This window comes from Cyprinodon tularosa, unplaced genomic scaffold (assembly GCF_016077235.1).
Source record: "Cyprinodon tularosa strain WSP-4 unplaced genomic scaffold, ASM1607723v1 ctg66, whole genome shotgun sequence".
Taxonomy (NCBI): Eukaryota; Metazoa; Chordata; class Actinopteri; order Cyprinodontiformes; family Cyprinodontidae; genus Cyprinodon; species Cyprinodon tularosa.
The window spans coordinates 4174799-4235746 of record NW_024039407.1 but is presented as its reverse complement, the minus strand read 5'-3'; the positions used below and the strand labels follow the sequence as shown (position 1 = coordinate 4235746).

The 60948-nt window shown below is 38.9% G+C and overlaps 1 protein-coding gene across 1 annotated transcript; it reads right to left on the bottom strand.

The window, feature by feature from the left end:
- Window positions 1-2944: 2944 nt before the first annotated feature.
- Window positions 2945-37785, bottom strand: nol4la (nucleolar protein 4-like a). The gene is made up of 11 exons (XM_038309388.1): window positions 37403-37785; window positions 20839-20994; window positions 17924-18035; window positions 15173-15282; window positions 11492-11633; window positions 9085-9377; window positions 8815-9000; window positions 7594-7782; window positions 7366-7485; window positions 6139-6328; window positions 2945-3254 (listed from the first exon to the last, which is right to left on the bottom strand). Exons 1-11 carry the CDS (start codon window positions 37742-37744, stop codon window positions 3037-3039), a joined length of 2058 nt encoding a protein of 685 aa, XP_038165316.1. The 5' UTR covers window positions 37745-37785; the 3' UTR covers window positions 2945-3036.
- Window positions 37786-60948: the final 23163 nt, after the last annotated feature.

Genomic DNA, 60948 nt, shown 5'->3' with positions numbered 1-60948 from the left:
CCTCTGAGAGGGACTGTTGCAGCAGCAGCAATTGCTAAATCATGTGCTAAATAGTGACATTCTTCAGTAACTGCCTATGCTGAGGATGGCAAATGTAAACCTGCAGGTCTTAAACGTGTAAGAAAAGCTCTAAAACTTCGGGAAGAAGATGACATGGGCTCCAGCAGTGTTGATCATAAATTATATTTATATCCTCATATTTAGTTAACGCATTGGTTTAACTAAACATTGAATGCATTTTTAAATCAGCTGCCTGGTGTTCCAGACATTTTGCATGTAGTTTAATTTTGAGCCTCCGTTTTGAAACACCCCTCAGACAGGACGCACACAAAGAAGGACTTGTTTGCTATATTTTTCAGACGTGCATGTGAACTGAAGCTGTGATCTTAAAGGAGGTATAGACACTGAAATCACCACCTTATATTTCCCTAATCCTGAGCTATAAAGTGCTTCCAAACTTGCAATAGATGATAGAAAGTAAATGGAAATGTTAATTGGCCCGGGCATGAGAAGGAAAACAAATGAACCAGTAAGTCATGCATGCTCAACTTGGGACAGTAGACAAATGAAAAAAAAAAGGTGTGTGAAAAGTTTGAAAGATGCAGAAATATATCTCTTTTAACTTCGGACAAAGCGATAAGGTGCAAGCCGCTTTCTGGCCGCTCGAAGAGTCATTGTCTTTAGGAATGTTTCAGCCCACTGTATTAAATCTTCACAGATTGATGTCGTACAAACTGGGTCACTCCACTTCCACTCCACAAACACGGCAAACATTAAGACAGCTGAAAAAAACACACGCACACCCACATACACACACAAACAAACTGTTTTTGTGCCAAGTGACTCACCAGTAGGAGATGTTTAACTGTGCTCCAGACCTGCTCTGACACATAAACGTGCACACCGTACAAACACACACCGTAGCAGAAAGCCGGGGGAGTAAACTGTTGCCATCACATCTTTTTTTTTTTTTTTTAAGAGATTGTCTCTTGCTTCTTCTCAAATAGCATGTGTCAGGACACGTCGAAGAACACAGGGACGTAATTCAGAGTCTGACACAGCTAATGGTTGTCAGGACAGATGGACAGGCGGGGAGGAGAGGGGCGTGTGTGCTGACTGTGTGCTCTGCATTCGCTCATCTGTCAGTTACGGATGTGTCTGAGCTTCTCTCTGTGTGCCGTTTTTTTTTTTTTTTTTTAAACAGAAACAAAATCTGAAGCAATCGCTTCTTTTATAAAACAAAACACGCTAAATTAAAACAAGACGTGCAACATCAAGTCTTGTCTGCCAGGTCCTTTCTGTCACAGCAATAATGACTGATAGTGGCTCAGTCATGAGGTTAGCATTGACAACGAATGACAACATTGAAATTGGCTACAATGCTGCTTTAGATATTTCTTCTTTTTACAAACTTGACTGTTAGAGCGGGAGGGGGCTGAGGTGAAGTACAATCCTCCTAAAACTCCTTCGTTTTAATAACATCAACTGATTAATTCAATATTGCACCTTTTGCACTGGTACTTAACCAAGAGTCTAATTATATAAGAGTTATATTATATATATTTTTTCTCCCTGACAAGTGCAGGTGCGTCTCAGTGAAAAATAGAATCAATGCAAAGATTATTTATTCTGATAGCTGAATGTTAAAAAGTGAAACTCAGATAATTTATTTCACAAAGAAATATATTTCAAGCATTTACCTCTTTGGAGGCGGAGGATTGTGGTTTACAGCTATCCAATATTCTAGTCTTAATATTGCTCTCATACTTTTTCCTTCCGCCAAACTTTCCATTGAGATACATTGATACATGCCTCTGATCAGCCAGCTTCTGTAGCAGTATATTTTTTGGCTGGCCCTCCTTGTGGAGATTGTGGATAATATTATGCTGAGAAACTAAAAGCAGCAATATTGATAGTGATGTTTTTGCCTTTAAAATAACTTGTTCTATTAAACCCTGTTTCCTCTGGTCTGTTGTATTGTTACAGCTAAAGAAACCCAGAGTTGTGTTTCTATGAAAATGGATTGTTACATCTTATGCAGTACTGCATCCAAGCATATTAAAAGGAAAGTTGAGTGGAGGGAAAACGTGTGACAGGCGAAGGTGCATGAGAAATAGACAAGATCACAGCTTTAAGAGGTGTTTGTGGGTAACAGAAATAAACACTTGAAATATAGCACCCTATTTGTGAGTTTCACTTTGAATTCAGTTACGGCAATAAATTATCATTTCAATTCTATTCTACACCATTAACATTTATATCTGACTTCAATTTGCATACCTGCATTTACTAAACCCTCTCCTCCTTTGAATTAATTCAATTAAACAGCCTGCCAAAGACCTTTACGCAAAAATGAACTAAAAAATAAAGTCCACCTAGCTAAAGACATTCTTACAAATCTCTTTTTTGTCGCTGTGTTTGTTTTTTTTTCTTCTTTCGTTCTTATATTTTTTGGCATACATATAAATCAGCAGCTGTTGAGGTTAACAGGGTGACACTTCTTTTAGCAGCAATTCCTTCTTACACTTAGAAAAGACTCAATGCAGACAACCCAATTAAACCACGTCACCGCACACATACTTTACAGCGGTTTGAAACCAGGAAAGAGGAAAGGGTGCTGATTCACTAATTTCTTGTTGTTGGGATTAAACTAATCCAACACCGTACTCTGTGTTTCAATCCACATCATTTGTTTGTGGGGGTTTTTGTGACCGATCATCGCTTCCTGAGACAAAGGAGGTTCCACTGGTGTGATGACGTTGATGAGATGAATGGCTACACAAAGCAGGGCACTAAGGTCAACCAAATGCATAAATCATGTTTCAGCCCGTGATATGTTTTGGCCTGTCCGACATAACATAACCTCGTGGGAACAAGTGAAGTTACTATACCTATATGACCCACTATGCACAGCAGTATCACTCGTGTGGGTTTGTCTCTTTGTGTGTGAAAGTCTGACAGAATGTGTGAAACACGGAGCGACAGAGAAGGACAGGCTGAGGGGAGGAGAGGGCGTTGGCACGGTTTGGCTTGGACTCAGTTCTGCTGCAGAATCAGGTTTTCCAGCTCATCTGCAGAGCGGAGCAGGAAGGCCGCAGACTCCCGGTACCCGGCAATGAGCTGCCTCACCGCCGTCACCTCCGGAGGGCTGAGCTGGGCGGAGGTCCCGCCGCCACCTCCTCCCTGACCGTGACTGTTGGATGTGGAGGAGGAGGAGTTTGGGCCGACGGACTTCATGCTCAGGTCTGTGGGACCTGTGGAAATAACAAAAAAGGTTATCGAACATTAAATTCAGCAATACCTACGTAAGCAAGAGTTCTGGTTAAAAGAAAATGTTTCAAAAAGTTTAAAATTATCTCTTTCATAAAGGAAAATTTTCAGCCCAATTTCTAAGGTATAAAAACAGAGGAATAAAATAAAAAAAAATGGACGAATAATGGTTAAAGAATAAAATGAAATAAATTTTTCTGGAAACATTTCTTTTCACTATTACTAAAACTTGGAATAATTACAAAACAGGTCAATAAAGCAGGAAGATCTAAGGTAATCATGATAGGAGATGAAATGTAAGCAAGACAGCAGCTATTCAGCCAAAATAGCTCATATCTAAAGTCAGAACAACAATTAAAAACTTTAGTAAACTTTAACAAACAAGGCTGAACGAACATAAAGTTCATTTAAATAAAATATCTACAAAGCTGACCCTTACAGAGCTGAGGTAATTTATTCAGTGGGAGATTATCCTGTTTTTATGTATCGTTAAAAATAGGCTTCTTGGTGCCTATACATGTCTAAACTGCTGTATAATGATTTATTCTCCATACATCTTATCATTGGCAAATTAAATTAAAAACTTTGTCACAATGGAGCGTTCTTCTGGGGAATATTAGGTTCTGACATTTATGTGCATGCTTCTTGACCCGTTCCATGTTTTTTTTAATAGCTTTATGTAAAATTCTTATGTTGAATCATTTAAAACCGATTAAACATTGAGACTGGAGATATGTTTGATGTGTGAGTAGCAGCAGAAAATAAATTCTGTTATTTGAATATTATCCATGTTGTAATTTATCTTAAAATTTAAAAGAAGCTAACTGATAGAAATCTAGATTAATATAAAGACATGATTAAGTTGAGGATCTAAAGATTTCTTTACCCTCATGATTACAATTGTATGTTAGCATGTAGGGTATTGATTGTTGAAAATAAAAGTAAACATTGAAAAATAAATTTTCTAATTTAGTTTTTTTGTTAGATGGAAATGTTGAGACAGTGACAATAAAGTCTGACCCAATAAATAAAGAAAATTGTTCATGTGCCATCAAATTCTTAAGGAGATATTGTTTTATGTAATTAAAGATTTGCTTTAAAAGTTTGTAAAAAAAAAAAATGTTTTTTAGACTGCTCCTTTTATAATGTTGTGACTTCAGTTCTTGTATGTGGGTCCCAGTACAGGTCTGATTTTAAGGACTTGTACCATCGCTCCCCTAACTGCATTTTCTCCTCTCACTTTACATTAAATTATTCAGGTTGATGCAGCTTCTTCTTTTTGTCCTTCATATTGTAGTGGCGATTTCTCATGGAATACTAGGGAGGCTAAACCTCCCCAGTAAATTTCAATTCAATTCAGTTTATTTATATAGCGCCAAATCACAACACATGTCATCTCAAGGCACTTTACAGTTCAACCAGATCATCTAGTCAAATTGATTCAAAGTTTTCTATCTAAGGAAAACCAGTTGATTGCATTGACTCATTGACTCAAATGCAATCCCTCTCACTAAGCATGCTTGTAGCGACAGTGGAGAGGAAAAACTCCCTTTTAACAGGAAGAAACCTCCAGCAGAACCAGGCTCAGTGTGAGCGACCATCTGCCGAGGCCGACTGGGGTTTCGTAAAATTATTGGTAAAATATCCATTGCCGAACTTTATAAATGTCATTAAACTGCATTAAATATGCGCTAAAATGTGCCTGATTTCATTAGTATGTTCATTAGCTGTTTATTCAGCACTCAGACACCATCTCCCCTTTAGAGCAGCAGGAAGCTGCCTGTCAGCCTCCATGAGAAATCCCTGTTGATGTTTGAGCCTCGGTCTATTGAAGTAAGCAGCCAGAAAGTAGAGCCTTGATAGGATAACATGCAAAATACATCACTTCCAGTGAGGCTAAACCTCTTAGCAACACAATCCCAAACCAGCCCCTAAACACTAACACTAAGCATTGACCCTCTGTTTGCACGTTCCCGCGGAGGGTCCGACATATTAAGGGCCATCCTAAAGCCCGTAGTGGGTAGTGGGCAAGTGGATCGTTCAGCCTTAAATAACAAATCTGCATCAGTGCAGGTCTGCTGGAATTTTGCAGTGAGTGAAAAGGTGACCTAATGGCAGAGGAAACACCTGCGCATATCTAAGTTCGGCTGGTTTTGTGCGTCTTTGTCACACTGACTGAAAATCACAAGGTAGGAAAAAGATAAAACATTCAGAAATATATATATAAACATAGAAACATTCCAAAAGGGAAGTTTAAATATTTAAATTAACTTAAGACAGGGGCGAATGTTTGATTCCATATCAACCTGCGCCACAGAGCTACAGCCATGGACATGTGGCGTCACTGTGTTGCCATAGCAACGACTGCTTTCCCTTCACCTTCAATATAGGTGCCCTCCAAAGCTGTAAGTGTGACTTCTTGGGAGGTAACACTTGATAGTTAATGGTTGATGCTAGGGGACAGTTTGGGATTAGGGCAGCGGGTTTCTGGAGCAGGACCTCTGGATGCTATATGCTGATTGGCAAACATACTTAAGGATTTTAGACTGACAGTGGCTCGAAAGCGAGGAAGTTTTCTTTAGGAGTCGAGAGGTCTGATCATTCAGTCAGAACAGTCACCACTGAGCCTCCCTGGTTTCAGAGAGCAGCAGCCGTCACTTTCATATTGTTCCTTCATCAGGAAAAGTTTAAAATTCTTAAGAGGAGAGGCAGAGGGAAGCTGATAAAAATGACTTTAAGGTAGTAAAAAGTTCTAATATATCATTACAATTTAGGAGAACAAGCCTGTCAATTCATTAATTTAACAACTTACTCCACCTGCTGCCCCACTTCTTGGGCCATTTTTTGTTTTCACTGACCCAAACTCACCATTGGTTTGTGCAGCATTAGAGCTCTGCTGGGTGCTGCCAACTGTCCCATATCCCCGCAGGTTGTAGTTGAGGCCTCCGTTGGTGTAAAGTTGGTCTTGGGCAAAAGCCGCACTGGCTATGGCGAACCCTGATGGCGCAACAGGGGCAGGATCCCTCGGGATGGGTTTGTCAACGGAGGCGGGCTCATCCTAGGAAGAGTATGAGCATTTTTATTAGGAGTAGAACAATACACACCGCTTATGCATATCACTATGTTGACCTACTAAATATATTTGCTGCCCTGCGGTGTGAGCAGGATGGTAGTGGAAGTAAAATCAAAAATCCAAAAGCTAAGGTGAGGCTTTTTGCACATGAGGGGTGTCTTTAAATGTGTAGAACTTGTTCACATTGCAACCACAGTTTAGAGAACGTCTGCCAACATTTGGAATCAGGGTTGGTAAAGAGCACACTTTACATTTAGTCACATTTAAAAGAACACCAAGGTGTGGACTCCACTATAGACCTATAGGTAATAATAACAATAATAATACATTTCATTTTAAAGTGACTTTCAGAGCTTTCAAGAACATTATACAAATCAACCAGTTTGTAACACCCCTGGGGAGCTCAGGATAAACAACCCTCCAGCAGAAACTGGCAGAAAGCATAACAAAGCTTCCCCCAGCATGCCTACTACCTCTGTTTGTGCGTCCTGGTGCATTGTGCATGACAGGTAAGCAATGCACCTGGCTATGTATACTGTATGATGTTGATATGGATTTATCAGCCCAGCATAATCAATTATCTTGTGTTCTGGTTCTAAAGTTTATATTTGAATCGTTGGTGTATTTCTCACTCAACAAGAAAACGCATGGGTCTCCTAACAGGTCGTTTACTCCTCTGGATCTATACCCAAGAAAATACGAGCTACTGTGTTTTGTCTCACCTTTCTGTCCCAAAGGTTTGCTCAGGTCAAACTTTCTCACTTTATTATTCCTGGCTATTTTTTTTTCCTGATAGTAACAGAAAAAAATACCAAGAAATGTACTTGCTGTCTAATATACTCTTCCCAACAACAGGTGTAATGATGAACAAATAATCCATCTGGTTTGTTCCTTAGGTGTCATGATACTTTGCCTCATTGGTGGATAGCTTCTTTTTGGTGCATTTTTTGTGATATTTAAAAGTATATTCTCCCTAATCCATCCTGGGTGGATTTAGACACACTGCCTGCCCAGACATTTACCGTCGGTTGGTAGACATCGAGCCGCATCCTCTTGGCAGCATTTCGGGTTTCGCTCTCGCAGGCGGCAGCGAGGATATTCTCAGCCATGGCAGAGGTGAGGTGAGGGGGAGTTGGCCGGATCTGCCGACAGGGTCAGCAGTATAATGAGAACACATTTTTCAGACAAATGTGTAAATATCAGATGGAAAAACTAACAGAGCGTGGAACTTTTTTTTTGTTTTTTTTTACCTCGAAGCCGCCTTTTTTCATGCGGCGACAGGATTTGAGGTAGGTGCGGATGCGCTTACGGGAGCGCTCCTGGAACTCTGGGAATTGGCGGCTGCAGGACTCGATGATGGCCTGGATCTTCTCCTTGGGCTGCTTGGAGATGGGCACCATGCGGTCCAGATTCTCATCCACAAACAGACGCACAAACATCTGACAGACGCCATAAGCGCGGGGGAGGGGAAAGAGGGGATGTAGAGCAGAAAGAATGGAAAGAGGGGGAGCAGGGTCGAATTGTGGGTGCAAGTTGAAACAAAAGAGAGAAAAGAGGAGGCGGGGAAGATGGGGGAGGCAGAGAGAGGAGGAAAAGGAAATAAAGCGGATATAATCTCCCATGTTTGCTTTCCCCCAACATTAGCATTTCTCCAACTCTACTGTTACATTGGTTTTTCTATGGATTCTGTATGCTCATACAGCAGAGCACACAAAGCAAGGTGTTCTGGTTTTCTCATCTTTGTATTAACATATATAATGTCAGCCACAGGTAAAAGTACATTTCACTGTAAACTACATGAACACCTAGGTCTGCCCATTTAACTACATCAACTGCCTCTGAATCAAACCCCTTAATAAATCACCCTTGTTGGACCCTTTTAGTTTTAGAAATTAGAAGCTCAGATTTATCAAGGTTTTTTTCCATTTATTTCAAAGGAAAAATTCATTTTTCACCCCAAAAAATTGAGAAATTACATCATTCAGCATTTAGAAAGTCTGAAGAGTTTGACAAAAAATCATAAATAGTTATAGCTTTCAGTGAAAATCAAAGCACTAGTGTCTGAAAAGGAAAACAATTCTGAATCCCGAGAACATAAAAGAGACTAAATAAACCAGAACCAAAAAGACGCTTTGGTAAAAAGTGAGTCAGAACCAAGACTGATCAGCCTTTTCAGATTTTGTTGCAAATAATGCAGGAAAATCTGAAAAGGAATAGGCTGGAACTACAGAGCTTTGCCTGAGACTGCTCCATCAGCAAAGCTGAGAGATGGGTGTGGGCGTGATCCAGCTGATTCCACAAGTGAGACAAATGAGGTTCTGTTTCTGTTCTGCTCTAACAGAAAATCCTGAAGGGGATGGATTTGCAGCAAAACTGTTTAGCTTAGAGGTTTATTGTTACTTGATCTGCCATAGTGGGGGCAGGATAGTTAACTTCTCCATTATTGGGGTCACGTTTGACTGGTTACTCACATTGAAGGCTTTGAGTCTCTCAGGGTCCATCCCCTCAGCGTCATTGATCTTATCGTTGTCATCATGGTCATCGTGATCGTCGTCGTCATCGTCAATTATCTGCGCCCGACCAGAGGTCAAGTCCTCGGCACTCATGCTCCGTTCTGTTTTCACCAAGTCATAGCTCCCTGAGTTGTAAGGGGGTGACTGAAGAAAACACAAAATGCTGTTATCATAAATTAACAACTAATAAAGCAGAGCAGTAGATGAAAATCTCTGTTATTTGCTGACCTTGTTGGAGAACTCTGTTTTGATGGGGAACTTCTTGTTTGGGTCTGCAGCGTAGCTGTTTGGCGGTGAGTTCCCGGCCGGCAGCAGTCTGTCGCTAAGATTAACCGGCTGCTGATCCTCCGACGAAGACGAGGACGAGGTGGTGCTGAAGTCCAGGGGAGCGCTCAGCCCATTCTCTGCTACCTCCCCGTAGGAAGCGCCTCCATCTGGGGGGTTTGCACCCACAGCCAGCACCTCTGGGGAGGTCAGGGCTGGCAGCCCGTTGGCGCTGCTGCTCTCTGAAGAGTCATCATCTGGCAGAGAGGGAGAAGATGCATCCGATGAGCTGTGTTAGTTCTCTGACATCCTTTAGCATTAATTCAGCCTTGTTTACTACAAAAAGCATGGGGGGTGGGGAGAGGGTAACACTAAGACTAGGGACTTCCTGCTTAATGCTGTGTATTCTGAATTTATAAAAGAAGTCTGCATTAGGCTGTCAGAAAATAATAACATTTAAAGTTAAAAAAGAAAATGTTAAGAGGGTTTAACAGCAGAGAGAGAAATTAGGATAACCAGAAACCCATTTTTTTTTTTTTTGGGAGGGAGGGGGCTTGATGTCCTACGTCTAGGAACTGCTTTTAAATAGGATAAATGAGCTGACGTGATTCGTGCATGCTGCAGATGGAAATGGTTGAAACAAAATCATTCTTGTGTGAAACTGTTTTACTCCATTCTGAATCTTATCTAATCTGGTCTTTGTCCCACTTAACGATCTTGACCATGAAAGCAAGGGGTGCACAGTGGACATGGGCTGCACCCACTGGAAAAGTGGATTTATCTGGATTAGTCCACTAAGAAACAGGCAAGCTGTTCCATGCATACCAATCTGTACAGTTTGTACTGTACAGGACTTTTTTGTATCGGAACAGATGTAAACAAAGATAAACATAAATATTAAAAAAATAAGTGAAGGTAACACTTTTAAATTCCAGTCTCTGTAACTATTTTTTATATTTGCGTAAAATAAAGAATTTTTGCCGACTATGAAAAAATCTGTCAATAACTTCGTGTAGGATGAAATTTGATGAAGATATTTTAACTGCTGACAGTTGACTTTTGGTTCACAAACACATTCAACTAACTTGATCCTTTGCTAAAATCATCCAATACATAAATGTAATCTAACAAAAACTTCCAGCTGTTTTTAATATTCTTTTTTTGTTTCTGCATTTTTTATTTTATTTATTTATTTATTTATTTTTTCCCTACTTGCTTTGATTCTGTTTTATCTTCCTGTATTTTAATCATGTAAAGCACTTTGCATTGTCTTTGTACTGAATTGTGCTATACAAATAAATTTGCCTTGCCTTGCCTTACTTTTTAAAAAGTGAATATTGCTATAAAGTACGGTGTTTTAAAACTAATTGTCTAAATTATTTGGAAAGATTCATTTTATAGAAAAATATATATCAATTCAGTAATAATTTCGAATCAGCGAAAATGTGGAGTTCCACAGGGTTCCATGTTGGGCCCCGAGCTTTCGTTTACACCTAAGACTGATTGCAGATGATCTTTTTATTTATTAACGAAGCTAAAACTAGATTTTTCATTTTTGGTGGTTCTTGAGAGCCTTTCAATGTAACAAACGTTTAAATCTAAACAGTTTAAAAAATGTTATTCTAAGGAACGATAGATCACATAGGTCTATATTAAATATAGCATTCATATAAAGCAGAAATGCTCAAATCTGTTAATTTTGTACCAAATCCAAGATCCTGCATCATGAAAGGTTATATATATTCTTAGTTTCCAACCATGTTATATTGCTATTCTTACATCAAAATCCTGCCTGAAGTGTCATTGTACTTGAGTCATGACTACTCTCAATTTTGCTCTTTGAGCAGTAGTTTTACCCGCCCCCTCATGGAAACACCTATCCTAACCACGCCGCGCCTGCCCCTTTTGGCAAGGGGATATGAGAGTCATATTGAGATAATTTCTGGTAAAAGCTGAGAAAAAGTGTTTATATTTAGCAACTAATCTAAACAATAAGAGCTAGATCAGCCATTGTTTTTTTAGGGGGAGAGATGCATCACAGCAAAGGCACCATTAATGGCACCCTGACTAATATTTCATCACAAATAAATATTTTATAGTGTGAAAGGCAATATATCATCATGTATTAACCTATAGTTTACCTTAGAGGGCTTGAAAAGCTTGACATAGAACATTTAAAGAAACTTTGGCTAAAATATTTGTGCTGTTTTATTAGTTGAAGTTTGAGAGTAGGTATGTCACAGGGCTGTAAAACTAACAGGGACCAATATCTTACCTAAAATAAAACCAATAGAATTAAAGCCATAAAATAAATCTAGAAACATCTTCTTCAATACCTCATTCATCCAAGAGTAATGCTTCATAGTCTTACCATCCTCCTCTTTGACAATGGCGGCCGGGTTGCTGACCCGCTCTCCATTGGATGACCTCGGTTCAGGCACTGCTGGCTGTTCAGCTGCAACCCAAGTGGGCTCAGCGTTATTCATTTCCTCGCTGCTCACCGAACTGTCATCCTGAGGGGTAATTATTTAACAGAAAGGATTTCAGACCCAGGAACAAATAAGCAAAAGGACCCTAACTGATATAATGTCTTAAAAAGTTTTTTTTTTTTCCTGGATGGCTAGTTTAGCACCATTAATGCTAAACTAGCCATAAAATAAAAATCTTAAGAGTGTACTGTGCCTAGCTTTGGCTCAAATCTTTAAAGAAGCACGTCTCCTTGTGATTATAGCTACAAGCTTCTTTGAGGTATATCTCTACTAACTTTGTAAATGTAGAAACCAAAGTATTTCCCATTCATATTTGTGAGATTAGCTCAATTGTATTCACATTCACAAAGGGTCTGTAAGCATACATTTTTAAGTTACCAAAAGATCTAAGGTCTGGACTTTGACAAGGACCTTAGGTCAGACCAGGATATGATTTAATTAGGGACATTTTAATGTAGTTCTAACTAAAACCAGTTATCTTCCAGGGTTGACTGAGTTCTGCCTCTTGTTTGCTGGAACTAGCTTTTCTGGCAGTAAGAAAAAACATATTTTACTGCATGGATGGTGTGTTCACAACTTTTTTTTCCAATTACGGCAAATAAAATGTAGCCAGAAAGTTCAATATTGGTCCAATCTGCTAAGAGCACCTTCTTAAACATCTTTTCTGTGTCCCTTGCATTACTTTGAGAAAACTGTTTACAAAATCAAGATCCTTTTTCGCTAGACCAGACTTTGAGCTTCAAGACCATATTTTTTTTGTAATAGATTTCTTTATGCAAACATTGTTGTCAGGATTCCTGTCTTTGTATGTGTTTTTTCTGTGTTTGTCTCCGTTCCTCCACCAGGAGGCGCCTGGTTCTGGTCCACCTCTCTACACACCTGCTGTGAGTTAGCTCGTTAACGGAGCGCTCTTAAGCTGCCGACTGCCACTACATCGACGCCAGACTGTTTGCCAGTTTTGGGTACTCTAGCCAAGCTGAGTTTTGCTGAGTCAAACTGAGTTCTTGTCAACCTGAGTTTTAATCTTGTTTTTGTCTTTGCCTCTCGGCAGGAAGTCATTCTGCAAACTGGATTTTTCTAACCTTCTCTCCCTAGAAGGATCATCTGAGCTTCAAGCTGAGTTGAGGATTTAAACTGGAGGCTTGAATCACCTTTTTTTAAGAGATTGTTTGAGCTTCACACTGAGCAAGGGATTCATCTCCACTACGACCCGTTCAAGTACCGCAGGAAATCTAAGTGGCAGTCAGCTTCTCCGTTCACCTACAGACAATCACATTCTGGGTAAACCCTGTCCGTCTTCCACCGATTCAGACAAACACTGGAACTAACGCACACAGACTGAAATCAAAGAGTCAACAACTTCTCTGGAAACGTGAGTCAGCAATTTATTTCTCCTCTTAAAGTTCGATAATCTAATTTCCAACCGAGCCTGAACTAACTGCAGTGTCTTCCCCTCACCTTTCCGTTCCGGTTGAGCAGTGTTCAGAGCAACACTGGATTCTTCACAACCTCCTAAATAAACCTGTTAAACCTTTTCCCTAGTCTCCCTGTTTGGTCTTCTGCATTTGGGTCTGATCTTGCGTTAAATCATGACAATTGTACTGCAAATAAAACTGAAAGATTAGATTAATTTAGATGAGTGTTTCAAATTTGTTGGAGGTTTTCTTAATTTAAAAACTCTGTATTTGTTGTGAATTGTCTGCCTTAAAGACTTTGTCTTGCTCTATTACATAAAATTCCAATAAAATACACAGAATGTTGATGTGGTTGCAAAATATGCAGAGGTTTAACTGATAAGAATAATTTTCCGGATCACTACGAGTATGAGAAACAATAAACTTTTTATCTGAGCAAATCCAAAGGCTGTTTGAGAGGGGATCATTTGCTTAAACAATGCCTTGATTATCCTGAGTGGTTTGAAAGCTTTTGTGCAGATAGATGGTTTGATATAAAAGCCTCTTATTGGCCTCATATTCCCTTGTTCTGCTAAATAAATGCTCCAGAAAACCCTTAAATAAAAATAAACTGTCAATTATGGTGAAATAAATTGTTTAATTCTTACTGAGCTGACCAGAAATTTATAAATTTTTAATTGTGTTGCTAGGCAGATCAAAGATGGGCCTATTGGGTCTCTCTCTTTACTATGTTTCTTGGATCATAGCTATTTTTAACTCCCTTACGCAGGAACCATAAGATGCCTGTTGTAGTGCAACAAAAACATGAGTACAACACTGTAAAGATTATAAAATTACTGCTAAATAATCGTGCAGATAACTCAAAGACTAACCCGACCTTTAGACCTACAGGGCGCACCAAAAGGAAATGCTTCCACACAGGGAAAAAGGCCAGTTTGCTTACAAATGACCCGCATTTACTCCGTCATGTGTCAGCTGGCGTCTCGCTCAGAGGGAGCGCAGCTACCCCTGTGTGTGAGTAGAAGGGAGCAGAAATACGTGTTGTCATCTCATTCCCCTCACACGAACAGACAAATAGGCCCAAACCCCTGGGAATACGAGTCCATCCTGCTGTAGGAGGGTTTGTGGAGGACTGGAATGCTCACTGACAGCTCTATTAGGCACTAAGTGAGCCATGCAGGATTAAAAACAGTCTCTAATCACAATGATTCCGAATAACATTAACATCTAGGATTTAAAAGAACATACAACTAATGCAGGAGAGTTGAGATTACCGCATTCTATGTACATTATCACAAATAGGTCAAGCAAAGAGGATATTGTACTGCAGAGTATAAACATATATTTTTTAAATAAAGTTACAGAACCTAAAACTCACTCATACACAATGTGTGCAGCATGAAGACTCATCTTAAGTGGGTGTAGAGCAAACAAATTCAATATTGATTTTATACAATTTGTCTTTTTCTATAAACCGTTCACTCCACGAACATGCCAAGTCTGGAGGAACAACATGCACATTACTTTTTTAAACAAAAAGCTGCAGCAATCCGAGCCGGTTGCTGTTTTAACAGGTAAACTCGAGCAGTACAGAAAGTGAATCTATTCCTCTGTGTCTCCTGCAATGCTGACATACCTCTTTATAAGGTTAATTATTTAAAAACTGGTCCTATTAAAACTGAAGCAGTGATGGGAATATGTTCCTCTGTACTCACCCACAGATCACAGTCTGACTCGTCCTGGCTGTTTAATCCTAATTGTTGGAGACTGAGGCCTACATCATCATGACCAAGTGCTGCTTCCCTGCACTTCAGTGGGAGCAGTTCTTGAGTGTTTCTGTCACAGCGGCGACATGTGGGAGGGGTCTTAAACCTGTGACGTCACTCTCATAAAAGCTTTCCTAAATCCTCTCCTCACACATCCCTCCTCCTCCCAGCAGGAGGATCACTCTCCTTATTTAATGCTAAATTCAAAGTTGGGGAGGCAGGAAGCTCTGATTAACCTGCACAGAACATATTTGCCTCTCACAGCTTTAAAAGAGAATAAACCTGAGGATTTGCACAGATATGGATTTTGCTGCATAGTTGGTGTGTTGTCTAATGAGAACAGCTTGGGTTAAAACATCATGTCACAGAGAGGTGCACTCACCCTCTCGGGGGCTGTCATGCACTGCAGTTTCATCTGCTTCAGGTAGGTGGCAGTTAGAGGCATGTTGTAGTCAATGAGGTCGGGGACCAGGGAGGTGGGTCGGTCATTTTCTAACAAGGAAAAACATGAAAAACACAATCACATGATTATATCGTCCATGATTACTTAAAGAACCATGTAAAGGATTCTATATTAACATAAACATAAAGCTCAACTATGCACACCTTTGTTGTTTTATGATATAAGTGGAATCACTTCCTGTGGAAAGTCTTCAATCAGTTATTTTACTCTTTTTAATCAATATCTGGGGAAAAAATTATATTTAGCTGCAAGACACCCCAGCACAGACTTCTACGCTTTATTTTCATTGTTTTTTATGTTTTTTATATTTTTACCTAGTATTATTATTTAAAATATCTTCATGGAGAGAAAAGTGAAACTTAGCTCTGTTTGTTTGCAAACTTTTATTGTTATTTTTCCTGATTATTATCATCCTGAAATCTTTGCAAGACACCACTGAATCAATTGTAATTAGAATTAAGTACTTTATGAAATAATTATTTCAGTGTGTCATTAATTTATTTAAAACACATATAGCTAATTACATGAGTCTCAATTAAATATATTAATTTTATTTTATTAAGTAAATAAAATTATTTCATAATATATTAGAAATAAATTATGAAATAATTATATTCACTTTATGACTTTATGAAAATATTGATGTATTTATCACAGATATAATCATTTATATATGTATGAAATATATTGTGTATTTATTTCCAGTTTTAATAAATTAAGGACACATTTAATTATTTTATTATTATTTTGTTTATTGTATTGCAGCACTCATCGCTCTCCATAGACATCTGTCTTACTGCTTAACCTGACATGAAAATGAGTGCCTGTGGAAACATGCTGGTTTTTTTCAGGCTCTTGATGTTATTGGGATGAAACCATTTAAAGTTTCTTGGCCATTTGCGATTCATTTTTGAATCACACATCTGTTTAATAGCTCTTAAACCTGCTGAGGCTTTGTTTTCCTTCTCTTTAGGTGTTGATGGACTTTCTTTTCCTCCAGTTAAATTCATTCTATTCATAAATATCTACTCCTCTTTCTGCCCATTTGTCTTTCATTTATTTTGCTTTGCGTTTGCTGTTTCCAACATATTGCTTTTTTTCCCCTTTTACATCCTGCCGATGTATTGTACTTGATATAAATTATAGATCCTGGAAGCTCTCTAGTTCAGGTTATGTTTCCTCTCTGACAGCTACTACTTTATACTGGAGACATATTTGCATAATTAGACTGATGCTGGTATTCGTTTAGGAAATAAAAACTACCCAAGGTGTCTATAATCTTATATCTGCGTCATCCCGAAGATGTGAAATTAATTATAGTGATGTAAAGTCCAAGTAGAGTGTTCCAATCTTAAATTAAATATTTCAGTTCATATTTATGAACTGATATCAGTTAATTGAAAGATCAATAAATTCTTATCTCTAACAGAATATCCTTAATATCCGGCCATATGACCTCAAGCCTCGTCAAACTGTAGAGGTAAATCTAACTGAGATATAGTGACTAGGCGTTAAAACACCTTTCAATGATTGAAAAACCCTCCAAGCCGACTGAATTATAACTATTATAGCAATCAATTGGAGAACAAAATTGTTGCTGCCAAGGGCTGCAAAACTAGTTTTTAGGTTAAAAATACACGATATAGGCTTAGTTTGATTGTAAATGTTCCACAAACTCTAATGTTTGTTATTTAAGGACTAAAATACAGCCAAAAAAAGAGTGTTATCTTTAATTGATAGAAAATTAGGAATTAGGAATAACTCAGGAGTTTTTTTTTTTTTTTCATGATATATAATGTAATAACAACACCCATAAAGGAAAACTCTGTCTGTTAAATTTTCAAAAGGACCCAAATATTTGCTTTCTTCAGACTGACTCCATAAAACTACTTTCAGCATCAGGACCCCTGAAGAGAAAGAAAAAGACATATCTGCTGGCCGTACAGACCCACTTAACTCTGGAAACTTCTTAAATTTAACAAAAGAACAAAGAATACAGCCACAGAGGCGCCACGCTGTTGAGCGTAGAAAATTTTTACATCATGGGAGAATAGAGGAACAGTTTTTCTTGATGGCTGCTTCAGCTGGTTTTCTTAGAGCTGTTTAAAGAGGCTACCCCACAGCACAGCAGCTAACACAGCACAGACCAAGTCACTGTTTACAGCAGTTCAACTTAGCCTTTTATAGCACATTTTGAAATTGGTCAACATTTGACCATCTGTTGCCAACTTGAAACACATTAAAGGAAACAATGGAGTGGTAGCTATCTGCAGTCCTCGCTCCTTCCACTAGAGGGACTCTAAAATCATGTTTCAGGGGTTTACACAATCCCAGGGAGTCAGTCCTCTTGAGTCTTTGTTACATCATGTCAGTGATGGATTTACACACGTTTTTTAATGGGAGCTCCATTCAGAAGCAATTCAAACACCTTATATCACTTTAGCTCATTTCAATATCTGACAGGATGATGAAGAACTTACACTTTATAGCTTTAAGGTTTCCTGATGGAGTAAACATAAAATGATGTCTGGTTATATGATTTATTGCAACATAATACCATAAAATATAAGCCATCATGTAACAGAATAAGAGCTTAACAAGCAGACATGGTCGGTCTTCAAACAGAGCTGTGTTTAATGATGCCTCTGCAGGTCACGTGTGAGTATTTACCTTTGAACTCCGCAGTGCTGGGGTTAATGTGCATCCTCTTCTGACACTCTCCGCAGCTCATTAGGAACCGAGTCACCGCCTCTCTGGGCAGAAAGGCATAGGTTTCCGCTATCTGCGCCAGAAGAGCAGGAGAAGTGAGAGTTATTATGGCTGTGGCTCGACTGGAACTATGTGATTCAGGGTTTTATTTTATGCAGGGTGCACGTGTGAAAGTTGTGTTTCAGATTTAGGTGTTATCTCAACATGACACAAAGGAGGAATCCTCCCTTTAGGCGGGAGCTGGAGCCCTCGGATGGCCCACGTCCAGCTCCAGTATTTTATATTCCTAGTGTTTTCTCCTGCTTCCTCAGGTGCACCTAATACTCCTCTGTTTGTCTCCATTGCTTTGCCACCCTCCTCACGTCACCCCCTCTGGCGTTTCCCTACAAAACGCGACCTTCACGTGACCATGGAGATGGCAGTGGGGGGTGCCCACCATCCCGTTCACTCTGCCTCCACTAACCCCACCCTCTCTTCGCTGCCCCTTGAGGCAGCAGGGAGGGAAAGGCCACCCAGAGAAGCGTGCCCCTCCCAGAAGGCCACAGTGACAGCTCCATATTATCCCCTGCCCCAGTAATGCTGCCTCCTCAAAAGGGTACACTCTATGAGACGTGACAGGACCTCTCTACAGGGCAGGACAATTTTTAAATTCCTGGTGGAGTAGAAGGAGAGGAGGGGTGTCCTAAACAACCCCAATACAACATCTGTACCTCTGAGGCCTGAAACAAAGATCTGCTGTCAGGGCAACACAGGCAACCATAAGACCACAACTCACTTTTATTTTTTTCATTATGACAGACTGCCTTTGTTCCAGAAATATGGAATATGTGACAACAACAACAAAAAAAAAGCATCACAAGGACTTTGTTTTTCTCTGGCAACGCTGGCTGGTTGTTGCCCTGGTAACTCCTGATGTTATAAATGAAACATTATACTCCCAGAGCTGGTCTTATCCTCTGCTTTAAATGTGAAAAATACCGTATAGTTCACCGTCGTTCCCTCGGTGGATTAAAAATGGCCCCGTCAGGGCTGGAGAGTTTTGCATCTTGGCAATATTTTAACTGGAGGTCTTTCTGTAAAGTTTGGTTATTTTCATCTATTATAAGGAATTAGATTCGCAGGAAACACAAGGGGAAAGAAATGGCTCCAAAAAGTTCAATGGTGGTTTTAAAAGCACTATGACACAACACCCAGGGTGGCACAGCTAGGGGGTGTGGCATGAGCATCTCAAGAAACGTAGTGTTAGGTTATGACTGTTGGTATATGTTTCATTGCTTCTGGTTCAATATTAAGTTAAAAGGTTTATTTATTTCTATAAGCTCATTTGACCATCTACCAGTCAAAATATATTAACTCTGACAATATACTGTCGACTTAAATAATTCTACATTTTCTAAAAGTGTTTTTTCGAAACATACAGATTATGATACTTGGATTTTATTCATTTTTTTATGCTCTTTTATGGTGTTTAAGTGTGGTATTTGGTTACACAACTCTGAAAATCACAAGGTTTGTGTGTAGTTTTTGGTTTATACTTGATATTCTTTTATTAAAAAATTATTAAAATAAATTTTAAAAATAAATTATTAAAATTATTAAAACTATTAAATATACATTTCTGAAGTTAAATGATGATTAAATAATAGTATATCAAGAATTAATGTGTATTTAAGATCATTTCCCCTGCATTACGTCCAAGTTTAATCATGCATTTGATTATTAAACATAACTCTACCCCTAAACTCAGCAGGTGAAATGTTCTCATGTTTGAAATATTCATCCTATATCCTCTCGATCTTTGTCGCTGTCAACTCATTCTCCATAAGACATTTAGCAACTCTGTTTACGCAGCAGCAAGTTTCTTTCAAACTTATAGGTGTCCATATTTGGGACCAGGCAAAATCTAACTCAATTGACTGTGGATGCACAAAGCTCCTCTTCAAACCAGTTCTGGTTTACGGTAAGTTGAAGCTCTGAGGCTCTTGGGCTTTTATTTATTATCATTTTGTTCCAGCAGAAGGAGACTGTTTGGGTCGGATGACTGGCCCTTGGAAACAGCTTGGTGTTTTAGCAGGAATCGATCAACCACGCTAACATTAAGGTTGGGGAAATGTCCCAACCTAAGCCAGATGCAATAGGACTTTAAAAGTAAGCTTTGTCCCTAAAACCAACCACTTTATGCAAACTCTACCATTTCTGATAGGAAGAAAGGTAAAACGGCCAACCAGGATTATTAATGTGTGACTTCTCTGCAGTGGGGATGCATGTACCACATACATGATAGCAGGAATATATATTTTTGGCCTTGTGTGTTACTGAAATTCAATTGCTTGTTGTTTCATAGGTCTGTGCAGGAAAAAGTGGACTTTATCTGATAAGGGAGCTTAGGGTATGTGTGTTTGATTATAGGAGGGTCTGGGAGTGATGGGGAAGGATGTACGGTGCACCCATCTGTGTGTTTGCTTTACAGGGAAGCAGTCCTCAATTAATTTTCTCTCTTAATCCCTGGATATTTCATCTTCAAATGCTTATTTATTTTTAGAAAATACTTTATTTTAAGATGCCATTTTAGTACTAAATGTAAATAATGCACTTCCACCTCAACTGGGTTGTGTAAGTTGGCAACTGTTATTGAGTAAACCTTGTAGGTCAGGAAAATGAATGAAACTGAGAGTTTGCATATTTTCTGTGCATGAACAGCTTCTTATTTTCTCTGAATTCTGCACCTGCAGCCAACTGGGGCAGGATGTGCTTACTGTCCTGTTTTTCCATCAGGCCGCTCATACTAAGAACTGTAGATGGGACAAAAGGAAGCAGAACATGATCGCACGGTCGGTTTTTGTCTGTTTTTCAATCTAGTTGGGGATTTTACTCACCGCTTTGTAGGTTTTCTTCTGTCCCGCATGCTTGGGTGCTCGGCCTGGGTCGGCACCCATCTCCACATGCATGGCATAGATGATGTCAAAGAAGTCCTCGACAACTGCAACCCGCTTTAGGGAGGAGTTGTCCTGGGCCGAATTCCCATCTGAACACTGAGAACAGAAAGTAAACAAGTTCAGTTTATAGTTAGGCCTCAGGCCGGTGTAAATCATCCTCTAGGATGTTTAATATGAAGCTACAGATGGAGAATCTTAAAGGCATGTGAGTCATAGGTCATGTGGCTGCAGACAGAATAAAGTGTCCAACCTCCTGCAGAGTTCAGATTCATTTTTTTCCCCTTTCCATCCACTGGAAGAGTCTCATCATCGTCTGGGTCTGCAACCATCTCCTCATCCCTGCCATGTTTAAAAATAACAACACTGACACTGCTCGAGACCAGCAGTCCCTCCTACCACCACCTCTGGCAGCCATCCTGCCTCCCGTACTGCTGACCCTGTCGTCATAGAAACTGCCACTGATTTCTCCCGGGCAGGTGTGCTGGGTAGAAGGTCATGTGACACACCACCAGGACAACAGGCTCCGTCCACAGCACCACATGGGGCTCCCAGCTTCTCCATTCCTGCGTGTTTTCCTCTAAAACGACTATTGGTCCCCTTATGATGTCCATACGCGCACACCTCACTTCTCCAGCTTCAATTTAACAAATCTTTCAAACAAAGAGTGTCCTGGGAAGTTTTAAGCTCAGCAAACCACCTGATTCTCCTAAAAATTGTAATTTCCAGGCAATTCTGAGGATAATAATGGCATTTTTCTAGTGATTGGATCACAGTTGGAAGTCAGGGAACAGTTCTGGTTTCAGAAACTTTGCCATAAAACAACAACACTTCCTCCTTTTTTTCCACATTTGCATCCTCAGAGTCTCCATCCCGTACCTCCTATCCCATCTTTTTTTCCCTTCTTCCTCCACTTACACCCCCTCCTCCTGTTCTCTCCTCCCTCCTTGCTCCTGCTCTCCCAAGTGCGAGGTAATGATCGTTACCATGACAACTAAAACCAGCTCACAGAGCGGGTTTGTTTTAATCCGGCCCTCACTCTCCCTGCCTCTCCCCCCCCACATACGCCCCACCCCTCTGTCCTGTCAGCACGGGCCTCCATGTAATGATAATAGATGAAATAATAGTGACCCTCTGCCTCTTCATCACAGCTGTAATCTATCGCTCTTGGAGGTATTATCATCTTTTTCCCCCGTGACATCACCGCCATCACCACTGCTGAAGCTGCTGCTGCTGCTTGGGACAATGGTGTCAGGTCCATTCACGCTGGATTTGGATAATCTCATGCGACTGTAGGGTGTGCGTTGCAACCACATCCCCACTTCTGCTTCTGCTTCTGCTGCTGCTGCATCCCTCCACCAAATATCCCCCATACACACAGGATATTCAGCTGGGAGAATTTTCTCTGACCTCAATCGATACACAACACAACAAACCCTGGTGCTGGAGTCAGAGCTTGAGACCAGCATCTTCATGCTTTAGCAAATTTACTTTATTAAAAAAAATCATTCTCCGAAATTCTTAGAAAATCTTTTTTGTCTGGTAAAGGAAGATGATAATATATTCTGCGTAGTGTGAGAAAATGAACTAAAACCCATAAAGAATGACTGCATGAAACCAGATGTTTTCAGATCTGGCCTCAACTTTCCTTATAGAAATAAAATGCGGCCGAAGCTGCCTTATAAATAAATGGTGGCACCATTAAAAACAAGTTAGTGGTCGAAACAATAATTAAAAGCAGCTTTAGGACATTTTTGAAAAGATTGTAAAACACCTTTTATTGCAGAGTAGTGGGAACAAAAAACTGGGATTGGCTAAAGGCTTGAGACCAAACTTGATCTTTATTATTGTCACTGTTTGTTTTTGTTTCCATTCCTGTCCTATAAAAACACGGTTAGGCTGATTGAAGGAATAACCAAGAAGGAAATAAAAAGCTAGAAAGAAAGATCGGAAAGTATGAAATTAAATAGAAAAGAACAAAACTAAAAATTATGTTAGAAACAAGCCTAGAAAATATGGAAATAACACAATAAAGTAGTAGAAAAATAAACACAAAAAAAATCTGAAACAACTTAGGATACACAACCAAATCTGAGATGTATATATTTAAAAGTATTAAAACAAAAAAAAATATACAAAATGGAATAAAATTAAGAAATAAGACATAAAACATTTGAAATCTCAGGAAACAGGAGATTATTTTAAATATATTGAATCAAAAGCTGAGAGAAAAGTAAGAAATAAATTAGAGAAGAATTGTGAATGAAAAAAAAACTAATTACAAAAAAGAGGACAATTAGGGGGGAAAAAAAAAAAAAAAAAAGCCCAAACAAGATTAACTAATATTTTTTTAATTGGAGAAGGAACAGAGTTGAGACAATATCCTAAATTAAACTAATTAAACACATAAATAAATTAAATAAATGCATGAAATTTAAAAACAAACAAAAATATGTTGAATTTGATATAAATTATCTAAAGAAAAACTGTAATATGTGACATGTGTTGTGAATTTGCGCTATATAAATAAGCTGAATTGAATATTTAATCTAGAGTTAAAACCCTTCTGCCGTTCTGCATCAATGAGCTTCTTGTTTCCAAACACAAGCGAATAGAGAAGGCTAGCATTCACCTATAGCCTCAGTAAGCTTCAGCGTGTGTGTTTTTAATGTGGTGTGTGAGGAGGACCAGGAAGAGCCTGTAGCTGAAACATCTCAGAGGAGGACAGCAGCATTACAGATATTTAGTCTCCCCAGCAGCATGACACTTTATGGAGCAAACGATACATGGTAGCATCCCTAATCACCAACAGCACAGCAGAACTCTGTCCCTCCTTCTTTCTCTTTCCTTTCCTTCTCCCCAGCTTTCTAGTCCCGCAGGACTTTGCTCTCCCATCCCCTGCGCCTCCCCCCCTCCACCCTGTCCCGCAACAAACCGCTCTGTTGCTAGGAGACAAGAGGGGTTGAGTCTGCTGCCCCCATCCCCGCTGGCACTCACACATGCTCACACACATACATATTGAAGCTGAGGGGAGAGCTGAGCAGTCCTGCACACTGGCAGGTCAGGAAGAGGAGATGGTGGTGAGAAGGGGGGGGCTTCACGGGAAGCAGCTGGGTCACAAAGGCATGCCGCCGTGGAGAGACGAGATGCACAAGAAATTGCAAGTGTGACGAGAAGCAGATCAGAAACGCAGGGTGGGAGCTTTGAACCGAACTTTTTTAAAGTCATGCAGCAGATAGATGGAGACTTTATTCTCATGAGGAGGCTGCACAATAAGTGGCTTAACAGGAGGGAGCTGGGTGTGTGTGTGTGTGCTCAGGTGCTCTCTGTGTGTGAGTGTGTTCAGAGAAGGGGGGAGTAGAGATGGCTGTGTCAACAACACTCATGACTCAGATTATCTCACTGCAGATGTGACAACAGGTCAGCTCTTAAAGTCCCGTCTTCCACCAGTAAATCTGTCAACTAGCTAATGAACACATAAATGGGACGATCCCTGTTTCTCCTATATGTGGGTGTGTGTGTGTGTGCAGAGGTGGTCCTCGCATGAATGCTACCCTGTACGAGTCGCTGCTCTACCCCACTAGCCATTCTTAATGGCCTAAAACTGATTTAAAGATGTTTTAAAAATCTGTAACCAGCGAAGAATAATTTGGTCAAGGTTTGCAGTTTGGTTTCCGTGCTTTTCCCATTCTAAATTTTTAAAAAGGTTGTGAACCAGATTTGTTTTTCTTTCACAAACACAAATAAAGGTTTCATAAAGAACCTCTGTCCAGAATACCTTTTCCAGGTCAGCTCTGTGTTTCACGAGTCTAAAATAACGATGATAAAATGTGGTTTAGATTCCCTATAAAATAGAAGCCCACCATTTAAACAGGAAAAATAACAGAAAACATTATAATCGGATATTAATTTCCATCCTTTGTCTACACTTTGGGGTGTCCAGAGTAGCAATTATTGTATATAGACCGTTTTTTTAATGCATGAGATTCTCATTTGGTTAAAAAAAAAGATAAAGACTAAGAAAAGTACAAAATTTTAGATTCAACATGACATAAAAAAACATATATTTTTTCTTCAACATATACTCTTTATTATATTGTTAAATAAGCTGAAGATAATCCATTCACTCATCTGTAAGCAGACTTGAATTGCAAAATCTAATTTGATTTACAAATTAATTTTCTACTATAGTAAAAACAAATCTTAGCATTATTTTTATTAACATCATTTCCTTTTTTTATTTCCAGCTTTTATTGTCATTAAACTGTAACATATACAGAGCAACGAATTGATGAGCAGTACGATTAAGGGACTTGCTCAGGGACCCAGACTGGCAGCCTGTGGGAGTGGGGCTCAAACTCAGAACCTTGGGATTCCAAGCGCAACACTCTAACCACTAGGCTGCCACTCTCCCATCATACCATTACTATTATTATTTGAAAAATAAGGCTTTTGCTGCCCTTAAACCATGCAGCCCTGGGCGGTGTGCCTTATTGACCTTATAGAAAACAGCTCCTGCGTGTGTTTATGTGTGCCATGGGAAGTACACTGCAAAATAAAAGCTTTTATGACTGAGAGCAAGAATGAAAGAGAACATCACCTGTACATATATAAAGACAGTCCCTCTCCTTTTCCTACACCGTCATGCTCTGCACTCCGTTCCAGTTCATAAAGCTCCTTCATTAAATCCACATTAGGTGTACTGAGCTCGACCTGTCTGTCCCACGTAAGAGTGTGTGTTTGTCTGCGTGTGCTTCTCTCTCTGCAGCTTCTATGATGAGGAATATTTGATGGAGTGTGTGACATCCCCAGTATCCCACTGGCCCCTGCAGACTGCCACTGTTTATGTTCCAGTCCCTGACTTTAAAAAGAAAAAAACAAAACAGCGCGTAAATGACTCTCCATATACATCACCGCATCCCAGAGTCCACCTCGGCATTTTCAGGCCATCATTACTCTGTCCCAGTTCGTTAAATGTTGGCCTCGCAGAGGTATTAAAAATGACAGTGGGGAGATTATTGTCGTCTTAAAGGCTGCGGGGAAGTGTGCGCGCGTGCACGTGGCAGCACAACTCAAGATTATCTCCCACACAGGGGGGGGGGCCCCTGGGCCAGTTAAAAATGGTGTTAATTTCTCCTCCTATGGGAAAGCAAAGAACGGTCTCTCCATGGCAACAGAGAGAGCGCTGAAGGGAGGAAACACAGAGCGAGCGATCAGCGACCCCCCCACCCCTCTATCTGTGCGAACACACACACACACACACACACACATGCAGTATAGATTTCAATCCACAGTCAGTCCGAGTTTATGTTCAACATGACTTCAATGAAATAAACTTTGCAGATCAATCTGAGCAGTCACTGAGCTCAAAATGATGCATCTCATCCTTTAAGTGGTCCAACGAGAGGCGGATTCATCCACCGATGCACCTGTTCAGACAGAATCTCCAAGCAAGTTTGGGGTACATCCCAGTTATAATGCCAGGGATTTCAAACTTAACAAATTTAGATCATAAAAAAAACTTTTTGAAACTATTTTTTTTTTACTATGTTACTATGTTGTATTTTACTATGTTGACATATGATAAGGAAGCCGTATTCCCACCTAACAACAGAGGTGTTGATCACTGGTAGAGAGGGTTAGGGTGGATCCGAGATGGATCTCTAGTTCGTCAAACAGGGGTAAAAATAACCCAGATCCACTCAATTTAAATGCATAAACTAAAACTTTGTTGAGACTCCCTTTGATTGAATGTTTTGATCTTCCAGCACATTTAAATGTGCATAAAACTCTTCAGACTAATCTTAACTATGACTAAGGCAATAGTTTGAATAAAGGTTACCAAATAATTTAAAAAGTCTCCATGAATATAGGTGTCACCGAAGAAAAAAGTGTAGAAAAAGTATTAAAGGTGATAAAAACATAAAAAAGAAACTATTGTGGGACCCACACATAAGACTAATATAAAAGACCTGCTGGAGTGATATGGCTTAAAAACCTAATCTCCAATTTTCTCCTACAAATCATTTTTTTTCTCCCTTATGTTCCATAATAAAAATGACAAATGACACAATTGCTTACAAAAAATGTCTCTTATTTCAATGCCCCCCCCCCCTTTTTGCGAATTGACATTAAAGGAATAGTACACCCAAAACATGATTAGCCTTCATTTTCTACTCACCCCCATGCTGAACAACACTCTGGAGTACTTTTTTGATATCTCAAATGTATCTGGAGATCTGGGAGGCTTCTTGCTGTCTGCTGACATTCAAATAATGGAGGTCTATGGCGCCTGAGGCAGAAAGGTCCATAAAAGTCCACAAAAAACGTGTCAATATTCCTCCATACTGCTCGTCCAATGTATTCCAAGTGTCCTGAGTGGGTAGCATCCAGAATTTACTCGAAACGAAGTCATTTAGAATGTTTTTAGAGCATAAACAGTAGTGTATAGGATTTCCTAAAAGCGCGTTCACGAGTCTACGGAAACCGCGGCAGACCAAACCAGACGAAAGTGCGCATTCAGCGTCTGCTCTGCCGATAATGCAAGCGTAGAAGAAGAAATGTGCTGTTTACCTGTGCAAAGAAAGAAACAACGAAAGAAAAATGTCTGAGGACTTCAGTGTTGAGGAAGAGCATGAGTTCTTTGCCGAGCTGAATGCGCACTTTCGTCTGGTTTGGTATGAACATTAACTTTATTTGAATGTCAAAAACAAAAAAATAGACAAAACAAATTTCGGAAAGAAAAAAAAATGTCTCTCACAAAATTAGAGACAGCTTTTTCTCAAACTTTTTCTCCACCGACATATCAAAACCTCTTGAGAAGGCCGTTTCTGTTAAACCATTGCTCAAAATATAGGCAAACTAGTAGATAGAGCATGTAGCATCCATTGGTACCTGTTTGGGCACACGTTGCGAATCCACAACATTGAAATCGAGATGCCTCTGGTGAAAAACCCAGAGGAGATAAAATCTACTAATTGGCATGTCTCATATCTATACGCATTCACGATTCATCTTATGTAGTATTGATTTCAAAATAATGGAAATTTGTAGTGATACTTACATGTAATTGGTGCTTAGAAAATCTTTTCAGCCATGATGAAAGTGAGTCAGCAGTGCTATATGCTGAGCTGGAGAGAAAATGTTTGTTGCAAATGCACAACTAAGTCCTTCTGTTGTACTTCTGAGTAACAAAAGCTCTTAAAATATGGATGTGGAGTAATAAGCTAAGTGGCATTTAGTTGTTGCAAATCTGCAACATCTGCCTGGAGAGGGTTAATGAAATACATGGTGCTGTGCTGCATTTTTCCCAAATGCATTGACTGAGAACTACAGTAACACGTATGGTGCCTTCAAATAAAACATCTAGGTTGGGCTAAAAGTTGCCCTGACAGATTTAGAGCGGTTTTGCAGAGCATTATGGGTAACTTTAAGGTAAGACCCACTTAAAAACTTTGTTAAAATACCTTGTCATTTAATTTCTGTATTTAAAGTTTTTATTTGAGAGCAACCTCCCCATGTATCCTGGTAATTGCTGCTATTTCATTTTTCTGCTTCCACCAATTAATTCGTTGAATGGTACAGAAAATCTCAAATTATGTGCGGAAAAAGATTAAAAATCGTTGCTATAATAATAACTAATAATATAATACATGATGTGAACCCTTTCCACTATGACACCAATGAGCTTTTTATTTTTTGAACCCAATGAAAGTAGAACCCATGTGTTCCTCCCAATCAGCCCTGCCAGACCAAAAGAAACAATACAGTATAAAAAAATGCAGGACAAAAGCATTGGAGATCCACTATGCAAAAACAGCATTAATGCAAATGCTGCTGTATAATAGGGACGGGATTCTTTTGACTCCCTTCGCCCTTCCACAAAAGACGGGCTCTCAGGGGAAATTCGGACTAATTAATCAGATAATAATGACGATGTTCCTCATCCAATCTGACGTGAAGCAACATCGTTTAGGTGCCTAATTTCCAGGACAAAGATTGGGAACCGTCATTTGTGATTTCTAAACGCGGAGGGGATGTCCCAAGACAAACCTTTGTTTTCGCAGGCGGATGCCATTTTGAATCCAGCACTTGGAAAAACCTCTTTTTAATAATTGATTTTTTGTTATTTGTTCATTCCTAATCCTAGGATAGTGAATTTTAAATAAAATAAAAGTAAAATACCAAGAGACATTTCTATCCTAAACTTTCCATCCTACTGGTTCAATTCTAAACCAGTAGACACAAAAAAGACGTTCAGTTAACGGCTCCCAAAATATCCAGAAAGTTTATTTTCATCCTTTCTCTGGTATATTCTCTTTTAGCAGGATGATATATAAAGAACCCAGTTTTATTTGGCTGCATTGATCATTGAGTATTACTGCACTGCCCCTTCCCTACCTGTTTCTGCCAGTAGGCAGGTTGAAAGAAGGCTGATCTAGTTTTCGAAATGTATCTCTAAAATATTTGCTTTTATAAAACTAGAGTTATTATGGTCCAATTAAAATCGGAATGGCCAATTTTCCATTGATTAGTGTGTCATATACTAATAATTCAGCTTTTTTTCTTTTTTGATAAATACATCAGAAATAAGAACTTTCCCTTATTTTGAGTTGTGATCATATTAAATAACTTTAATAAAATTTAGGAAAAACTTTATAAACATGTAATTCAAGGTGTAAATTATATGCTTATATTTTCTTATTTGTCCATTTTCTTTTGGATACAATCCTAATGCTGCTATTTAAAATAACAGAAACACCTTTTTCCCACTTTATGTACTAAAGTCGTAAAGTAGGGAAAAAATGGACTCTGTCCAAATTTTATTTGGGAGTTCAGACCTAAAATAAACCTTGAAATCTCTACTGTCAAGGAATATAAAATAAAAGCAACCATTGACCCAATGAAAGCTGTGCTGCTGCCATCAACATCTTTGTTTATAGATGTAGGAGATCGGCCTGTTTTTCAGTGTAGTCCTGTTTCTCTGACTGTGACTAACCGGATGTGCTCTCTTCATCCTCTGACATGCGAGCTGGCTCGGAGCTCGTCTGCCTGGCTGTGTGTTTTCTCTACAGGGCCGCTTTTTACAGTTGCTTTATGTATCTCTGCTTCTGTCTCCTTTAACCCCAGTTGGCCTCGGCAGGTGGCCGCTCATACTGAGACTGGTTCTGCTGGAGGTTTCTTCCTGTTATAAGGGAGTTTGTCCTCTCCACTGTCGCTACAAGCATGCTTAGTGTGAGGGATTGCATTCAAGTAAATGAGTCGATGCAATCAACTGGTTTTCCTTAGATAGAAATCTTTGAATCAATTTGACTGTATGATCTGGTAAACTGTAAAGTCCCTTGAAATGACATGTTTTGGGAATTTGCGCTATAGAAAAAAACTGAATTGAAATTGAAAGCCCAACTGGTGTATCTACAGCTCTACACGTTTAAAAAAAGGTCACTCTGTTTAAAGCTACAATTGGTATGCTATGAAGGAATATCTGTTAAACAGCTGTACAAAGGTTTGCTGCCTCAGCAGCCTAAATATTTAATCAGCTAATGTCAGCTTATAATATTCCGGCTATAAACTAAAAAAAAAAAAAAAAAAGCAAAAGTTTATAATATCTTAAATTAGTGCTGGTTATTTTTAGTCAAATCAACAAAATAAATATTGTGGGTGTTTTTGTATCGATAGGAGCATTTAATTTTACAATAATTTTGGCTAAATGCTATAAAAAAATGAGTTCAGAAGTAATAATATAAATAAAAAATTAGAAAATGAACAAATTTAGTATCGAGAGGGTTTAAAGGTGGTTTTGTTTGGTTGACACAGTACTGTTTGTGTCAAAAAGTTCCTCTAGAGAGATTAAAGTAGGCGTGTCATGAATGACTATAGAGAGTCACCGAAAAGAAAACCAGCAATTTCAAATTTAATATTTAAATCATGCAATTTGAAATTCAATTCGAAGGGCATTTTCAATTAAATTGGTAAGAGGAATTCTAAATTGTATTTATAAATCCATTATAAAATACTGGAATTTGAAAATTTATTTTGAAATCATGTTTTTAAAAGGAAATTTAAACAACAAAATTCATAAATCTGATTATAAATACATTTCCTGATCACACATTTAAAGAAATTATTCCTTTTTTTATTTCATTTTCTGTTTCCAATGTGCTCTGGGATGAGAAGGGTCACGGAAAAGGTAGATGGAGCAGGTAAAGCAAAAAGGAAATGCAATTTCAAAAAGGATTTGAAAATGCAAGAAAATAGGAAATGGAATAAGGAATAACTTTTTTAAATAAAAAGGTATTTATGAATATGGGTTTTTAAAATCTTCATTTAGAAATAGGATTTAAAAATACAGCTTTAATTTAACAATTAATAAATACAATTTAGAAATCCTCTTTAATAACGCGATTTAAATATTTTTATTAGAAAATGCTTTTATTGCACGATTTAAATGTTACATTTTTGAAATGGCTGGTTTCCTTTTTCAGTGACTCTCTAAGTCCTCCATAAAAGTCACTGTATGTAATGACAAAACGCAGAAAAAAATAAAATAAAAAAGTTGCTTTCCCGCAGGTTTTCAATGTTTATCTGCTTCAGCACACCTGATTCTGATGATTGCAGCCTTAGCAATGCCAGTTGTGTTTAACCAGGGAAAACTCTAAAACCTGCAGGACAGCGGCCCTCAAGGACCAACTTTGGACACGCTTGGTCTAAAGAGTCCCTTTAGCAGCTTTTCAGCTCCCCTTACTATCCTTTAGGACACATTTTCCTGTCACACTGCAGCTGAAAGCAGGGTCTTCACATTTTTCATTGCAAGTCAACACTTTTTTTATTAATATTGTGAATTTTCTCCTATATCTGAAATAAAGATCCAGAAATTTCAATACAGAGTTTCACATTTGAAGCTGCTGAAACGTATCCAGGCCTCTTATCTCAAACTACTAAAGATAAGGAAACAACATAATGATAAATGTGACTTGATTTTCAGACTGTACAAGAAAACTAGTGATTTTGTGTCATCAGGACTAATTTAGGTCAATTACTTCAAAATAGACTTGTCTTTGACAATGTTAGACAACATGCAGATCCTTTGAAACAAGATTTGTGGATTTTGGTAAATTTGTTTTGTGTTTAAAACTTCTAAAAATTGAAGTTTTGTTGCTTTGCTGGACATCTTACTGTAGTATCAGTTTATGAACCAAAGGTAAAGTCTTATCTGTAAAATAAAGTTGTCCCATCTAACCTGATAGTGACATTTAACTCTTTTTTTTACCTTTGAATCAATGTATTTATTCACAACAGTTTTTTCTATATATATAAAAAAAGAAAACACATTTTGGGAAATTAAAACCTTTTCCCACTAAGATTCCTACATATTTATCCAGACCTGGAAAATGGTAAAAATCAAATTCCAGACTATTTTAAACTCCTTTGGGACCCGGTGCAAAGTTATTGTAATAAAAAAAGAATTAAAAAAGAGAGAGAATTGAATTGGTGCAAGTACTTCCAGCTTAATAGTTAACTGATGAGCTCATCTATCTGTTATATCAGGCTATTTGCTAAATAAACACATCTGTACAGAGAAGCAAACATTTCGCTGTCGATCTGCCCTTCCAGCTTTAGGCCGAATGTTACAGGACATGTCTTTAAGTGAAAAAATGAAAAGCATTTTACAGGTCTCAGTTGGCATGGCAACAGAAAGCAACAGGAAAATGCACATGGCGTTTAAGTGTTTCCTTTGAAATTGGCTGCGCTTGGTGAAAGGCTTGTGTTTACGTTGTGTACGTTTCTGTAGTGCACCTCTCTGTCTGTCTCTGGTCCCCTCCTCCTTCGTAGCATCCTCTAATCAGAACATAATGAGGGCTAAACGAGGTTGCATCTCCATAGCAAGGGTCGTGTGGATTCTCTGAGGACAGAAAACATATAGAGAGAAACGCAAAATATTTCTATGCCCGGCTTGATCTGAGGCAGCGAGCACTGAAACTACGCCTCTTCGCTCTGGCCTTCTGTCCCGTCACAAACTGAAGTCGCCCTTGTGTGCTTCAGCAACACACAGAAGAGACCCTCTCTGTCTTCACATCAGCCAGGATCCATCCCTACCCCCACACGGCAGCCTGTCATTTAGCCCCATGCCTGCCCCCATACAGAAACTTGGCACACCCTGGAAGCAGCTGCAGCAGGGCTTCCAGTGCTCGAGCAGAGAGCAGAGAGACGCCCCCGGGCCCTGCAGCCCTGCGAGCAGCCACCGACCGCTGTGTCTGTCTGTGTGCGTCTGTCTGCACGTGTATGTCACTTTTCAACTGGCCCAGGACAGCCTATTTATAAAAGCCACAAACAGAAGCTGAAGCAGGAATCATGTTTTCTGATGCGCAAACATACAAGTAAATTGGTTGATTTGTGGCCTCTGACTCATCATTAGGAGCAGCTTGTGTTGGCTGATATTTTTGTTTGTTGCTTAAATTTCCCAAGTGGAGCTGAGTCAGGGGGTGGCATCCCCCCCGATGCCTTATGATATTAGCTGCAAAACATGTTCGCTCCTCTCAATAAAGAGCAGAATACATTTTATTTCAGGAGGACTGAGCCTTTCTCAGTCTGCCTTTGTTCAACCCAGCATCAGATATTTCTACTCTGCTGCTCTCAGACTGGATTTCAGGGGGAAACTACATAATATACACTGGAGAAACAATCTAGAAATAAGTAAAAATGTATTAAATTATGTGTCTACCTTTAATTTCAGTAGGTAAATTTGATGATCTGCCAATGGAATGAGTATTTTTTACACTTAAAATAAGATAATTAGATGATATGCACTTGAAATAAGACAATGCAATAGTTTTTTTCTATAAAAGGGGTTGTTCCATTGGCAAAGTGTCTCACTGACCTCCTGAATTCAAGAAAAAATGCCAAAATTTTAAGACAAAAAGACTTATTTAGATTTAGATTTTTTGCAGTGTAATCCTTCTATTTTCCCTTTTAATAATCGCCATTATTTTTCCTAATTGGACCCAATTGTTTCTTCTGTTTTGTTGACAAATAATTATAAGAACTCTTTCATTAATTAGATGCATACAGTATATTAAATTTTGGTTTAATTTGAGTTTTATATCTTTTTTTTAAGCAATCATCTCAGTTTTCAAGCTCTCATCAGGTTTTTATTGCTTGTTAGAAATTAACAACCAATTTCTGGCTTCCTTCCCAGTCTTACTGGGCAATTATTCCTTGTATTTGCAGTCAGCCCATTTTGCTCTGATACCGATAAATAAAATTCTGTACAACTCACTTCTGAGGAGGTGGGTCAGGGATAATTGATGCTTAAATTAGGGTTAGGTTTGCGAGCTTTGACCATCTCAAAGAGACTGGTAAGTTTTAAGACCAGTCATTGGAAAGCTCATGGCACAACTGTAAACCATGCAAGACATGGTCACCTAAATTGACTCATTAATCAGAGAAGCAGCCCTATGGAGCTGCAGAGATCCATAGTTGAGATAATCTTTCAACAGAAGAAGTATGTTCAGGGCTTTCTGCTTTGGAAACAAGATTCCCAACGCCTACACTGCAAAAACGATCTAAAAATGAGTAAATATGTCTTAAATTAAGTGTATTTACCCTTAATTTGAGCAGGTAAAATAGACGATTTACCCATGGAATGAGTATTTACTCTTAAAATAAGATAATTAGATAATATGCACTTGTTGTTTTTTCTTATTTTAAATGTAAATTGTCTTGTTCCATTGGCAAAGTGTCTCACTTACATCCTTAATTCAAGAAGAAATGCACTTATTTCAAGAAGAAATCACTTATTGAGATATTAATTTTTTGCAGTGTATAAAGTTAAACATTTGAGTCTAAAGGTTTATAACATTATTCTGTGGTAAAACAACAAAACAAATAAATAAATTGTATTTTAATGTCCCTTATGTTTCATTTGGAAAAAGAAGCAGTCAAGGTTTTGCAACCATGAATGCTACTTAGAAAACAAAAAGAACCAACAACAGTTAAACAATTTACATACAGATTATATAAGGGCTGTTTTATAAAAACAAAAAGATGTATTGATAAACAGATGACAATGACACCATAATATTTTTGAAGATATTCATATTTTTTGCTTCTTTCATGGAACCAACAATGGGGAAAACATTTAGAGTAACCGTTTCAATGCTACTTTAACATTGGCATCCCCAAACGCTGTGTTGTGAAAACTATCACAGCATCAGCCCAAACAGTCATCCTCATGGTGGACATGATGGCTGTAACATTATGTCTGTCATTAACCTGTTTAACACTGCAGATTGGGGGTGGGATTCAAAATATACAGACAGAACTCCAAAGAAGGGGTTTGCATAACTAAATAAAAAATCAAAAGAGTTAAATGGACTAATTAAAGTTTGGGTCAAGTTTGAGCTATTTTGTAAAAAACAAAAATGGACGTCTGTGATGAACATAATGCAAAAACGATCTACAAATAAGTAAACATTTCTCAAATTAAGTGTTAATTTGAGCAGAAAATCCAATGAAATGAGTAGTTTTACTCTTAAAATAAGATAGTTAGATAATATGCACAGTTGTTTTTTCTTATTTTAAATGTAAATTATCTTGTTCCATTGGCAAAGTGTCTCACTTACCTCCTCAATTCAAGAAAAAATGCATTTATTTTAAGATGTAATGACTTGGTTAGATTTAAATTTTTTGCAGTGTAGCAGGTCTGTCACTGAAAATCCCACTTAAATCCATTTAAGTTTGTGGTTTTGATGTGACAAATGTGGAACATTTGAAATGCTTAAACTAGAACCTTGGATAGCTCCAGCTCTGCGTGAAAACTGTTTTATATAAAATCAGGGTGACTGATCTGAGAAACCTGATATATATCTGGCAAGATTTTATATCAAACATAAAAAAACACAAAGAGCCACAGACCAGAAAAGAAAAAAGGAGAAAAAAAAAATGGATAATCAACAACACATTTCAGGCACCATCTGCACCTGCACACCTGCCCACAGGGAAACATAATATCCTGCAGAGATTAGAGGAGTTTTGAGAAGGCGGTTGGCGCAAATCTCAATCGTCCATTCACACAGGTAAAACACCTGTGGAGGGATCAGCGCCACTGAGCTCAAATCAAACGGCTCAATCTTTAATCCGGGCCAATATCTGGCCCGGTTTGTTAACACAAAACGCACTGCAGCGCTCTCATGTCCAGAGAGCGCAGGTCCCGCCGGAGCGGGAGGCGGTGGAGGATGGATAGATGAATGGATGGAGGGGATTAATCCGGGAAGCGCTTTTTAAAAAAATGGTTGTTGTCTGTTGGATGGCCTCCCAAACAGACAGAGCTGCTGGGACGCTGCCTGACAGTTCATCAAGAACATGTTTATCTGTCTTGTGATTTAACCCCTCACGCCCCGCGCGCAGCCGCACAGTGGGACGGATGTGACCCGACAGAAACATCACCACCCATCACGAAGTCTGAGCACCAACTGTGGGCGTGGGTCGCTCTCGGTCCCGAGCAGAGAGCCTTTTGTTCCCCTTTCACGTGGTCACCAATTTACGCACAGCCAGAATAACATACAATAAATCAACCAATCTTTAATAAAAACAAGGATCTATTTCATGGCGTTCCTTTATTGAAAGCAGTCTAATTCGGGATGGTTATGGTGTAGGAATGTAACCCAGATTATAAAATGCGGCAGAGGCAGGCCATCCTGGGCTGCACACAGGTGTTGCCAGAGCAACGAGTTGCCAGCAAGCCGAGCCGCATCCTGTCCAGGACAATGAGGCAGAGGGGTGACAGCACAGCGCAACCCGCCGCTCTTCAGCATCATATCCTATTTAGGCATCTCATGCGTGACAGTTTTTAAATCACATCATTGCAATTAAGGAAGAAGACGAACGATGGCACCAAAGCACGGACTCCGGCTTTGGATGGGACAGTGAGCCGCGCGTCATCTGATGGATCCCAGACATTTAAACCAGTCGAGTCCCCGCAGCAGAAACAGCGGGATCACTGATCAAACTGGCTTTAATAGCCAATATAGACACCTAGTGTGTCTCCTGACAGACCAGAGCCGACCCAAGCCACCAAAATGCCTCTGCATCCACGTGCGCGCGCACGCCACCGGGCTGCGCGAGACTCAAAGTGCAAGAAATAATAAATAAAAATGATCAAATAATCAGTTATCTTCCTCTCAACATCCTGCTGTCGACAGGACTTCAACCTCACTGGTGCTGATGGCCTACCTTTTCTTTCTTTCTTTTTTTTTTTTTTGCAATTGCCATCGCCAGGAGGCACCGGCGTTGCCATGGCAGCAAGGGATGAAAGTGGAGAGTGTGCGGGGCTGTTCTGGTTGGGATATAGACAAAGTGGGGATTCATCTGAACCACAAAAAGCATCACAAGTTGTCATTTCACTCCCTGGTCGGGTGCGTGGGTGCAGCCCGGATAATGACAACTACTTAGAGCAGGACAGCTCGTGACACACACACGCATGAAAAACACGCACACGCAGACAGTTTACCGTTGACTTGACCGGGACGTATAGGACGGGCTTCCCAGGCGCTCCCTTCTTGTTGTGCTCTCCCAGAACGTTGGTTCCGACCTGAAAGCCTTTGGACTTCACCCAGAATTTGAATTTGGCGTTGATGTGGCTGTTGTCCACGTACACCCCGTCCGGTTCGTCGTTCTGTAACAGTGTCTGCATGATTTTGTTGTATTTTCGCCGGGTGACGGTCTTTGTCTTGCCAGAGTCCCCGTAAGTTCGGAGACACCAGTCCTGAAATTCCCGGAACATCTCAGCCTCCAACACGACCGGACTCCGGCTCCTCTTGGGCGCATCCACGCACGCCTTTTTCGTTGCCATCGCTCCGCTGTTCTCTCTCTCCCCCCCCCCCCCCCCCCCCCCTCTCTCTCTCCCCTCTCTCTGTCTGAGCCCGTTCAGGCAGCCCCGGCTAATAAAGAGCTGACTTCTTCTGGCTTTTATCCCTCTTCCTTCCCCGACCGTCCCGCGTCCAGGGGCCTCCCTTCAGGTTCTGGGACGCTTCGCCTCCCCTCCTGTTGGGTTCCTGGTGAAAAGTGACCCGGAAAGCGGAACACCTGTTTGCAGAGGAGCCCAAGCTGTCCCGAACCGCAGCGGTGAGAAATGTCACTTCCTCATATCATCCGCTGAGGAGCAGAGAGAGAAGAGGGGGGGCTGTCCTACACGCTGGGCGGGTATCTCCCACCTGTGCGTAAAAAGGCTCCACACACACAAGGGTGGGCTATGAAAAAAAAAAGAACGACCACAGTCCTCGCTAAACAACAAAGAACAGAGACAAAAGCGCGGAAACAACCGTCGGTCTCAGTTCCTATCGACCTACTTTCTAACAGCCAACACTATTTTCGGAAGCGGCTTGCTCAGCCCTCAAAGCGCCAAAGATGCTCACACCGTTGCTCCTGTGGGCTCCAGGCTGCAGCCACGTATCCGACCAACATGCGCCACATGGGACCGACTCTGCTCCTCACACCTGTTTGAATGGGATCTGCGCTGCGCTGCGCTGCACTGCTGGTTGATCCCCAATACGCAGGAAAGCACACGCAGACCTTCCACTATTGGCTAATTTGCAGGAAAGGCTCTGATATGCAGGCGCGAAGTAAAATGTCCGATTTAGAGACAGGGGCAGTGGGGCGATGGTGGTGGGGAGGGTTGCAGAATGTATCCTCTGCAGAAGGGGTATTATTATCAGACTCATTTCTGATAATAGCAGATTTTCAAATGCAATAACACATGAAAGAGAGAGAGCTTTCACACCACTAGAACTTTTTCAAATTTTTAACATACTGCAACCACAAACTTAAAGAGTGTTTTATGTGATGTGGCGGCTCTTGGTTAAATTTACCAATAGAGCCAGAATAGAACCAGTGTTTTATTTTTATGGGGGAACAGAAAACAAGAATGAAACCAAAAAACAGGGCAAACTTCATCATTGTAGACATTAAGTGAAGCAAAGAGCCATTTGCAGCACTGGATACTTTAGATAAAGCAAATAAAAATGTTGATTCTACCTCAAAACAACTTCTCTTTTTTAATCACTGACAAAAGAAAAATTAAAATAAAACAATTAGTTGGTCTATAAGTTATTGTTTCTGTTCCAGCAAAGATTGTAATGTGTTTTTTCATACATTTATTTTGCATCATGTTTTTGGTACAGGGGTCATTAAAGGAATAAATCTGCTGATGGCCCCATCAACCCCTGTCTAGAACTGTCCATGGTGAGAGGCAAAGCTAAAAATAATGCATCTTTTTATGTTTATGGGTTACTTAGACAAACTTTATTGTTATTTTGAATATACAGAGTGGTGTTTTTTTTTTTTACATTCAGCTTCTTTTTTTCAGTTTATGTCTTTTTTCCCTGTTTTTCACGTTTTTTTTTTAACAGTTCAGCTATCTGATGGTGATGGGGAAGAAGCTGTTTTGGAATATGCTGGACCTGCATTGAATATTGCAAAGCCTCTTCCCATAGTGCAGCAGGGAGAACTGTCCGTGGTGGGAGCGGTGAGGGGTCATTGATAATGTTACAGGCTCAGGATACGGCGCTGAGATGAAATGTCTCTTATGGAGGGAAGAGGAGCCCCGATGATCTTCTCTGCTGTTCTTGCTATTCTTCTCTCCTTCTTCCAGTCTGAGGCGCTGCAGCCTCCACACCACACAGTGAGACAGCTGGTCAGAACGCTCTCTATGGTGCTTCTGTAGAAGGTGGTGAGGATGGGTGCGGGCAGGTGGGCTCTCCTCATCCTCTGCAGGAAGTACATGCGCTTTTGTGACCTTTTGACCAGGTGAGGTTGTCTGTGATGTGGCCCCCCCATACATTTGGTGCTGCCGACCACCTCTACAGCTGAGCTGTTGATGAGCAGAGCGTGGTTAGGCAGATTTTTCCTGATTTCCTTCGTCTTCTCCACATTCAGGTTCGGGTAGTTGTTTCTGCACCAGCCACCAGCTGCTGAACCTCTATGTAGTCCTGGTCTTTGTCTTCTCTAATGTGGCCCATCACCGTGCTGTCGTCTGCAAACTTCATGATGTGATTGGTGGAGTTCATGCTTAGACCCCCTGAATAGGCTTTTGCTGCAGCTGAAAGTCACTTGGAGAATATTGCCTTTCACCTCCAGAGACTAAATTATTTTTGGTCTTATCTTTCTCCCTTAGCAGCTCAGCGCAGTTCAAGTTTGTATATAAACATCACTTTTCAAGTTTTAAGCAAGATCCTCTTGGACTTTGATGGGTCATTAGAACATGTTTTATGTTTGCTGGAAGGTGAGCCTCCATGGCAGTCTCTAGTCTCCCCCACTGCTAAAAAATGGAAATCTAATTAAGCCAATTTTTCCTTAAATGAGTACATTTTTTATTGAGTAGGTAAGTGACACATTTTACCAATGGAATAGGACAATTTACATTTAAAATGTAAATAACGATAATCTTATTTGCCTACACAAATTAAGGGGAAATATACTCATTTTTAGAAATGTTGACAATGGTTTTGCAGTACCCCCTCAAAAGGGAAGAAGAGAATCTTGTGTCATTATTGTGTTTTATTTTTTTATTTTTTTATCTATTATTTTCTATCCACTCCTCTCTTCCTTTTGACATATTCTAGTGATGTTCTTAGTTGTTTTGTGATAAAAGGTGAAACAATTTATAGTATAGCCTATAAATCCTTCTGTGAGTGATCATTCAAAGCATTACTCTTGTTAAAAGCCTAATAAATAAACTATGAACAGTTAAAAAAAACAGTCCAAAGACATTAATGTGCAGTAGATTAACACCTGTGGAGCATGAGTCCCAGTAAGAAATAAGAAGAAAAACACAAAACAGTGGGTATTTTCTGTAACGTTAACATTTCAAAGGCTTCAACAGCCCGCTGAGGTGTTTTGCTTTTATTTGAATGTGTGCAGATGTTTGAGAAGAAGCAGCACACTTAGAATATCTCATTATGCTCCCTGTGTGTGTGTGTGTGTGTGTGTGTATGTGTGTGTGTGTGTGTGTGTGTGTGTGTGTGTGTGTATGTGAGTGTGTGTGTGTGTGTGTGCATTATGGGCCCATGCTGGCGATGGTGACTGCTGCTGTTTCCATGACAGCAGAGCAGCAGTGTCTCCGGCCGTGCAGAGGGTGAGTGGGATGCCCCATCCTCATCGCTCCATCCTGACTCAGACAGCCGTTCACCAGGCCAAAAAGCTCCACCTCGACTGGATGACGAGAAGCTATGCAGAGCTCCAGCAGAAACACGAAGCTCAATCCTGTCTTTGTGTCTGTCCAATGAAGAGATTACATGTAAAAGGGGGAGAAACGAGGCCTTCGCATGCTATTTCATTTGATTTCATCATTTGGTATCACGTTGGGTCTTCTCTCAGGACTGGCCCATAAGCAAGTGGAACTACAGCCTCCCTAAGCTATATTTCTGTCCTCGTTTTAAGCCCCAAATATTCAGGATTCTTCTGCTGAAACCTTGCTTCACATGCAAGCAGGCATCAGACTCTCCTTCTTGAAGGACTACTTCCCCAAAAAGTGTCGCAAGCAGTTCCTTATTGCAACTTGCTGAGGAATTTCGAGGTCAGGACATTTGCACATTTCGTAACAAAGAGGCCCACAACTGTAAAGCTTAAGAGCACATCTTTGCTTTTTATATCAAAGACACCATTGGGGAGATTTTATCAGTGTTGGTTCATAGACGTAAAAGTAGGCAGGAAGAAATGTCATCAGGTCTGTGAAAAACACGCTCTATTAAAACCCTTGTTTAATCATTTTGTGTTCAACAAATCATATAAATCTGCAAAGAGGTAATTTTATTTTTGAAACAACGTAAACACTTTTCACACTGCTTACGGGACGCTTCTGCATTAAGTTCGGTCCTGCACTGTTGAAACTGTTTGTGACTCAGTCCTGCATTCATGGACTAAAGTAGTGCCAGAGTTATTGCTGACATTAAATGCTATCTGTTTTTAGCTTCTTTTCCTCCATGGATTTAGAAAATGAAGGACCTTTTGTAGTTAATTCTATAAACTCCTTATTCTTACAGAAAGTATCTCTGTCCCAGTGTGTTTGTATTTAGATGACTACTTTCTTGGACTGAGCCATTGCCAAAATACTGGTGCTATTAACTCTGTTTTTTCCCTTTTTTATTCCACATAACGTACTAGCCCAGCACTTCTGTATTTAGTTGTCTCTGTCCATGCTAGAAACATAGATTGAACTGTGGCAACTTTTAACTCCATGTTATCTTTGTTTCCTCTATAAGAGAAAGTAATCCTCACTCAGTGTCTTTTGTCTCTTGCCTAGAAAAAGATGTTGCAGGCTCTCTGGCTGCCACTCTATTCTCTCTTTGTTCTTGTTTTACACAGGAAGTGCTCAACGCTTCGGTCCTTATCACTCTCTGCTTCCTGAACTGAGCAACTGAAGGGACCATCGCTGCCATTAAGTATCTTGTCATGTTTTAGGGGAGGCGGGTTTGTGTCTCAACTCCCCAGCCGATAACTGCAGATGTCTGCTCATACCTCACCAGACTGTGCTGGAGGCGTCGTCTTGTTAAGAGACAACGGTTCCTTTCCACATCTGCTCTGGGCTTCTTTTGGAGGAAGGATTGATGGACAATTATATGAAGATGTGCCTCCAGCGGAGCTTCATCAGATGGTTAAACCTTTACCAATTTGCATTGATCAACTGAATCTGATTGTGCTGTATGACACGTTTTATCAAATTTGACTGGAGTTAATTGGATTCATATGTGACTATGTGATTTGATTGATATGTTTTGGATCTTTGTCTAGCTGTGTTTCAGCTTAAAGTCACAATCTAGTGACAAGAAAACTGCCTCAGTAATTTTTGGTTGAGGTGGTTCCATCAATTACTGAATGTAATCAAGGTGCTGATGCATTAAAACAGCCCACAGCACCACACCACCATGTGACTCAGCTTCCAAAAATGTCCACTTTGCCTCATCAGCTCATTCTATAAACTGCTTCTTTTTATTCGTACACAAAGTATCCCTGTCCCAGTGTGTTTGTATTTAGATGACCAAACTTTCTTGGACTGAGCCATTGCCAAGCTGCTGGAACTATTAACTCTATGTTTTTTCCTTTGGATCCATAGAACATACTAGCCCAGCATTTCTGTATTTAATCATCTCTGTCCATGACAGAAACATTGATTGAACTGTCGCAACTTTTAACTCCATGCTACATTTCCAGCAAAGTATTGGGGACAATCAAGATGATCTTTAACAAAAGTGAGAAAGAACTCTGTGTCACTTTGGTTCTATAGTGGTTTTGGCCATGAGCCTCTTCCCTAGATGTCTTTCATAATGACAGGTCTGTTTGTTGGTTGTATATGAGTGCTTTAGCTCTTTCATTGCAGGGTGACCCCACACAGCTGCAGCCCATGAAGTCCAAATGGGTGGAGCTGAAGCAGAGAGGCTTCCCTTGAGGCAGTTGCCAGATTGTCCCTTCCGACAGTGATATCCTCCTCCCCAACCCCTGGTTCCATCCAATATATCTACCCACCAGTGGCGGCTGGTGAAAACTATTTTTGGTGGGGCTGATATAGCCTAGTGTATGTCTCCAACTAATCCGGAATAAGAATTCAAATAAACAATTGGACAATACATACAATTTAACAGTAATGATTTAATTTACTATATAATAACAGTAACAGTGATGATTTGGGTCACTGTGACGGGGTTCTTTGGCCTCCAAGAATCCAGTCTCAGTCGGGTTACCGGTGTTGGTGATTTATTGAGCTCAAAGACTCAAAACAGGGTGCAAAAGAAACTAAACATGTACAAGATACTCTGGGCCTCAGCCTCCCTCCAGTTACCAGCAATGTAACAAAGAAACAGAAAACAAAAATTGCCGCTTTTCTTCCCACAGCCCTCATTAAATAGTTTAAGCCCCTCACATCAGGCTCTCTTATTTCTGATTTCTTCTCATTAATCAGTTTTGTCCATATATTACCTCCACAAACAATTGATGTACAAAAACAAATAATTTTTACAACTTAATTCTTTTACACAGATTCATTGACTTATTCAATTACACCAAACTGGGTTTGAACCCAGCAAAGACGCAGCCAGACTGAAGATGACAAGTCCCCGTAGCATAAACACGTACACACACACACACACCCACACACCCACACACACACACACGGCTAACCCCACTGAAATATTAAGTGAGCACCCTCAATATGCCAGCAGGTAACCAGGAACAGCTTGTGTGTTTTAAGTTCATGGAGCTACTTGGCTCAGCGCGAGTGTATTGGTCCTCACAAACACAGTATAACAGGAATGTGTGTGTGGCGCGCAAAGTTAGAGAGGTTGTTTTAAGCGACGAGGTGGATTCGTCACAGTCACAATAACCATGACATGAAATGTTCATATCCTACAACAGGGATGTTCTTCTGGCAAACGGGTAGATAAATAAGGATCTCACCGAATTTGGTGGAAGCTGCATCTCGGTCGTTACATTCGCCATCTTCCCTCTAACTGTCTGCACCTGCGCTTGGGTTCAGAAGCCTGTTAAAGCGCAGTATTTTCAGCGCCCCAATACCATAAAGTTCTGAGACGCTGATTGGCCATTAAATTCACCTAGCAATAGTACATGATTGACAGATTCTCTGCAAATGTGGGTCAGTCTGATCAGCGCCCCCAGAACAGAGACGGTAGGAGTCTGTCTGTGGAAATCCACAAATTAATGACAGTAGATAGGGAAATGTAGTTTATATAATTTGTTTTGCTTATAGGTACACAGTCTAGAGAGTAAAACTGACATTTATGAGTTAATTTCTGAAAATATATTTTACGTTTCTCTCTTCTTATCAGGGAGGGCGGTGCCCCAGCGCCCCCTATGGGCCGGCCGCCACTGCTACCCACTCTCATTCTAGTCTATGGGGCGACAGTGGCTTTGGATGTAGGAGTTTGCCCTGAAATTGAAGGATTGACGGTTCAAGCCCCGGCTCTGACTTTCATTGTCCTTGTGTCCTTGGGCAAGACGCTTCACCTGCATTGTCTACTGATGGTGGTCAGAGGGCCCGCTGGCGCCAGTGTACGGCAGCCCCGCTTCTGTCAGTGAGCCCCAGGGCAGCTGTGGCTACAATGTAGCTTGCCACCATCAGTGAATGGGTGAATGAATGTAGTGTAAAGTGCTTTGGTCAAGTCTCCTGACTTGAAAAAAGGCGCTACATAAGTGCATGCCATTTTACTCGTTTCAAAAATCCCTTAACATTTTTAGTGCTCCCCTGGCTGTGCCAGGAATAGCGTTGAGTTCAAGATTTTGGAATACCAAAACCTCAAACTCAACACTATTCCTGACATTTTGATTAGAAAAAGCTTCCTGGGTGCGATGCGAAATGTCGTCAAACTTGGAAACAAAGTCAGGTGGATTGTTTTTAACTATTTTTGGAATGACTTCAACAGCATATCTTCACAAACTCAAAATCATCTGCTGACATTATAACTTCCTTGCTCGGTGGTGACCGGTATCAGTCTTCAAAGCCCTAAAAAAATATCTACTCAAAATGTCAATAAACCATTTAAACATGTCTTAGTTGTCCATAGTTGTCTGCATAAGGGTTTTATAAGACATCAAAGTGACAATGCCATTTTTCCTCAGTTCTTTTCTTATTTTTGAACTTTGAGAAACAAGCTTAAATATGGCAAGTGGGGGCTGTAGTGTCCAGGATTGTGTGGGTTTTTTCTTTGGATCAGCTGTAGATGTACTCTAGTGGTTTTATTTGCCTGGACAATAAGTTCTCCATAGTTTCTTGTCTTCTCCATTTGTGAACAATGGTTCTTGCTGTGTTTCTTCTGGAGTCTCGAAGCCTTGGAAACAACTTTTTTCAGGCTGATGGATGTAAACATCTTTGTTTTTCCACTGTTTGTATATTTCTTTAGATCAATGACTAGTAAAGTCAACCAGGCTTTGGTTAGGGTTAAGACATTTAACTAGGCTTTTGTAGTTCATCTCAGTTAGTTCTACAGTTTGTCTTGGTTTGTACTTTTTACTTAATAATTATTGCTACATAATCATCATCATTAAGTCTGTTTTGTATGTATTTAGGTTGTTTCTTGTTTATTTCTTGGAAGTAAAAAATCCAAATGAGTTTTCTTCTTCATCTAAACTCCCAGCAGGACCAAAACAACGTAAAATATTTCAGCTCTCCCTGTCAGACTACTTGGCCCAGCTAGGACGTTTTGAATCATATTTTCGCCATGCATTAAAATAAACCTCTGATTACCTTTATAGTTTCCCCCAAAGGAAAGAAAATCTCCCAGGGCTACCTTCACTGTTCCTCAGCTGTCAGCATTGTGACCAGAAAGGGTCACGCCTCCTCACCCTTAATGAGCCAAAGATGTCGTAATTATGCTCACAATCTCCTGCTGAGGTCTCTCCAACCCCCATGAGGTGAACTATTTCTTTCTGTCCTGGAGGGCCATTTAGTTAGGACTGTATCATTCTAAGAGATCCAACATAAGAAAAAGAAATTGTGCGCTCAAAGCCAAGAGGCCGGCACATGTGTTTACATTTAGCTGAATCAAGTAGATCATTCAGAATTTAAATTTAGGTTTTAAACACCCTGAACGTATCACAGCCTGGAAATTATTTTCGATCTATTACAGAGTAGACAGGCAATGCAAAGTCCTATTAAACAAAACAAACCAAAGACACACATAAAGGAGCTATTTAGTATTTAAACTTCTTGGTAGGAAAAGGCCATCTTAAAGAAATAATTTCTTAAGAGCTTAACCTGATGAAGGCGTCAAAATAAAATGTATTGTTGGCTTCTGGTAGACTTGAGAAAGATAAAGGTCAAGGTTTTCCTAGTTTCAGTTTTTCCTCATATAAGGATTAACAGGCGCGTAGGTCCATAAAGGAGGTGGCCCAGTGGCAGAGTAAATGCTTTACAATGAAGGGGTCCTGGGGATTTTTGTGTTGGAATTGCAAGTTGTCCCAGTGCATGATGGGGGTTTTAGCTTGGTTCTCCAGTTACTTTTTTTGACAAAACTAATGTTTTTTTGTCTCCAATTTGTCCTCCTGATAAACTAAAGATCTGTTCTGGGTGTATTCTATCTGCCATCACTTACTCCAGTAGTTTGACTTCAAACTCTTCTTAGCCTGTTATATAAAAGCAGAGAATGTCTCGTAAAGAACTGCACTGTTGGATTTTTGATATCTCTGAAAACTGCACAATAAGGCCTTTCAACATGGATAACTTTATTATAGGAGTAATTCATATGTACAAGAATGAAAAGGATAGATAAAGCACTTTGTAGCGAACCAAGGTTTTCTCAACTCCAACAGTAGGAAAAATTAACAGCCAGAAAATCTAAACGTAAGGAAATGTTTGCTTTATCCTTTATTTATTTCTCTGTAGTGTGTCAGTAAATTTTAAGATCCTATCCTATCCTAAAAATCCTATCAGGATTTCTATTTTTTACTTCATTAAATGTAAGTATATTTATCAATTAAAAATCACTCAACAATAACATTTAAATTCATGCAACAATGACCACTCTCCAAATATTGCTTTACCTACAACAGTTAGCCAAACTTTGGCACATTATTTGTGTCAATTTATATTGACATATAAAAATACTGCATATTTGTATTTTTACTTCTGTTTAAATCACTAGATTACAACAAATGCTGCTGTGAGAATACTAGCATAAACATAAACTCTGCTTACAGAGAACTTCAATACAGTAGTGCACTTAAAATAAGTAAAACACAGACTGAAGGGAGATTCTTAGTTGCTCCCATTCTCTGCTAACCTGACTCTGCCAGATGGATTTGCTTCGCATATCCATCTGGAAACCTTCCGTTGAAGTAATTTTGGGAAGGGGCGAAAATACTGGTTAGCTGATTGGCCTATGTTGGTGATAGACGGGCCAAATAAACCAATCAGATCAACGAAGCATATGACGTACTAACAGAGCAACGACGAAAACACAACACAAGCCAGGCTACTCTTGCCGAAACCAGTTGGGAGAAGAGCAAAAACATCTTTTCCTCTGAGAAAAGCCTCCAGAGCAGTGTTTTGCTCTTCTTTCAGTGGAGAAATACTCTGTAATTCCGATAAAACTTGCTCGATAGCCACGCTAACGCTAGTTTCATCGGCTGAAGCCGCCATGTTCTTTAGACTGAACTGTCGCGCTTCTCGTTGCGTCACACCTCAACCCGCCTCAAAGCCAATGCTGATTGGACGTTCGTTTGGTGAATGGCTCCAAATTTTCTTTAACGGAGAGTCTCCAGACTGATTTGCGAGTGAAACCTTGAAAGCTCGCGAGATCAGGATGGTCTCACGAGGCTAATTCTCTGCTGCTCAGTAAGAGGAAGATCATCGAGGTGGGACAATTAAGAAAATAATTTAAGAGCAACAAAATACCTAATACAGAGATTATAAGGTCCGTATAAAGACTGTCGAAACAAAATGTTTCCATCACAGACTTTGAACTAGTCATTTCCCATACTGAGCTTGCCACAAGAGCTTTTAAAGGAAAATCAAGGAATAATCAATGGATCATTATGTATACCTAAGACTAATATGTTTGCTGTGATTTAATGAATTTAGCGTTAATCAGAAAAAAATTAAAATTATAATTTTTGTTGTACCGTAATCACTGAGTCTGGGACTTGGACACCTCACTCCTGACATCTTTCAGCAGTGATGTCACGGTGCGGTAAGCTGAGCGCCATTCTCTTTACAAGCAAAATCAATGGGAACTATTATACACACCCTCAATCAACAACAATTATTTTATATTTTGAGAGGGCTTCACCATTGAAAATCGTGAGAACTATTGTTAAAGCGACAATGTCCAAATGCATGGATTTAGTTGTTTAGTTATTTCAGCATTCATGATCCACCACGGGTTCATCATTGGATTGCCAACTTGAAGAGGGAGGATTTGCCATTGAACTTTTGGACATAGAAAAAAACACATCATATGTAGCCATCAATTCAAAATGTTCTCAAGATGACTTGGATAATAGTGCATTGTGACAAACACTAGACACAGCACTGGGACTTGATCAACAGCCGATACCGCATCGTGACGTCATAAACCAGTAGGTGGCAGTAGTGTTCTTTGACAAACATGGATCTCTCCAGTAAAGCACATTCATAGGAAAATTGCTCTTAATTAAAAAAACTTATCCTTTATCGGACACTATATGATAATTTTATATTTAAAGTACTTTCAGAAGTTTGAATTCTGAATATGTCTGGACTTTTCCTTTAAATCTATTGGCAGGATGCTAGTCTACCAGGCCTTCAAGTGGATGACCTTTATTTGAATGGAATTGAAATTGAATTAAAATTTAATTGAATTTAATTTAATTAAAATGAATTGAACTAAACTGCACTGAAATTAATTGAACTGAAGAGAATTGGCATTGCACTGAGCTGAATTTATTTGAATCAAAATGAAATGGGTTAAAGTGAATCAAATTTAATCAACTTGAATGAAAGTGAATTAAATTTAATCGAATTATGTTGAATTTAATTAAATTGAACTCAATTAAATTCAATTGAGCTTAATTGAATTGATTTGATTTGAATTTAATCAAATTGAATTGAACTAAACTGAATTGAATTGAGAATAATCAAACTGAATTTAATAAAATCGAAATAAATCTATTTGAAATAGTTACACCTGAATATCTAATTTCAGAGACTTTGCAAGCACTGCTTTCTTTTTGGGTGAGTTTTTCATGACCTTGGCACTTTAGGCTGGATTTGGCTCCTTTCTTGCATCTGCTTAGCTCCGCCCAGCGCTCATTGTCTCTCATCTGTTCCACATGTTTCTGCTTCTATGTCAGCTACCTGTTCCCAGCCAATGGTGCCAGATTATCTGAGCCGTGTGAGAGAGTTTTCTGGCCTCCTTGTCAGTTTCTGGTTATCTGATCTTGACTAGTTGCTGCCCAAGGACTTCTGAGTTTTGGTTCCCCCTGTTCCACACTGTGGGCCTGATCTATTTCCGGACTGTTACCTGGACCTGTCTTCTGAACCCGGCTTGGATATCCCTTCGGCGCCTCTTAGGACTTCTGATCTTCTGGCCTGGAAACCTGTTCCTACTGCCTTGGATTATCCCCCTGGAGTCTTCTGCTCCTCTACATGCTGTGGCTGTGGCTTCTGTTTTTCATTGCCCTACTTCTCTCCTGGATCTCTGGAAGTGGCTCTGTCACGAGCTATGGAGAAATCCTTCTTGCTGTTGCACAGGAGTGAAGTCCTCCAAACTTCACTCCTTCTGCTGAGCTCAGACTGAACTTAACCAGGTTGGCGACTCTCATGCTCACTATCATGAGTTCTGAAGTCACTAACCTGAGTCTCCATCTCTGCAGAGAATTCAGTGAATCTGCCCCACCTGATAAACAGCCCCTGGTTTACGTTTAATAAAACGCTTGTTTTGAAATCACCCTGATCTGTCTGCCTGAATTCTAGGTCCTACTGTACACTCTGAGCCTGTGACAGGCTAGTGTCATATAGCAAGTCTAGGTTTAACCTATTCAACATTGCTTTTGTGCAAACTTCCTCTCTCTTGTTTTTATTTTCTGTCTATTATTTTTTTACTTTAGGTATAATGGAAAAGCTATATAAAATGTCAACGTAAACATCTGGTTATGACTATTTTCCTGAAAGACCAATTAAAAAATATGCCATTAGGTTCTGACTATTAAGTAAGAATTTTTGAAAAGAATTAAACAACATATGTTTTAGTTCAAGGCTGGACTATTGTAATTCTTACTAATATCAGGAAGTCCACAAACCGTAGTTAAAAGCCTTCAGCTGATCCAAAACGCTGCAGCCAGAGTTCTGATGAAAATAAAATAGAGAGATAATATCCCTCTTAATCCCCCTTGCTGTTGCACAGGAGCCTAGTCAGATTAGACACACTTTTTAGGATTCAGTGAAGACTGCAGCAGCATTGTTTGGAATCCCATGCTGCTGCTGTCCAATAAATCCTTTATGCAGGCCATTAAATACACAGTTACTGTAACCAAGTCTGCTGAAAATATCTGCATGAAACAGCTTTGCTAAATAACTGTCGTACATTTGCTCTTTAATCCTTAAAATATGTAAATACTTGTGATGAGATTGTAGATTGACTTTGGAGCTGATTGAAACTCAAATTGACTGTCAAAATTTAGGAGTGAAAACTTTACTGTAACTTCTGGGACAGGTCACAGTTTTTCAAAAAGGGTGCAGAGAACTTTCTTCCAGTGCATTACACAGAGAATCCCACAACCTTTGCCATAATCAAGACCACAAGCTAAGAAATCTGAAGTGGTTCTATAGGCTGGAGAAGTGCTGCTTTAGTTTTAACCTCCTCAGGCTTCTGTTCCATAGCAACAGTGCTGCAGGCTTTTTAAATCTGCAGTATTTATAGATTGCCTTTGTGAAAAAATGATTAAAAAAACTCAAATTTTGTACAGAAGACTGAAGCGACTAAAGTCTAATTATTGGGTTAAAATAAGTTCATGTCACTTAATTTTGTTTATCCAGTAAATAAAGCATATGTCCTCTTATGCCACTTTACGAAAAGACAAGTTTCTCCGATTTCAGCCTGATGCATTGACTCCATTCAGTGAATTCTCAGAAGTCATGATCTGTTTTTATTCAAAAGGATCAGATTCAGGCTACTTAGTAAAATTATCTTTTAATTCAAACCTTTTTTTTTCTTTCTTTCTTTTACAAAATGTACTTGAATATGTACTCCCTCTGCATTTGTTTCTTATTGGCTGCAAAACTAATTTCACCTTAGGGTCAATAAAGTTTTATCAAGATCCATGATTGGTATGCTCTGCATGCTGGGTTGTTGAAAAAAAGACAGATTTAACAATGAGTAGAATAAAATAGAATAGAATAGAAATCCTTTGTTTTCCAAATGCGGTTTTATCCTGTAATTAAAGCTTGTTTTAACTTCCTACACTTCAACTAACTTAAAAAAAAACAAACAAATAAAAACTCGTCAAACACAAACTAATCAATGAAAAGAACTTGTGACTGAATAGTGACTTTTTGTAACAACAAAATGAAAATTGAATGGTGACTCCCCCAATAATTGAACTTTATCGATCACAGATTAGAGGAATTTACCTCTGTATTCAACCCATCCCCTTGGGGAGCAGTGGGCTGCCATCATGGGGCGCCCGGGGAGAAGTGTGGGGGTGGCAACGGAGGATCTGATCAGCATGTATGTAAATGGAGCACCCCTTTGCACCCAGAAAGTGACGTATTTCTGTCCTAAATGCTATCATAACCTTCCAATCAACATGTTTACATGAGCTCAGTCAGCCATTTTACTCAGATTACTTTTGTCCATAGAAACAGCGCAATCACATTTTTTTATTTTTTTAACTATTCTGAGCACATTTAAATCCCACAGTGATATTTTGTGCATGTAACATAGCTACTGACTGTGCAGGATCCACTCCTCCTTGATGAGCATGTAGCAACAGTAGACATTTGCTTCCAGCAATCCCTCAAACAGAGCATGTATGCAGGGATATTGGAGAGTAAAAGCTCCCTTTTAACAGGAAGAAACCCTGCAGCAGAACCAGGCTCAGTGTGAGCAGCCTTCTGCTAAAGCCGACCGGGGTTCAAGAAGACAGACGCACTAATCCATAAATATTCTCTCAATGTTGAAATTGGCTACAATGCTGCATTAGATATCTCCTCTTTTTACAAAGTAGACGTTTAAAGCAGGAGAGAGCTGAGGTGAAATCCCCCAGAACTCATTCATTTTGGTTACAGCAACTGATTAATTCAATACTGCACCTACTTTTTTTTCTTTTTCCACTTCTACTTGTTCTTAACCAAGTCTTAATATTATATAAGTTATCTTTTTTCAGGTGGGTAATGTGTCTAAGTAATGTGTCTCAATAGAAAAGTAGAATAGAATTATTAGAAAGTTCAATTCAATTCAATTCAGTTTATTTATATAGCGCCAAATTCACAACACATGTCATCTCAAGGCACTTTACAGTTCAACCAGATCATACAGTCAAATTGATACAAAGTTTTCTATCTAAGGAAAACCAGTTGATTGCATTGACTCATTGACTCAAATACAATCCCCCACACTAAGCATGCTTGTAGCGACAGTGGAGAGGAAAAACTCCCTTTTAACAGGAAGAAACCTCCAGCAGAACCAGGCTCAGTGTGAGCGGCCATCTGCCGAGGCCGACTGGGGTTCAAGGAGACAGAAGCAGAGATACAAAAAGCAGCTGTAAAAGGCGGCCCCGTCCAGGAAACACACAGCCAGGCAGACGAGCTCCAAGGCAGCTCCCATGCCAGAGGACGAAGAGAGCACATCCACTCAGTCACGGTCAGAGAAACAGGACCACACTGGAAAACAGGCCGATCTCCAACATCTATTAACAAGGGTGTTGATAGAAGCAGCACAGCTGATGTTTTTTTCCAGGATGACGTCACAGCCAAACAGGAACAGACGAGGCAAAGCTACTCTGAGGAAAAGCAGAGAGAGCAGAAGGTTAGAGATTGAACTAACAGATTCTGCAGAATAGGAGAACAGAGAGAGAATGAAGCAGAATGATGAAATGGGGGTCCCTATGTCCTCCAAAAGTCTAAGCCTATAGCAGCATAACTATAGAGATAGCTCAGGATAACCTGAGCCACCCTAACTATAAGCTTTATCAAAAATGAAAGTTTTAAGCCTAGCCTTAAAAGTAGACAGGGTGTCTGCCTCACGGACTAAAACTGGTAGTTGGTTCCACAGGAGAGGAGCCTGATAACTAAAAGATCTGCCTCCCATTCTACTTTTAGAAATTCTAGGAACCACTAGTAAACCTGCAGATTGAGAGCGAAGTGCTCTGTTAGGAACATAAGAAACAATCAGATCTCTGATATAAGATGGAGCTTGGCCATTTAAGGCTTTATATGTGAGAAGGAGGATTTTAAATTCTATTCTGGATTTAACAGGAAACCAATGAAGAGAAGCCAGGATAGGTGAGATATGATCTCTCTTTTTCATTTTCATTAGAACTCTGGCTGCAGCATTTTGGATCAGCTGAAGGCTTTTAACTACAGTTTGTGGACTTCCTGATAGTAAAGAATTACAATAGTCCAGCCTTGAAGTAACAAATGCATGGACTAGTTTCTCAGCATCACCCCTGGACAGGATATTTCTAATTTTTGCAATGTTCCTCAGATGAAAGAAGGAAATTCTAGAAACCTCTTTGATATGGGATTTAAATGACAGGTCCTGATCAAAAATAACACCAAGATTTTTTACTTTATTATCTGAAATCAGTTTAGTTGACAAAAGTTAATTTATTCTGATAGTTGAATTAAAAAATTGAAACTCATATACATCAACACCACACAGAATTATAAACAGCGTCATTATTAATGATGTTGTTGTCCTAATGTAACTTTGTTATATCAAACCGTTTGACTGGTCTGTTGTATTTAGAACTAATAAAACATATTTTAGTCTCTCTCATTAAATTAAATGTAATACATCACAGAGTATTTTGTTTAAACATATGAAAAGGAAAATTGAGTGGAAGGAGAACGGGTGAGAGAAGAAGGTGCATAAAAAACTAGCGTTATCACAACTTTAAGAGGAGTACTGTATGTGGTTAACAGAAATAAACAATTGAAACGTAGCACTCTTTTTGTATTAATTAATATATGACTTTCACCTTTAATTTAGTTGCTGAAATAAATTACCATTTAAATTACCTTCTGCGTCATTGACATTTAATTCTGACATCAATTTGCATACCTGCATTTCCTAAAATGTCTCCTCTTTAGAATGAAATGATAATAAACAGCCTGCCACTGAGTTTTACACAAGAATAAACTGAAAATAAAACACAACCAGCTAAAGACATTTTTATGTATCTCTCAGGGGTTTTTGACACTTTTTTATGTTATTTAACTCTTTGATATTTGTAAATTTTTTTGGAATACATTTAAAAAAGTAGCTGTTGAGGTTAACCTGGGGCCGATTCCTTCAGCAGCAATTTCTTCATAGACTTAAAACAAAAAGTTATTCAGACAACCCACTAGAAATAAATTGTAATGCTTATTCACTTATTTGTTAGAGAAGGTAATGCTAAGCTAAGTCCACAGGTGACTTTGTCCAGGAAAGAAACAGATAAGCATATTAGCTCTGAGCTGTTTTGATATAAAACATGATGAAAGAGAGCACATATAGTCATTAACAGTAAAAGCTGAGTTCATACTGTAGCGATGTCTAGAAGCAATACAGGACTAAACACTGACAAACACTATCATCCATGATTGAAGATGTTGATGGCAGATGCCCAGCTGATGCTTTCCTCCAGAATGGTGTCACAACTAAACAAAGCTCCAGGCCAGATGAAGCTATTATGATGAGGAAAAGAAGAGACAAGATGAAGTTAGAAGTTAAACTAACAAATAATGCAGGGGTAGAGAATGGAAGTAGAATGTAGTAGAGTAAAGAAAAATAACTCTTTGTCCTCCAGCACCCTAAGTCTATAATAGCATAACTACAGAGTTAGCTCAGGATAACCTAAGTCACACCAACTGTAAGCTTTAAATTTATTTCCAGTCTTATGGATTACAAATAGATGTTGGTTCTACCGGAGAGGAGCCTTCATTTAAAACAAAGAGAAGAATTTTTTAAACATGTTTACGTCTCTAAATAAAAGCAGATATGTCCTTGTGTGTATTTCATGTTGTGAATATTCATTAGAATCTGGTGTAATATAATCTAATATTGTTTCTCATTCTTGAGATTCTGTTGTAATTTTGTACTGTTTATTTAGTATTCGGTGACTCAGTTATTTTTATAAATTTGAGGGGACGCCTTTTTTGTAAAACCTTTAGGTTACTCTGTTGTTCACGTTATTATGTAGAGAAAACTGGTTTTAATTTTACCAAAGTAATGTTCTTTTAATCTGTTTTTTTTTATTGCAGAGCTGCTTTTAGTAATTTAACACTGAAACAGTTTTCCAACCAAATGCTTAGTGCTTAAAAAACTGCTTAGGTTTATGTAAATGTTAAGATTATTTTTAAAACAGATTAAACTTTCACCAAAACAGAGTAAATGTTGATTTTTGTCATATATGATTTTATAGATTACAATACTCAGTGATGAATACTGAAAGAAAAATAACTATTTTGACATTTTCCTATTTGCTTTTTACCGTATTTCTCAGACTAATTATTTGAAATTTATCCTTTACAGCGAAGGATTCAAAGGGAATCTCAGTATGTGATGCTGGAGGTATAAACAGAAAATCTCTTTCTGTTGCTAAGACACATGCTTTCTGGCCTGAACCTCATGGTATGTTCAAATATTTAATCTTTCACTCCACCTTATATGTAAAACATCTTGCAGATATTTTTAATGATGCCTTCCTTGCAATGAATCCCTTTAAAATAAAATTTCAGGATGCTGCTTTATGTTAGATATATCTTTGTCAGTTAAAACCAACCTAAACTGAAACGATTTCACTGCCAGTAGAATACAAATGGATAACATGGAATATTTATTTAGCTGCACTGAAAAAAATATTTTTTTACTTAAAATGGATGATTCTTAGCTTGATTAAGCTGTATCAGTATCGGTAAGAGACTTAAGATAAAGTCAAATGGTATAGAGATTAAACAGCTATTTAAAAAACATTTTTTAAACATGTGGAAAGGCCATATTAGTGTATTCAAGCTAAAAAAAAACTAGGAAACTTTAACCTTTTGCTTAAATACTAGTATTGTCGCTAATTTACCTAAACTACCGCACTGCCAAAGTAGCATACAACCAATACTTTTTGATGTGTATTCAGTATTTGTTAAGGATTGGAAGTAATATTCCATCAGCTACAGAATAGAGTTATATCCAAGTTTGCAGAATTTTTCTCAGCTTATTTATATGTTTTTTTTCCAAATGAACAGTATTAAAATCAAAATAATCATTATTCATTAAAAATGATAGTAATTAAATGCGGGCAGCAAGGGATAAAGCACATTACAATGAGGCATGCTGGAAAACCTCGTAAATCTCAAAGTTAAGGCAAGAAGAAGGCACAGAGAATGATAATGAGTGAAACTATGGATTATGAACTACTAAGGAAAATTACATTTTTGTTTAAAAAGAAAAATAGAAACGTTGTTCAACAACGACATCATTACACTACACTGTGAAGTTTCTTTCCGGCTTAAAAAATGTGTTCGGTGATGTTATTAAATCTTTATAGTTCTTCATGAAACTTCAGAAATGGGAAAAATGCTCATCAGCAAATAAACGCTTTATCAAACTTGGAGACCAGAGCATTTCTGAAGCCAATAAATGTCACATTTTACAGAAACTCACAAGTTTGGACGCATAGGGAGCAACAGGGTTTGCCAACCTATAGAAAAGTTTATTTCTGAAGGTTCAAGCACATTGTGCGATTACATTTCTGATTGTCTCTTTAGGGAGTCCCTATGAGATCTTTACAATGAAACTTTGATTTTAAAAAAGGAAAATAAATATGCATACAACTTGTATTTTCCTACAACAGAGATATCACAGAAGGGGAGGCCTTAGAGTGAACAGAGGCTGAGACACAAACAGATCTATGACCATTGGGACTGCTGGGGATTCAGCCTGGGTAGCCTTCACCCTGCTCAGCCTGGTGTTCATAAATCAGCCGAAGTCTGGCTAAACTGATATATATCGCCCTCTGATGGAAAGTCTGTGAAATGCAGCTCTTTTGTGCCAGGACCTCCTGTAAAATAGTCACATGTTGGTGCAGATATACTAAGGAGAAATAAAATGGCGTTTTTTATTTTGAAATAAACCTTTCACTATAAAGGTAAAAAAGAAAATACACCTGTAAAATGCATATTTTGATATATTTTACTTCCCAGTTTGTATTTGCTTTATTATAACCTGTCAGACTGCATAAGTCTTTACATAAATCAGTACATTTACTTATATCAATCATTTCAGTTTGACATGAATTAATACCAGAAGAAAATGCTAAATCTGGAGTAAAAAAATAAATAAATAGAAATCATTAAAAAAAAAATACAAATCTGTTAAAACTGTTTTGATGATTAATTTGAAAATAAAATAAGGCTGGTTTTAATTTTAAGAAACTGCCGGAGGAAATCAATGTTTCCTTGAATTTTAAGAACTTTCACTGAAATAAACATTAAAACAGAATATATACTATAAGCGCAGGAATCATACAAGGTTATAATTCTATTTTTGTAGCTGTAAAATTTTATATAATGAAGGGGGGAAAAAGTTAATTTATCTGTGCTCCATAAGACGATAATAAGTAGTTTTTGCAGCTCCCCTTGAAGTTGATGAGGTGTGAGTATATTAAGGAATTTAATCAATGAGCCTAATGGATGAAAAACTGTTTTCCTCTGTTTTTCCTGTTTGTGGTAGGACACCTCTCTTTAATATGGCCTCTCTTACACATGCTGAATGCATATTTAATGACTGTGACTCCCTGTCCTGTCAGCCACCACAGGCCACCATAGCCAGAAGTTTGCGTTTGGGCGCTCTGGCAGCGGGACATCAACTCATAGTGACAGCCATGAGGGTCGTGAGGCTGGGCCCAAGCTGCAGGTCAAGACCCAGGGTGGCTGCAGGCCACTGGGACCATGCTGCAGAGAGATAGCCAGGAGACGACAGAATGGGCACAGTCGCCATGGAAACAGATGCGGCCCAGGATAATGATAGCAACTGGTAACTAAGTAACAGGAAGTGGAGGAATATGGAGGCAGATCATAGATTTTTACGCCTGTATTTGTCTCTGGAGGATGATCAGTGGTTAATTATGAAGGACGGGACACAATGAGAGTGGGGGCACAGAAGACCCATCACTTCCTCCTCATTAAGCGTGTCCGATTGGCAGGGGAACTGATTCTATCTGGAGATTAGGGCCCCGCCCTTCTGTCCCCATCACTTTCTAAGTGAGTCCATGAGGGGGTGGATAAGCTCACGATGCAAAGCAAAGCAATGATAATGTAACTGAAGGAGGCATGATCAATATTTTTGTGACACCTCCAAATTAAATGTCAGTGTGATAAAAGACACAAGTTTTAGCTTACTGATTAGCTGATCTGCTCACCACCAACTTTAAGCCAGCTTCTAACATGCTTTTCATGTTTTCCTATTTAACTTTGAATTCAGACTTTGTTGCAAACAAGCTAAGTAAACAATATCATTGCAGGTTTCAAGCTGTTGCCACATGAAGAAGTTAGAAAAGGGGAAGAAAATATTAAAATAGCAACACATATGAATCCCTGCATGCCAGCAATCAACATATGTTGCTCAGTAAGGGCTCCTTATTGTTTTGCCATTTTGCTATTAAAGCAAATGATCTTTGTCATTATGTAACTGGTCAGAGGAGACTTAGAGGAATAACAGCAGCTAAAATCAAATATTTATTCTTTGTTTTTTGTTTGTTTTTTCACACATAATTGTGTATTTTACACCCTTCCAGAGCTGTTCATCCTCCCACATATAAAACCTGAAATATGCTACTTATGGTGGAGTTCAGGGTTGATGGCTCTGCGTGGTCTAGACTGTGATTGGCAGCAATGAAACTAGCTATGACAAGGATACAAACATGGAGAGTGAAGGAGGTATCCAATGAGGCAGAGGATTTCTTTCCAACATCTTCACTCACCACATCTATATCATTCATTAGGAAAAAAAAGTTTTGGGGGTGAGTTGCCCTTTAATCCGCAGGACCAAACCAAGACTTTAGTTTCTCAGCAGTTAGGGTGTACTTTTTGAAAATATATCTTCAATTTCTAGCATAACTTTTACTTTAAACAATTCTGAAGATTTTTTTTGTACACCTGAAATTTGGTTAAATTACACTTGAACCTGTAAGGACATGTGTTATAAAATGAAAACCAGTTTAAAGTTAGAGTATTCATCGTGGCTCCTGAACAGGAACTTCAAATTTTGATGCAAGGTAATAATTAACTTTGAATTCTTCCCTTTGTTGCTTTTGTTTTACTTATCCTATAAATATCAAACACAAAACTGACACTTTACATTTCCCAGTCAATTCTGAATGCAATTTCAATTTTGTATAATCAATAATGCTTTCAAGTTATTCTGTTTTCAAATCATCATGAAATTAAGTATTCTATTGTCAGCTTCAGAAGGAAGGGGTTTTTACATTGTTTATTTTTTGTCACAAAGTTTCCATTGACTTCGTAAACTACAAACAATACACTGTGATATAAATCTAGAATGTTCTGTCTAAAACAAAATCCCCTCTCTGGCTTTAACAATCTTCATTGCTAGAGTATCCCAAAGTTGAAATGCAAATGTTTTTACAAGAAATTATGGGGCTACTCATTGCTAAGATACATTTTTAACAAACATAAAAGAAATTGCTAAGAAATACTTTCCAAATTAAAAAAAACAGAGAACATCGAAGTTATAGTAGTAAAATAGCACAAAATGTATAAATAGAGAATACATTTATTTTTCTAGTCTAATCAGCATAACAATTTATATATTGCATTGTATTTTTTCTCTTTCACCTGATTTCTATAAAGAACATAAAGAAGTGTTACTAAGACAGACCTCTGAGGGACACCGATACTAGTGAACTAATTGTCTGTAGCGACTGTGTTCTGAACTAAAATATAATTATTCAGAGTTGTTAAATTAACAGAACCTTTATGAATTACAACTTCACATGACTCATTTGTAAACGAGCAACTAAATGTAATTGAAAGGTCGGTCCACTTAAAGATTACTTTTCACACAATGTATCCATGCACATACAAATTTGTAATGTAATATATATATATATATATATATATATATATATATATATATATATATATATATATATATATATATATATATATATATATATATATATATATATATATATATATATATATATATATATATATATATATATATATATCTTTAGCTGAAGTTCCAGAAAAGCTCCTGCAGCTTTATCACCACACAATCATTCAGGTCTGCATCTGAATGCATCTTCAAGCAATTACCACACTGTCTAAAATTACACCATGCCCTGAAGAGATGGTGA

What these genes read in the sequence shown, in the direction of transcription:
- nol4la (XM_038309388.1), bottom strand. Translation starts at nt 37,744, where the DNA reads ATGGCAACGAAAAAGGCGTGCGTGGATGCGCCCAAGAGGAGCCGGAGT. An exon ending in AGAAGAAAACCTACAAAGCG is followed by an intron (nt 18,036 to 20,838) that starts GTGAGTAAAATC and finishes CTTCTGGCGCAG; the next exon opens with ATAGCGGAAACCTATGCCTT. An exon ending in GCATGACAGCCCCCGAGAGG is followed by an intron (nt 11,634 to 15,172) that starts GTGAGTGCACCT and finishes ATTACCCCTCAG; the next exon opens with GATGACAGTTCGGTGAGCAG.